At 43.6% G+C, this 72089-nt stretch overlaps 2 protein-coding genes across 2 annotated transcripts; one reads left to right on the forward strand and one right to left on the reverse strand.

Annotated features, from left to right (window-relative positions):
* The first annotated feature begins 22504 nt into the window (after positions 1-22504).
* Positions 22505-28556, forward strand: LOC147607277 (uncharacterized). The gene is made up of 2 exons (XM_086790714.1): positions 22505-23287; positions 27894-28556. The coding sequence occupies exons 1-2, from the start codon at positions 22673-22675 to the stop codon at positions 28143-28145; spliced, it is 867 nt and encodes a 288-aa protein (XP_086646840.1). The 5' UTR covers positions 22505-22672; the 3' UTR covers positions 28146-28556.
* A 3133-nt stretch (positions 28557-31689) lies between these two features.
* Positions 31690-58916, reverse strand: LOC147607278 (protein LEAD-SENSITIVE 1-like). Its single transcript, XM_086790422.1, has 2 exons — positions 58714-58916; positions 31690-32515 (listed from the first exon to the last, which is right to left on the reverse strand). Exons 1-2 carry the CDS (start codon positions 58805-58807, stop codon positions 31860-31862), a joined length of 750 nt encoding a protein of 249 aa, XP_086646548.1. The 5' UTR covers positions 58808-58916; the 3' UTR covers positions 31690-31859.
* Between the last annotated feature and the right edge of the window lie 13173 nt (positions 58917-72089).

Here is a 72089-nt window from a genome sequence, read left to right on the forward strand (position 1 = left end):
GTAGGATTGAAACGCAAGGTGAAACTGCTGTAGAATTGCAAACGCAGGGCTGAACTGGACTGGACAGTTGTTGGCTGTGATATATGCTCAAAACGCAGAGGTACTTGCTAAACTGGGGCCTCAAAGGGTGCTGAATGCAGGCGCCTATGGATTGTATGTTGCGCCTAGGTCTACAAGGGACTGAATGAGCTATTGAACTGCTATATAAGCCTGTTCATGTGCTATGTTAAACTGCAGGGGATGTTGAAGCAAAATGCAAGCAGAAGCTCGAGAAGGGCTGGATTAGTCTAGGCTGAAGGCGGGGATGCTCCTAATGCTGAGGATGAAGGCACCTAGCTTTCTGAAGAATGAAGAACTAAGCCCTATGCAAGCCTATTTATACTAGATAGGGGTTGGTCAAGTTGGCTAGTCATAATTTAATAAACTTTATGTTTATAAATGGCATTAAATGCTAATAAAATATCATAAAATATTGAAAAAATACCAGATAAATCCTAGTAAATTTCCGAAGGCTTCTGAGATGTTCTAAATGATGCACAAGCGTATGAATGCACATTATGCAAAATGCAGAGTGCTTTCTGATGCAAACCCTAAGGCTTCTACTGACTCTACATGTATGAATGATTCTCTCCAAGTGGGTTGAGGGACTTGACTGATTGACTGACCCGCTAAGGCTGAGGAATGACCTACGTAGCTTGTGCCTAACTTATCCTGGACTGAGGATGTACAATGGAGTCACAGCATACGACAAATATCATCCTACTGGGTTCTAATAATGTACAAATGTTGCACTCCTGATGATGAGCTAGTTTGTCACCATGCACTGGGGCGGGAGAAATATGGTCTTCAGGTCATGGACAAAGATGTCCCTGTCAAAGGCTATGACACATGTGGTCTGGTTTGTATGAATACTAGACCAATGTTGCCACCAAGTGACTGCCTCACCAGTGAGATGGGGAGCCGCTACATGGACTTTATCTTGTGGGTCTATGATCCTAGCTAGTGGAAAATGAGCATTAAATTGATGAATGAATTGATTAACTGCTGAATGATCACACTTACCATCATACTTACTGAAGTTTGGTTGACTGCGAATGACGGTGGTTGATGCTGTGGACTGCGAATGACGGTGGTTGATACTGTGGACTGCAGGCTGGTGACACCTATGGCTGGGAATACTGAGGAGAGATGCTGATACCTCAAGTGTATGGCCTCCTTTCCCCGTTGGTGCTCGAGTAACATACGTTCTCGATCAAGCTCACGTTGGTATTCTCGAGTGGCGAGTTCAGCTTGATGCCGGTCTGCGTCGATCCTGCGTTGGGCTTCCTCATAGTCCCGTCACTCTGCCTTTTCTTGTTGTTTTCTTGCTTCTGCTCTACTGCTTGTTCTTCTCTCCTTCGGGCCTCAGCCTCTCTCCTTTGTTGTTCCACCTGAAAGAAGAGGGAGTGTAGTCAGGTGCTGCTGGAGGCGGAGGAGGACGTGCTGCTACTACTGCCTCCAAGAGTTGGAGACGCTCCATGAGCAGCTGGTTTCTTCTGAGCTCTAAGAAGAACTATGGTGTCTGTTTTTGTAGACGGAAGAACATGGTCTCCTTGGGGGGAGACGTCTTCCGGCTGACGAGTACTCTCTTATGTAGACATGATGCTGAAGTCGATGGTCGTGCCGAAACGTAATCTAACCATCCAAGGATGCCCCCACGCTAGGATACGGTGTGTGTGGACAAGCTGAATCTAATACCAACGTAATATGCAGCAGAAGTCTTTGTATTGGAGGATCCTCTCACACAAATGCTCACACCGTCTTTTGTATCTTGAGTTTCGTGAGTTTAGCAATCCACTTTAATACTTCAAACTTTAAAGAGATATGAGAACTATACACTAGATTGGGTCCCAAATTACCCACTGAAGGGCCCCCTATCCCATTATTGAGAAAATATTTGCTTTATTACTTTAGAGAGAGTGATTGTGGACTGTAGATAAGACAAATGCAAGATCTTGGAGGATCGGAAGCCTGGCTGAATTATACACGGCTGTAGAAACACCTCAATGAATTGATCTCGAGCCTATGCACTCTTCCCAAGGGCATAAGGAAGGGTTACACGCCTGAGGCTGAAAAGGACTGCGGTGGACTGTTCTAAGCTATGTAAATATGCTGAAAATGCTTATGAATGATATGTTACCTTCACGAGATGACTGTAGCATGTATGGATGATGCACATAAGGCGGAGGCACTACTGTAGGGCTGAAACGCAACTTAGAATTGCAATAGAACTACAAACGCAGGGCTGAACTGGATAGGAGAGCTGATGGCTGTGATATATGCTCAAAACGCAGAGGTACTTGCTGAACTGGGGCCTCAAAGGGTGCTGAATGCAGGCGCCTATGGATTGTATGTTGCGCCTAGGTCTGCAAGGGACTGAATGAGCTCTTGAACTGCTGTATAAGCCTGCTGATGTGCTGCATTAAACTGCAAGGGATGCTAAAGCAAAATGCAAGCTCCAGGAGTGTTGAGAAGCTAACGCAGAAGCTCCAAAAGGGCTGGATTAGTCTAGGCTGATGCTCCTAATGCTGAGGATGAAGGCACCTAGCTTTCTGAAGACTGAATGAAGAACTAAGCCCTATGCAAGCCTATTTATACTAGATAGGGGTTGGTCAAGTTGGCTGGTCATAATTTAATAAACTTTATGTTTATAAATGGCATTAAATGCTAAAATATTAGAAAAATACTAGATAAATCCTAGTAAATTTCCTAAGGCCTCTGAGATGTTCTAAATGATGCACAAGCGTATGAATGCACATTATGCAAAATGTAGAGTGCTTTCTGATGCAAACCCTAAGGCTTCTACTGACTCTACATGTATGAATGATTCTCTCCAAGTGGGTTGAGGGACTTGACTGATTGACTGACCCACGAAGGCTGAGGAATGACCTACGTAGCTTGTGCCTAACTTATCCTGGACTGAGGATGTACAATGGGGTCATGGCATACGACAAATATCATCCTACTGGGTTCTAATAATGTACAAATGTTGCACTCCTGATGATGAGCTAGTTTGTCACCATGAGTGCAGAGTGCATGTGACATTGTGGGCGAGGCCTCTTGGTGGCTGCAATATTTAGCTACATGCCCATATTTATTTACAATTAATAAATCTTGGCTTTCCCTGTGCATCTTTAGCAGGTAGTTTGTGTCCCTGGAAATTTTGAGCATCAATATCCATTGGAACCACCCCATCTGACGGAAACTTATATTTGTTAAGCTCCTTTGGTTGCTGACTTGATTTCGCTGCCATTGTATAATTGTCACCATGAAGACCTGTTTCTACCCTCTATGCAATTTCCATGGCTTCCTTGAAAGTTTTAGGACCCTGGTCCCGCACCCGACGGGTTATGTCATGTTGCATTCTGGGCCACAAAAAGAATAGTTTCATATCTTCAGTCATGTTGAGATCATCCTGGATGAGGAGTTGATTTACTCTGACTCCAAGTTGAGAGATTGTTAACTACTGTCTCTCTTTTGTTGAGATTCAAGCTCGATGTGAGCTTGTGCCAGTTGCACTATGTGCTGGCATGTTAGGTAGTAACATGTGTGAGACATAAATGACCGCATCCAGCTGGTCATAGTGTGTGGACAGTAGCTAGGGTTAGCTGTGTGTGGACACAACACATGTAGTGTGTTGTAGCTTATGGATTATGGCTTTATGCATTGTGTGAGAAGGGACATGGCTTCCCTCTATGGTTAGGGTTTGATTAATACATTAGGGTTTGCTCTTGTGTGTGTGTCTCCTCTCCCTCTACCTGTTTTTCATCATGGTATCAGAGCCGGGTGCTCTCTATTAGGGTTTATGAGTGAGTGAGAGAAGAGAGAGAGGAAGCTATGAAGAAAAGCTGTGGAGCTTGCCATTGGAGCTGTGAAGCTTGGAGCACACCGATTTTCACCAAATCTAAGAGCTTGGCCTACTGGGTAAGGAATACTAAACATCCTTGAGTGGATTGCAGGTGCAAAAACACAAAGAACATCAGATTTGAGTTGCCCAATCCAAAGGAAAAGTTTTTGTTTTGCAAACTCTCCATTGAACCTTGGTTATGGTGAATGAATGAGGTAAATGGTTGCAAATCTGACAAAGAATCATGTATCTAGCAAATGGGAATGTATTGGCAACTCATGTGCAAGCCCTAGAATGAATTTGGAGCAAGTTTGATGCATTGGAGCGATTGGAAATTTACTGTTTTGAAGCCCTCACAAAAACAGAGAATAGAGGTCCATTTTTTGATGCAATTGGAGCCGGTCTCTTGCAAAAATCAATCAATTGGTGTCTTGGGTGCATGCCTAGGAGTGTTGGGAGCACACATATGCCTTCAATAGTCATCTTTATCTTGCCAAATCCCTCCAACAGTAGGCGGCGCAGCCTGAGGGCAGAAACAGGGCAGTTTTTTGGAAGTCTTGCAAAGTGGAGGTCAAATACAAGCTTTGTGATTGATTAATCTCAAAATCTTCTTAGCAATTTGTGATACACTTAGAGGAGAAGGTTGCTATGTGGTTTGTTGGAGAAACTATGCATTTTGGAGCTAATTATGAGCTGATTAAACAGGCTGTAAATATGATTAGTGAAACAGAGGGTCATTAATTGGCTAATTACTCTCTCAACTTTTACAATTGGTCTAATTCCTTTTACATGGAGTTAGTAGACATCATTGCTAAGCTAATGAATGCTTGATCCCCTAATTTGGGTAAGAATTGAAGAAATTAGAGCACTTTTCCTACTGGTTTTTACTAGTTTTTCTGGTTTTTCTCAAAACAGAGAAGGGAATTTGATATTTCTTGTGTGTATGCACCTTGGTTGGTGTTAATATGTAACATTGAGCTTGTTTGGGTGTCAATGCAAGTTATCCACACTTGATTGAACCATTATAATGCAAATTGAAGCTTTGGAAAGCATGCCAAAATAGGGTATTTTGGATTGAGTATGACAGTTCAATTTGACCATTAGACCGAAATTTCCATCTGAACATTCCTCCATGGGAATTTCAATTATACAGATTTTTAATTTGTCATCCCTTAACTTAATCCACTGGGTCAAGTGTTAAAAGTAGCAAGCTGTCAGCACAATCCACTAATCTCATAGTGATTTGCTGAAGTCATTATCGTCATTCCAGTTACGAACATCATCATAGGGAGTCCTCCCATTCATCCTCATTGTGGTTTTGCTCAGCTTATCGCTTTTCAACCAAAATTCAAGAATCATCATTTTTCAATCAGAATCTAAATCAACTCATCAGTTCTCAACCAAAATTTTAAAATCATATCAACCACATTCCAATTCATCATCTGAATAGCATTTTTGCTTATAGTTTCAAGGTCTTAGATTTACTCATATATACTGCCAGTAAAGAGCTACAGTTATACCCTTGGTATATACAGGGAGTCACGGTCCTTGGAATTTTAAGGTAAATACCATCATGTCTAGGCCTCAAGCAAGTCAGGGATTCCATACAATTGCGGTACTTCCATTTGAAGACCCAATTACCTATTTATGAATCTTCATTCTGAATATCAATTTGTATGAATTTCATCACACAATTACAACCTTTTACTACTACTTCATAAATTTTGACATTTCTAGTTTCTCGGTTGATCCACTTTAGCCAATTTGCTCTGATACCAGCTGAAAGATCCCTGTCCTCTCAGCGCAACAAATTTTGGGGTGCTAGCAGCGGAAGTAATACTTCTTGTGCGAGGCAGGGTCCCTCACTCGGGGCCTCGCCCACATGCATCCAGACAAGAGACTAATCCCTCGGTTCTTCCAAAACCAAACCCAGAAAAACTTCCCTTATCACTATGAGATTAGTGGATTGTGCTGATTGCTATTGTTAACACTTGACCCAATGGATCAAGTTAAGGGATGAAAAATTAAGGGATCAAGTTAAGGGATGACAAATTAAAAACCTGTATAATTGAAATTCCCATGGAGGAATGTTCAGATGGAAATTTCGGTCTAATGGACCATTATTGTGTTAAGGATATGAATGATATGATCTGAATGAATTGTTATCTGATGATGAGTTCTATATAAGGGATCTTTATTCCAGGATTTTGTTGGGTTCACTAGACTATAAGGAACCCCAAAATCAGTTTGATCTTAAGGGAAAGAGTTGTCCTCTAGTTTGCGAGATGAGGACATCTCGCGTTTTTTAAGTGGGGTAGGATGTAAGATTCCTCCCTCCAGCTTTTGAGGTGTGCAGGTGTAAGAACCTTCCCTTCTAATCTTATAATTATTCCCCTCTCTGAAATAAAAGAAAGATCATGTTTTACCTTGTTTCGGCCTAGAGAGAGAAAATATCTAGAGAGAGGTAATTCAAAATCGAGATATTTTTTGATATAAAAATCCTCTTAGTGTCTAAAATGGTTTCCCCTGAAACAGAAATTCAAAAAGAACTTTCCAATGTGCAATTGGAATTAATTAAAAATAGGTATAAAGGACCTTAGCCTAAGGGTCCAGATTTTAAAAAAAATTGAATTATGGTCCAATTAAGGTTCCTATGGACCAATAAGATTAATTCAAATGTAGGGAGGAGATAAATTGAAGAATAAAAGAAAAACCTCCCAAAAATGAGTAAATGCTCACATAAGATGAAGAGTGGACTAAGGACCAAAGAAAAAATTAAAAAACTGAATTTTGACACCTCAGTGTGGGGATCTCCCCTCATGAAGTAGGCACCTTTTTCTCATCATTACTCCCAATTTTTAATCAATAAAATGAGATATTTTCATCTCTTCTCTCTCCTATTTCAAAACTAGATCCAAAAAGTAAGCTGAACTGACCCAAAAATGGTCAAAAATTGACCAAACTGATCTGAAAAATTCTAGAATCAGTTTGCTTGGTTAGAGGCTCACTTTTTCCTATAAATAGAAGCCTCCCCCTTTGTAAAAGCTTAATGGTGTTTATGCACTGTTACTCTGCTCTCCTGTCCTAAGCCATCCACATTGAATTTTTTAATAATTCACATTGAATTTTTTAATAATTCAATTGTTTTTGGCCTAATCCTCTCCAAAGTGAATTGGTAGCTACTCTTGCTTCAAACAAGAGTATAACCCTTAAAGGGCAGCAAAATACCTACCTACCAAGAGGGATGTTCCGAATGTAGGACATGTCACCTTTTTTGCCTCCTGTCCTACCACCATAGCCACCACATGCCAAAATCAATTAGGTGTTGATTGAGGAGCCCTTGGATGAGGGAGGTAGAAGTCAATAATGACTACTATGAGGAGCCCACAAAGATCACACCAGAATATTCCATCTTACAGAGCAACATGCCAGTGCTAGTGTTTCAAACCACTATACAATGGAAAGGAAAAGACATAAACTCAACTATGAGAAGGGTACCCATACAATATTTTCATTGTAATAGACCTCATTGACTGGCAGAGTGTCCTCTTAAGAATGTGGCTAATGCTAGCCAAACTTAGCCAATCACGCAGCACAGACTAATATCATGCCTACACTTTCATGTGTGAAGTGTTGTGTTAATTATTTGATCAAAGACTGCCCATATCGCGCTAGTAGTTCCACCTCTACTTCTAACCATGCCACTATCAGAACTATAAGTGTGCGTCCTAGGAATATCACACCACTGAATGTCCTGACACAAGCGTAAGTAAAACAAGTGGACAAAGGGAAAACCCCAAGAGGTGTTACAACCTCCAAGACTAGAAGAAGAAGAAGAAGAGTGACAAAAGTGGGCAATGGAGATACCATGGTCACAACTCAGGATGGATCTAAAGATGATACCATTGATACCGAATCCATCCAATCAAAGGACAAAGGTGACCAAATGCTGAAACAGAATGGGCATACCCAAGAAACTGAAAGGGAGAGACCAGCAAACCCTACGGGGATTGGAGAATACCCAAATGCTTAAGAGGAGGTAAGGAAGCTTGAAGAAGCTTGGACCCTGGTTGAGGAGTGTCAACGCAATCACGAAGCCAAATTAAGGACTAATTGGCCAAGGGATAAAGTGTATCCAACAAATGAGCTATTAAGGAAAGGAGATTGGACATGCCTACTCCAATTCCAAAAGAGTCCAAGGAAGGGACTCAAAGTGATCTCATGGCAAGAATGTTTGAGGAAGAAGATCAAGAGATTGAACCCAACATCCACTACAGAGGAAAGCCACTCACCCCTAGCAGAAAAGATCCTAGTGCACTGAGGAAGAAGGAACACCCAAATTCGTCAAAAAATCTGTCAATCAATTGGGCCGGTATTATGAGAGTGATTATACGAACACCACAATTCCAATCCATGATAATGGGTACCAAGCACTAGCTATCCTGGGGGATGAAGGAGCGGGGGTGAGTATTATTACCAAACAGTGTTGGGAAAACTGGGGAAAACCAGAATTGAAAAGAGCAGATCTAATCATCAAGATGGTAGATGGAACATCCTCAAGACCAATGGGGCTGTTGAAAAATGTTAGGCTTAAGATCTTTTCATTCTGCTACCATCATACATTTGTTGTAATGGACTTTATCTTGGGCAGACCCTTCATGAGGGAAGCCAAATTGGTGCTGCATGATTGGGCATTAGATCAAGTGTATATTCAAAAGGATTTGCATATTCTAAAAATCGATCTACATACGTGGAAGGCACACCCCATGGAAGGCCAATTGTTTGGAAATGATTCGATCACCACAGATCAAACCACATCCTTACAAGTCTACCAACCAGTTGAGGAGAATTCATGGGAAGAGGAAGAGGCCGCAATGTACGCTTCACTTCCATCTCCGAATTTTAGTGAAAACTGGATACACATGCTTGCCACTCTAGATGTGTTGCCCTCCAGAGGAACCCAGTATGTTAAATCGGGAAACATTCCTACCACCTCAGTGTGCATGGTAGATGTGCAACCAAGAGAAGAGAAAATAGAGGATGAAGCCTCCAGCACAAAAGGGTCTAGATCGCAAGACCACAACATCACCCAACACCTCAGGAGATGGCATAAACAAAAGAGGTATATCGCTTGAAAAAATTCCCTATTACGAAGTAAGCCCACGAACACCCAGTGGCTAAGATATCTCGAGTTCACTAAGGTGAACGAGGAGTTTTCTAAGAACTGGGTGAGGAGTTAAGATAACCCCATGAGAAAAAAGAGAGGAAAAGGCTATGCCACAAGAGCCGAAAATGCCTAAACTCACAAAGGAAGGATGTAGAAAAATAAATAAGGCTTTGGTTGAAGCCCAGCACAAGGCAAAGAAGGTGATGGCTCAGACAAAAGATGAGGAGGATGACAAGCCAAACCTACTCTCAGTATCGGACCATTTTAAAACATACACCATCCACGAGCGAAAAGTGGTCCAATTGACGGCTAAAAGAGTAAAAAAAGATGGCCAATCCATGTCTTACAATGGTACAGCAGGAGGTTGATATTGTAGAGCTAGGGGAGGACACCAAACCTTTCTACATTGCTAAAGACTTAACCAGCTGAAAAAGAGCTCATTACTCTCTTAAAAGAATTCAAGGACTGTTTTGCTTAGAAATATACGGAAATGAATGGTGTATCACCCGAGGTGGTTCAACACACTATCTCGATCATGGAAGGATCAAGACCATCCATGCAAATGCCATATCAGATGAATCCAAAATATGCAACAATTGCAAAGGAGGAAATCAATAAACTCATTGCTACGGATTTCATTTATGAAATCAAGCACACAGATTGGCTTTCACTAATGGTGATTGTGCCAAAGAAAAATGAAAAATTTAGAGTCTATGTTGATCTCAAAAAGGTTAAAGCCGCCACCAGAAAAGACCATTACCCACTACCATATACAGAACATGTATTATAATGGGTAGGCGAAGAAGCCTATAGCTTCTCAAATGGTTTTTTCAGGCTATAATAATGTGTCCATAGCACCAGAAGACCAGCACAAGACAGCTTTCAGTACGATGTGGGAAACATATGCTTATAAGGTTATGCCTTTTGGCCTCACCAATGCCCCAGTAACTTTCCAATGGACTGATGTACACGGCCTTCAAGGACTACTTGCAAAAGTGGCTGGAGGTATTCATTGATGATCTGTGTGCACACTCACGCTGGACTAAACACTTAGCTTACTTGAGAAAGGTGTTTGAGAGATGTCCATTATATCATATATCCTTAAACCCTTTAAAGTGTCAATTTTGGATCAAGCACAGTGTAATCTTAGGGTGCATTATGTCTAAGAATGGTTTTTCCACACTGATGAAAGCAAAGTAAAATTGATTTTGGAATTACCCCCACCAACCAACTACAAAGGTGTACAACGGTTTATGGGCCACGTTAGGTATTATCGACGCTTTATCATATTTTATGTTAAAATTGCCAGGCCATTATATAGACTACTCATTGTCTTTGAATGGACTAAGGAATGCCAAGAGGCCTATGATCAGTTGAAGAATATACTGCCTAGTGCACCAATCCTGAGACCACCCAACTGGGATCTTGTATTCCACGTGCACATTGATGCATTGAACTTCGCTCTATAAGATACGTATTGATGTAACTTGGGGAATTCAAATTGGATTACCTAGTTTGCTTTACTAGTCTCGTCAACTGAATGATGTAGAGATAAACTACACCACTACTGAACATGAAGGATTGGCCATGGCTTATGCTGTAAAGAAATATAGACATTACCTATTGGCCAACAAATTTGCATTCTTTGTGGACCATCAGGCCGTATTATATCTTGTGAACAAGCCTTGCACCATAGGAAGAATCACACGCTAGTTGCTTCTACACCTGGAATTCGACTTTACGGTCACACCTCGGTCACACGGTGAGAAAAGGAACACAACATGTCTTGGCAGACCATATGTCTAGAATTCCAAATGGGGAACCTGCAACAACTGGCATTGACAATGACCTCCCATATGCTTTTCTATTCAAATTTAACATGGTGCCTGAGTGGAGTGAGGAAATATCTGACTATCTAGCTCATGGTTTCTCGCAAGATCGACCCTTGAGAACAAGGATAAAATGTGTCGGCTTATTAAGCTGGCTGTACCTTATCAATTGACTGCTCGAGAATTATATAAGCTAGGCAAGGATGATATCCTCAAGAAATGTGTGCGAGAAGATGAGTGTATAACGATCTTATAAGAAGCACACAGGAATAGTCAGAGGACATTTTGCCAAAGGAGTTACAGCTCGCAAGGTGCTTCAAACGACGGGACTGGGGTGGCCTGCATTATTGAGGGACACCATAGAATTTGTGAAGAGATGCAAGAAATGTCAACGTTTTGCTATCCCACAACAAAAGGACATGATGCCACTCACCCCTGTGATTGTGAGACAACCCTTTGTGAGAAATGGGGTATTGATTTTGTTGGACCCATTAGTCTAGCAACGCATTCATCCACAAGCCCGTTATGTGATCGCCATAGATCATTTCACTAAGTGGGCAGAGGCAAGAGACTCTAGAAGAGCTGATGCTCGAACTACGACCAAGTTCCTATATGAATAGATCATTTTCAGATTCGGCTACCCACTTGAATTAGTCAGTGAACCGAGGTTCACATTTCATTAATGAGGTGATTAAACAATTACAAGATTCCTTGTAGCACATCGCAAATCATCACCTTATTACCCATAGGAAAATGGCCAAGCAGAGAGCACAAACAAGATTTTATGTGCTATCTTGACTAAAACCTTAGAAGCAAGTCGCACGGATTGGGAACACAAGCTGACTTCAACACTATGGGCTTATCATACAAATGTGTTAGCCGAGAGGTTGGTTGACTTAGAAAAACTCGATGAAACCCGGCTAATTGAATCACATGGACTTATGGTCGAAAAACTATGAAGAAAACAGTAGTTCAACCGTAACTGAAACACAAGGAACTGGAAACGGGGGACCTCGTCCTCATGTATGGTGTTGGAAGCACCAAGAAAAAGAAACTAAAATACAAAGGGTTAGGACCTTTTAGAGTGTCTGAAATCACCCCTCAAGGGTTAGTATGAATTGAAACTATCGAAGGGGTAGAAATGGAAGGGTACATCAATGGTGGTAGTAAGCTCAAAAAGTATTACAAACCCCTGACCCACGAAATGCTCGTCCAAGAGCATCTTCTAAAACAAAAGAAAGAGCTAACTAAGGAAAAAATCAAACAAGCTCAAGAAGAAGCCAAGGTAAGGGAAGCCAAGGCAAAATAGAGACTACAAGGAAAAATGCTACATGTGAACATGGCTTCACTCACCTTGCCTAATGAGGATGACCTGCACATTGAGCCTGCACGCCTCAGTGTAAAAATCTCTACGAAAGATAGTCACACTAAGAGCATTGCATTGATTGATACGGGATCAATCAATGCATTGATTGATACAGGATCAAGTCATAACTTGATCTCTTATGAAACATGGGTAGCTCTAAACAAACCCCACCTCGAGGCCACTAATGCACAGGTTTGCAGTGTGCATTTATCAATTAGGAAAACCATGGTTTTTGGAATTTTATCAGAAATAATCTCGTAGTTGGAAAGGTATTTATTATGCCTATAGGATTCATGGAGGAAGAGATGATTCTTGGACGATCCTGGATTTGCACCAGTAACTGTCACATCTACGCCAATAACTATCACATCCCCAATGGAAAGAACGAGCTGTACAACTCAAAAATGGCAAGGATGTTGAGATATCGAGCTCATCCAGTGAGGCGGTGGACACTGATGACCCGACTGGGGGATAGGCCCCACACCTACACCACTGGCATCGTTGGTGAGATCTTGGGTGATATGCGGCCAGTGGGATGACAGGCTGTGTGACAGCCATTCTAGAGACTGGCATAGTTATAGCGCCAGCTCATTTAGTTGGGTTCACACTATAGAGAACCCGTGTATGTATTGGTTGAGTACCTTTCATATTATGAGTACTCTTATCTTGTATATGGTGTGTTGAGTGTTGAGTAGAGAAGAAGAAGATTTTCAGCCTCTCACCTTGTGTGTTCTCTATTAGGGTTTTGTGAGTGTGTGTGTGCTTGCAAGATCTCAAGCTCTCTTCCCCCCTGCATCTTTTCATGGTATCAGAGCCTGGTTCGTGCTAAGGGCTGAGCTGCAAGCAAGAGAACCACAGGAAGCGGTACGAGGGGTAAGAGCTTCAACTACTCTTCCCTATTTGTGTTGGTGACTACACCCTTGTCAGGAGCTCTACGGGAGGCACCGGCAAACGATCCCTGATTGAGGAGCTTTCTTCACGGGAGTAAAGCTATAGGGCAACTATACTGTCCTATCGGACGACGTTTTCTGGGCCGAAAACGCGTTTCGGGCGCGTCTGGACCACCGTTTTTCGGAAAGCAGGCGATTTCGAGCACTGCTGGTAAGTCATATTCTCTGCAGAACTCTGTTTTAAGAACTGCAGGAAGACAGATTGAGGCGGTGGACACTGTGGGTGCTGCAAAGAGGTCAACAGTTGCCATTGGGTGTATGTATGCACATTGAAGTCACTGGTTGTGACATTTGAGAGTACTACAGTATCGCTCTGCAAGAAATACAGCAGTTTGTGCAGGACAAACCAGAGTGCTGTTTCTGGTAAAATTGTGTGTTTGGCAAGATGTCAAATGATGGGATAACTCAGATTGTGGCTGAGAAGCTAGATAAGAATAACTTCCATGCTTGGAGGTTCAGGTTGACAAATTTCCTGATGGGAAAGGGCTATTGGGACTACATAGAAGGTGAGCATGAAGAGGCACCGGAGATACCGGACATAAATCCGACTGCTGTGAAAGAGTTTAAAGACTGGAACCAAGGAGCCAGGAAAGTAATGTATTGGCTCTCCAATAGTATACAGGACACCATGATTGGGCATATTCAGGATGCCAAGTCCCCCAAGGAGGCGTGGGACACCTTGGTAAAACTCTATGAAATAAATACCAAGGCACGTAAGATACAGTTGAAGAATGAACTTCATACTGTGGAGAAAAAGAGCATGTCAGTGAATGACTATGCATTGAAGATAAAGGGTATTGTGGAATCCCTTGCATCTATTGGTGTGTCAGTAGATGATGATGATAAGGTGGAAGTCTGTCTACGTGGTCTCGGGCCACAATACAAGGCGTTCAAGACGTCTATTCAGACTCGGGAAAACATCCCAACTTTACAGATTTGTTGTCTATGCTGATTATAGAAGAGAAGATCTTGGGTGAAGACCAACAGTCTTCACAAAACAAAAACAGTTCAGAGCAACAGGCCTTCTACACAAGTTCAGGAAGAGGACGAGGTAGAGGAGGCCGTGGACGCGGTCAAGGAGGTGGCCGAACAGGTAATCAGAATTATGGCCAACAGCAGCAAACAACAACAGTCCTAGAATACACAACAACAACAACAACAACAACACGCAGGTGGAAGAGGCAAATTCAGAGGCAGGGGGAGTCAAAGAGGCCGTGGAAATTGGCAAAGACAGTATAATGATGCACGTGAATTCTATTATTGTGGTAAGCCTAGACATGTGCAGGCAGAATGTTATAAGAAGCAGGCTAACATGCAAAATGGGAAAGTACAGCAAAACAACTATGCATCCTCAAGCAGAAATAATGAGGATAATGAAAGGTTGTTTGTTATGCAGCATGTCGTGAATGCCATGTCTGAAAATGTTGAAGCAGCACAAAAAGATGATGTGTGGTATGTGGATTCAGGTGCTTCGAACCACATGACAAGTCATGGGGAGTGGTTCAAGGAGATGAAAAACCTGGAAAGACCAGGTTTTGTGGAAACAGGGGATGACACTGCTCATCCAATTGCCCATGTTGGAGATGTGCCATTGTCTATGCAGGATGGCAAAGTGAAGTACCTTGTAGATGTACTTCACGTTCTGAACATAACAAAGAATCTGGTTTCAGTTGGCCAGATGATTGAGCAAGGTTTGCAGGTTCGGTTTAACCCTGATGGTTGTTATGTTGAAGACTTTAAAGACAAGTGCAGGTTGGTTGCAAAAGGCAACAGAGTTGCAGACATAGACATTTGGCATAAAAGAATTGGACATGTGAATGTGCAGAGAATGAAGTCTATGCAGACTAAAGGAATTGTGACAGGGCTGCCAAAATTTAAAGTGGAAGGTATGCAGAGAATATGTGAAGCATGACAATTTGGGAAGCAAACAAAGCATGTGTTTCCACGTAACAGATATGTGAGCAGAAATGCACTAGATGTTGTGCATTCAGATGTATGGGGTCCTACAAAGACCATGTCTATGGGAGGCTGCAGGTATTATGTGACATTCATTGATGACCACACAAGGAAAGTGTGGGTATATTTCATGAAGGAGAATAGTGAGGTGTTCACTCACTTCCAGAATTTCAGAGTTTTGGTTAAAAAGCAAACAGGGAAATATGTAAAGTGCCTAAGGTCTGATGGAGGGGGAGAGTACTTCTCCAATGAGTTCTCTGAATTTTTGAAGAAGAATGGTATTCGGAGTCAGTTCACATGCAGATACACTCCGCAACAAAATGGAGTTGTTGAGCGAAAAAACAGGCACATTGCTGAGATTGCGCGAGCATTGATGGAAGAGAAAAATATGCCGCATAGCTATTGGGCTGAGGCTGTTTCTACAGCAATATACATCATGAACAGGACTCCAACTGCAGCCATACATGATGTAACTCCAGAGGAGAGGTTTACTGGCAGAAAACCTGATTTGTCTCATCTGAAAGTCTTTGGATGCATTGCATATGTGCATGTGCCAGATGAGCTGAGAACTAAGCTGGATCCGAAAGCTGAAAAATGTGTGTTTATTGGATACTCCCTTGAGAAAAAGGGATACAAGTGTTATAACCCTGCTACACGTGATTTGAGGGTAAGCAGGGATGGTCTTTGATGAGATGAGCAATTGGTATGCTGCTGAAAAAGAAGCTGTTGGCGCTGATGTGAGTGGAAGTGTGGTTGCACAGAATGCAGGTCAGCAATCACAGTCTTTGAGTGGACCAGGAGAGTCCTCATCTAGAGGGTCTGTTGATAGACCATGGAGTGGCAGGCTGCGTCATAATACCAGTCCTGCAAAATGTGATTAGTACATCACGTAAAGGAAAAGAGAAAGTGGTTGAGCCCCTTGGTATGCCTGACATTTCTGCAGGGCATTCTCATGTTGATGGAGAGTCTAGTGGCTCAGATATGAGCCTTGATGAGGAGCTTGGGATCCCATCTATGAGAACACCTGGTATAAAGAAGGCTATGGAAGCCATGAATGAAAAGCTGCGAAGATCTGGGAGAGTGAAAAATCCTCTGCAGAGATTTACCTATGATGGTTATGTGGCACATCATTATGCATATATGGCAAAGGTTCTACAGGATGTAGAGCCCACATGCATTGATGAGGCTGTTGGAAATGTGTGTTGGGAGAAAGCTATGGATGAAGAGATGGATGCACTATATGGAAATGAGACTTGGGATTTAGTGCAATTGCCTGAAGGCAAGAAAGCCATTGGATGCAAGTGGGTGTACAAAGTAAAACATAACAGTGATGGAAGTATAAACAAGTATAAGGCTAGGTTGGTAGCCAAAGGATATGCGCAGACATATGGGATTGATTATGAGGAAACTTTCAGTCCAGTTGCCAAGATGGCAACAGTGAGAGTTGTGATAGCAGTGGCTGCGTCAAAGCAATGGTCTTTACATCAGATGGATGTAAAGAATGCATTCTTGCATGGGGATTTGCAAGAAGAGGTGTATATGTTGCAACCACCTGGTTATGAGGATGTGAGTCACCCCGTGCATGTTTGCAGGTTGAAGAAAGCCTTGTATGGCTTAAAACAAGCACCAAGAGCATGGTCTGACAAGATTTCTGAATATCTTGTCACTATTGGCTTTCATGTAACCAATGCAGATTTCTCGCTGTATGTGAGACATGGTGATAGAGGGGTTGTGCTTGTTGTCATCTATATAGATGACTTGATCATTACGGGGGACCATGATGCAGAGATGATGTAAAGATCTTGCTTAGACAGAAGTTCGAGATGAAGGATCTGGGGGAGGTTAGATATTTCTTGGGCATTGAGGTGATTAGGTCACCACATGGTATTGGATTACTGCAGAGACAGTATGGCTTGGACATGTTGTCCAAGTATGGTATGACAGGCTGTAAGCCTATTTCCGTGCCATTGGATCAGAATGGCAAGTTGAGTGCAGATTCAGGAGAGATCTTGGAGGATCCTACTATGTACAGGCGCATAGTAGGAAGTTTGATCTACATGACGATCACCAAACCAGATTTGAGCTATGCTGTTGGGTTGGTGAGTCAGTTTATGCAGGTTCCACAGAAACCGCATTTGGATGCAGTGAGACGCATACTGAGATATGTGAGGTCTACTTTGCATTGTGGACTATTCTATGAGACTTGGACAGAGATATGTGTACATGGGTACACAGATGCTGACTGGGCTGGTAGTATCTCAGATAGAAGATCTACCAGTGGCTTCATGTTTTCTTTGGGGAGTGCTGCTGTGACTTGGAGCAGCAAGAAGCAGCCTACGATTGCTCTATCCAGTACAGAGGCCGAGTACAGAGAGGAGCTGCTATGGCAGCATGTGAGGTAGCTTGGTTGAGCAAGCTACTTGCAGATTTGGGTCTATCTGGATAGACAAGTTGTCATTTTTTGTGACAACATTAGCAGTATACAGTTGGCCAGGAACCCAGTCTTTCATGCTCGTACGAAGCTTATAGAGGTCCACTACCACTTCGTCAGAGAGAAGGTCTTGGCAGGAGACCTTGACCTTGTTTATGTCAGCACAAAGGATCAGGTAGCTGACATCTTCACCAAAGCATTGGGTACAAAGAAGCTCCGCAGATTCAGAGCTTTGCTTGGTGTACATGAGATGGAGTTGAGCTCGAGGGGGAGTATTGAGATATCGAGCTCATCCAGTGAGGCGGTGGACACTGATGACCCGCCTGGGGGATAGGCCCCACACCTACACCACTGGCATGGTTGGTGACATCTTGGGTGATATGTGGCCAGTGGGATGACAGGCTGTGTGATAGCCATTCTAGAGACTGGCATATTTATAGCGCCAGCTCATTTAGTTGGGTTCACACTATAGAGAACCCGTGTATGTATTGGTTGAGTACCTTTCATATTATGAGTACTCTTATCTTGTATGTGGTGTGTTGAGTGTTGAGTAGAGAAGAAGAAGATTTTCAGCCTCTCACCTTGTGTGTTCTCTATTAGGGTTTTGTGAGTGTATGTGTGCTTGCAAGATCTCAAGCTCTCTTCCCCCCTGCATCTTTTCAAAGGACACCATCACCGTGCCATTATGGAGTCCCTTGAATGTGTGCATAGCTTATATTAATTGTCTTTCATGAATGTTTGTAGAAAGAGGCAACTTGTCATGCCTATATGCAATACAATTACGACTATGCATGGAGGCATGGAACATCTACATTGCTCGAAAAGAAGGGAATCCAATTAATTGGACCCACATTGTCAACAACTATGTAAGTATGTTCCCTTGCTAATTAAGTTTACAACTTATGGTTTGGTAGCATGTAACTTATAGTTTGCCTATATTTATGCAAGAAAGAGGCTCACAATAACGAGGAAGGGGGAGGAGGCGATGGTGGGAATGACGACAAGTAGATAGGTTATCTTTTATGAATGGTTTTTGTAAGAGCTTGGCTCATATATTTTCCAACACAATAATGTAAACGATGCTCTCACTAATATAAATGTAATCACATTTGTGTGTAGAAGTATGTCTTGCTTTTGAATACCTTTTCTTAAGTATCTCTCAAATCTTAGTACATGTTGTGGTGCCACAATGGCAGAATGGGATAGACTAGGGCTAGCAGATTTGATCTCGGCATGGTAAGGGGGAGCATGATGGACGTGGGCTATTGGGAAGAGAGCATTGACGCATGAGCAACTAGTGCTTTTATACACACACACACACACACACACACACACACACACACACACACACACACACACAAAGTCGGTATAAGTGTCAAAATAAGCATCAATTTTAATGAGAGTCGATAAAAGCATCGGTATATACGTCAATATATGCATATTTCGATGCTTATCTTGACACTTATATCAACACTTTTATCAAATTCTCTTGTTTCGACACTTACATTGATGCTCTTATTTTGAACGCTTATATTGACGATACCGATGATGGGAGAGAATAAAGGCAAAAAAAAAATCCCAAGTCTAAGACATTAGTATGGGTGTCAGTATGGGGTCATTCCCTTGTCGTGTAGAAGTCTCCATCTTAATCTCACAATTAGAGATTATTAACAAACTTTAAGGCAAGGTGCTACTTCCACAAGGCAAGTCAGTGAACACTTGAGAGGACTTTGAAGTTTCAACCAATTAACAATCGGATCTAAAAATGAAAAAAAACATTCTTAGTAACCCATTCAAGAGAGTAAAGCACATAAAAGTGCAACATGCATCATTGTTATCGAAACTATAGAGTAAGATCTAAAAACGAAAAAATAAGCATATTAAAGCAATCAAGAGAGTAAAGCACATAAAAGGGCAACATGCATCATTGTTTATTGAAACTATAGCGTAAGAAGTAAAAACATATTCTTGAGTATTGATTAAGAAGTAAAAACTATATTCTCAAGTATTGAATAAGAAGTAAAAACTATAGAGCTAAGAAGTAAAAACTATATTCTTGATTAAGAAGTAAAAACTATAGAGTAAGAAGTAAAAACATATTCTTGACGATTAAAAACTATTTAACCTGATGGGGCTTTTGTATGTGAGGAATTGGTGTGTCAAGATTCTTTCCATATGTTTTTGATGAATCTTTGGTATCCTCTTCAATGTACTTTTGTCCCACTTTTGCTTTTGCTTTTGCTTTTGCTTTTGCTGATGCCAAAGAAGCAAGTATGTCAAAGCTAGAAAGGATTTTCTGCAAAGAGAAGAAGATTAAATCATTTCAACTCTATGAAAAATTAATAGTTGATAGTAAAACCTTAATTGGTTTAAACTCTATGAAAATTTAATGGTTGGTAGTAAAACCTTAATTGATAAGAAAAAGATCAATAAAATCTATACACCGGTGTAAATTATCGACTTTGTTGATCTACATTATCATCATTCTCTTGACCTCTTAAGATATCGTCTTTATCATCTTCATCTTTTGTGCCTCTTACCACATCATTTCTTTTTTTTTTGGGATCTTTTGTGCCTCTTACCACATCATTTCTTTTTTTGGGATCTTTTGTGCTCGTGTGAGTGCGTGCTTTCATGCCACCGTCGACAGCCAAAGTAAGTCAAATGATGTCAATGATATGCACATTAATTTATCCACTTTTTATATATAACAATTTTAAAATGGCATGAAGTGTCACCATACATTTAATAGATGAAAGAGAATGATGTGAGAACTGGCAACAATTTTAAAATGGCATGAAGTGTCACCATACATTTAATAGATGAAAGAGAATGATGTGAGAATTGGCAAACATTACACCATGAGACCGTTGGTATCTTTATTGCAACAATACATGCTTTGACTTCGCCTACAAGTTGTTGCAATATGAAGTAGCAATTTCTTAACAAAATCCTCTGATTTCTTTTTTCGAGCTTCTAACCATGGTTAGCTACTCTATTCGCTTCTCTGTGTGTGCTTGTATCATGATTAGGCATCCCATAATCTTGATAAGTAACATCTTCTTAATCAAAATCCTCTACTTTCTTTTTCCTGCTTTTAACCATGCTTAGCTACTCTATTTGCTTCTCTGTAACTTGTTATTGTGATTAGAATAATTGCTTCTTTAATTTCTAATAGAAGCCTTGTAGGCATGAAATTTCTATGAGAATCGAGACGTCTCTTATCTAGGGAATGCCCTTAAATATATGAAATCATTTTGTAGAATCACGACTCCTATCTAGGAGATGGCCTTGTATACAAATTACTTAGAGAAGAGTGATCATGTTTAAAGGAATTATTTTCATCCCAAGATGGCAATTATACTGAAAAATTAGAGACCACTAAACAATACTAATGTTCTAGGAATAATGAAAGCTAAATAGGTCAAATGAAACTATATTAAATTGTTTATTTTTAAATAATAATGCAAATATTTTATACTTGTTATTTGAATAAATCAATGTTGACTTAATATATGTTGATCATTTAACACAAGATAAAGCTCAAAAAATAATAATTAGAATAAAGTTTCAATTTTGGATGTGATACCAAGTAAAACTTGTGTGTGCGCACACGTGCATGCACATGTAAGAATATTCACATATATGTGTGTGAATATACTTGCTTGTGTAGAGGGGGGAGATCCTTAGGCTAGATACAAATTCACCTCTATGTACGGAGTGAGGATCAAAGAACAAAAAAGGGAGGAAGGATGCACTTCTCCTCCGGTTGGCCACTCTATGAGGAGAAGGCTATCTCATACAAGGGGTGAGGGAGGGAATAACCATATAGGTAGTCTGTACTGCCAAGTGAGCTCACCACCACTATCTGTGAGAAAAGGAGGATGTCACTAGAGCCTCAGAAAGGCTTCCCGACACTTCCACATACAATCAGAACCAACCTGAAGCTCCCCCCACTAGCCACACAGGGCATGAATGATGTCGAGCCAGATGCTGCTGATGGACTCCGCAAGCGGGGTGTGGGTGCCTTCGATGGCTTCACTGCATCGAGCTCTCCAAATGTGCCATGCGATAATGCCACTACAAATCTCCCATCTCTGGCTCGAACCAGGAGTCCAATGTGACCAATAGATGGGGTTGGGACTGGCACTGTCGAGTTGCATAGGTGAGAGACCTGAAGGACTAACCCCCCACCTTCCTCCTCATAAGCCACGACAACCTCGGCCTCAGTGGCCCAAGCGAGAGTGCCCCATGTAATAGTACGGGAAGAGGCCATGTCCATACTGAATCCGATACCAAACCTGTTGAGCCTTCGAGCAACCCCAAAGACAATGTCGATGAGACTGTTGGGGATGGCCACATCTCGGACATGCTACTGGTCTACCTCCAAAGGCCAACCACGTGCCAACAGAAAACCACAAAAAGAGATCGAAAAATGTCCTAGAGCCTCTTCTAGAAGTCTGAGAGGAAGCACAGTGAAAGGCCTTGAGACTGCTAATGTCCTGTTGCTACCTGAGTGCCCTCGACCTCAGGCATCTAGATCCTACAACGTTCTGCGCACTACCTTCATGTGTATACCACCTTCCTTTGTGGTTGTACAAGTTGTTAATTCAGAAACACTAACCCTTGTCATATATTTAATATGGCCCAAGATGTTTTGGCTTAAGGAGAATGGGAAGGGAAAAGCTTTAGAGGCTCAAATAATGGAGTTGCAAGATGAGAACAAGGAACTAAGGCTACAACTTCAAGAAGTGGATACCGAGCTCCAGGAAGAAAAAACAAAAATCATGGAATGGTGGCTCTATCAGATGGAAAAATAAAAATAATAAAAATAAAAAAAATAAAAATAAAAAATAAAAAATAAAAAAAGGCAAGGCTGTTATTAAAGGAGCATATTGAGAGGATTCCGAGAGAACCGTTGCATGAACGACGCCTTGCCGCTGTGAGCGAACCAGGTGTCGTCCATGCCCTCTGGCTTTGCATGCTAAACCCTCATCACTTTTGCCCTGTTTCTTCCGTCAGTCGGCCTGCTGTGCATCCCGTCGATTCTCCTCCTCCCCCCGTGGGGGGGGGAACTCTGTTCCAGGATGTCACTTCATGATCTGGTTCTTGCTGGCACCTCTTCATCTGCGCAGTCCACTCGCGAAGCAGCTGCTCTACCGTCTCTGGTCCTACAGCAGGTGCCATCAAGGCCTCCTGGTGGCTCTCTCACCACACAAAAGGCTGCTTCTCCTTTCACTCGTCAGCATAAAGGTCCGGGAGGCCTGGGTGATGCGGAAGGTACGCGGGGATCCCTTCTCGACGGCCCCCCTCAGGGCCATACTGGCCATGTTCGTTCGACTCCCCCTGCGTCTTTTGCGGAAGCTGTGCGCCAGCCTTCATCAGGTCATGTCGTTCCAACTCTACCCTTTAAAACTGTTGATAATACAGTGATTAATCTGTCACAGAACCCTGCATTCGAGGAAAAAACTGGTGATTATGATGTTGACAATGATGGTGCTGTAATCTGCGATGATGAGGAATTGGCAGCGTGGCAAGACCATCTGGCTTCTCACGCCCTGATTGGTCTCTGTCATGGTGCAAGACCGCCTGTAGACACCCTGAAATTCTGGATTAGATCTAATTGGGATCAAAAGGGCATCAAAGTAGCCTCTGTCCAGCATCTGCCTAATGCGTACTATATGTTCCTATTTGAAGATAAGGTAAGCGCCTCTTCTGTTATCAACAGCGGGCAGTGGATTATCAGGAATACCCCCATTTCTTTTTTTAGATGGTATGATTCATTTGACCCTAAAGGACCCAAACCCACTAAAATCCCCGTCTGGGTGGAATTTACAGATATGCCAACCAAGTATTCTATATGGGCTAAAAGGATAGGGGGTGCTGTAGGTAAGGTTCTAGGTCAAAAACCGTTTCAAGTCGTCAACCCCCAATGGGCTCACCAAATGCTCATTGAGGTTGACACCGCCAAACCCCTCAAAGAGAAAGTTCCCCTCAAAAACAGAGAGGGTCAGATTATCTATGAGCAAACTCTGACCTACAAGAACCTCCCGAACGCCTGTTTCAATTGCAACAAACAAGGGCATCTTATTAGAGATTGCCCCGACCTCCATCAACCAGCCTCTAATGATAGAACCCCAGCTAAGGAGGAGGCTTTTGTCCAGCCTCAGCGTAAACATGTGTCCAAGGCTAAAAACAGTAAACCTAATTGGCATATCCCAGCCAATAGATATGCCCCCCTCTTAGCTGAGGTTCATGACGGTCTAGAAGTCCAGTTTCAGGCCAAAGAGGCTGGCAGCTCAGCCCTTACAGGGGCAGATCAACCATCCCCGGGAAGGGTCCCCAACAAGGACCGTGTTTTCGTTAGTCAAGACCTTGATTCACCTATGGAATCAGATGATGATTTCATAGACAAAACGCAGCGTATGGATGAAGTTTTCAAAGCCCAACTTGACGAAGAAGATGCTTCGTTGATGAAGAGGATGTCCCTCTCACCAATGAAACAACATGACGAGGAGGACTTCTCTCCCCTTCTTATGGGGTCTAAAATGAAGAGGAAAAAAGAAAAAAGCCAAGATGTCCTAAGAACCTCCGTATCTGCGGGGAAACCTTCAAAAACAAGTAAAAAATGAATTCTCTGAACCTTCTCTCGTTGAACTGTAAAGGGCTTACAAACCCGGAGAGGGCTTTAGCCATTAATATGTGGTTAAGGGACTCAACTTTTGTCTTCGACCTTATCAGTCTTCAAGAGCTCAAAATTGGGGGTCCTCAACTTCAGATGAACCTTCAAAAAATCTCTAGGAATTCTAGGAATTCTCGGTGGTTTTCTACCAATCATCCCTCTGGGAAAGGTGGGTCTGCTATTGGCATTCACATGAAATGGGAACACGCCATTTTAGATTCTTGGTCGGATGTTAATCACTCTTGGACCGCGGTTAGGATGGGCAACCCTTTCAATTTCACTCTGGTTTCGGTTTATGCCCCCTGCCTGGCTAGCTTGAGAGCTTCTACCTGGCAGTCCATCACTCAGATTGTGGGACCCATCTTTCTCATTGGTGACTTTAATATGGTAGAGGCTCAGGTTGATAGAAGTAGACTTCTGGGCAGTACCATCAGTGGCTATGAAAAGGTAAAATGGGATGGGTTAAAGGGGGAGAAAGACCTCTCTGACCTCTCTTCGAAAACTGGATTCTCTTGGTCTAACAATCAAAAAGGCTCCTTTCACAGGGCTGCCAGATTGGATAGACTGTATGCCTCGGGAAGTTTGATTGATATGTTCCTAAAAATCAAAGTTACCACGGATCCCTCCCTAACCATCTCAGATCACATCCCTCTTATCTGCAACCTGTCCCTTGGCCAGGCCAAAGGTAGGGCTGGATGGCCTCACCTTGACCCCTCTCTCTTCCGTCTCCCTTGTATCTAACAGATGATCAAAGCCTCCATTGCTGAGGCCTTCAATCAATTCATCTCCCCATCCAAGGGATGGGAAAGTCTGGTGAATAAGGTTCATTCTATCTGCAAGGAGTATAAGCTGCAAGTCTCTACGATTCGTTTGAATCGGAGAATGCAAATCAGGAACCAGATTCAAGACATTTATCTGTCTAAAGATGTTGCAGTAAATCACTCTTTGATTGAGCTTAAGAATCAGCTCAGACTTGAAGAGTTATTAGCTGCTAAGGCTACTAGATTGTGGTTCATGGAGGTTTGGGCTGGAAAAATTGATACTCCTCACCCTAAGATGTTTGCTCTCCTTAAAAGGAAAAAAGGTAGAGATCTTATCCCTATGGTCAAGAAGCCGAATGGTCACCTGGCTTTTGATGATGTGGAAAACTTGCAGGTTATTAAGGACCACTTTTATAACTTGTTCTCCACAGCCCTCCCTCCTTCCCATGAAGTTTCGGCCGCTAGGGCCAAGATTGCCAGCATTAGGAAGAAGATGGTGAACCCCTCTTTAGCCCTTAAGCTTGACTCTCCCTTCACTGAAAAGGAGGTCAAGGAGGCTATCTCTCATCTTAAAAAATGTAAATCTCCGGGTGAAGATGGGATCCCCAACGAATTCTTTCTTGTTTTCAAAGACAAATTATCCCCTCACATCCTTGACATTTGGAGGGAAGCCATGAGGAAGGGAGGTTTAGCTGAAAAGACAAACATGGGGATTATCAAGCTTATTCACAAAAAGGATGAGAAAGAAGATCTTGGTAATTGGAGACCCATAATATGTCTCTCGTCCCTTTACAAAGTTTTTGCTCATATCCTGACTAACAGAATCAACCCCTATATGGATGAGTGGATCCTCAAAGAGCAAAAGGGCTTTATAAAGGGAAGGTATATTCTTGATGCTATCATTAGTCTTTGGGAGGGTATGGAACATGCTGAAAACTCTGGCCAGAACTACATCTTCCTCAAAATAGACTTTGATAAAGCCTATGATAGAATAGACTGGTCGTTCCTCTTCCAATCCCTTCAAGATATTGGCCTCAATAGGAAATTCATAAAGTATGTCCAAACCTTGCTTGGGAATGCGTCTTCCAAGGTGGCTGTCAATGGGTCTCTCATCACTGGTGCCTTCCCTCTGAGGAAATCTATAAGACAAGGTTGTCCCCTGTCCCCTCTCCTTTTTGCTATTGTTGCGGATGCTCTGGGGTGGCTGGTTAACAAGGAAATAACTGACAATAATATCAAGGGTATTGAGATCCCCAACAGGGCTGATCCTTTATGCCTGCAGCTTTTTGCTGATGATACGAATGTGCTGCTCCGCAATGAAGTGCAGACTGCTGCTCACTTTATGACTTGCCTGGATACCTTTTGTCTTGCCAGTGGCTCGCAAATAAATCACTCCAAGACCAGCTTCAGAGTCGGGGAAGGGTTGCCCCCTCCCTCGATCCTGTCCGCTGGTTGTAAGAGTATCCCTGATGGTGTTGTTTTCAGGCTTCTTGGAATCCCCATGGGCTTCAACATCTCTTCCAAACAAAGGTGGGACTATGTGCTCGATAAACTCAAGAATCAGGTCAAGAAATGGAGTCACATCAACACAGGGGTAGCGTCAAGAGCCTTTGTCCTCAATCACTTCATTATCCCCTCTGTTGTTTACTTCCTGGCCTGTTGGAGACCCTCTGAGACCCAACTCCAATCCCTTAACTCGATCATGGGGAACTATCTTTGGGGGGGATCTCTCGGAAGTAAGAAGGTCAGCAAAGTAGCCTTTCAGTCATGTTGCTTAGAAAAAGAGCAAGGGGGTCTTGGCATCATCAACATCGGGTTGCTTGCTGAGAAGCTTGCAGCTAAATGGGTGCAAAGGGCCATCTTTTCTAAGGATGTTTGGGCCGACTTACTCAAAAGGGATATCAATAAATTTTGGCTCAAAGGTAAAAGATCTTGGAAGGGTTTCTCTCTCAATGAAGCTTTGTTCTCAAAGGCCGATCTCTCCCCTATAGGTAGTAAACTGTGCTGTAGGATGTGGGAGTCGTGGATGAAATACAAAAAGCTCTTCTTTTTTCAAACCTTTACCAAGAGAGGTAGATATGCCTATTCAGCTGACTCTGTGTGGTTTGGGCATCTTGTGTCTCCGATCTCCAATGAACAGTTCCAGACCAGTCTTTCTTGTTTCAAAGCTGGTATAAAGGTTTGGGGCGACTTATTTGACTCAACTGGGATGTTAAACAGGGATCAAATCTGCAATAAATTCATATTGTCCCGTAGTGGAGTTGAGTTGGTCATTCAGAGGTGTAATGCTCTTAAGGTGTCCATTCCCCCGGGGATGAGTTGTGACTGTATAACCTTTTCGAAAGCCATCCGGTGGGGTTACTCCAGTAACCTGGTCAAGTTACCTAACAACTTGCAAGCAAGTAAGCTGATTCTTAAGCTCAATAAGAGATGGTCCTTGGCCTGGAACCAACATCAATGGGCCTTCCGTTTTAAGCTCATTTGGGCCTTTGCTAATGAAAGAAAACACGCCATTTTGGCCTGGCTTGTCATGCACAAAGCGACCTGGACCCTTGAGAAAGCCCTGAAGTTTGGGCATGGTAACGGTCTTTGTCCCCGCTGTAATTCCAAGATTGAAACGGTCCCCCATCTCTTTTTCTCTTGCCCAGACACTAGACAATTCTTGGATGTTCTTAACAAGGCTTTTAAGAAAATTAGGAAAATCCCTTTGAGCTGGAAAGAAGTCCTCTTAGGCGAATGCCACTCACTTGACCCTTTAACGTGGCAGTCCGTCAGAATTCTGTTTCTTTGGCATGTTTGGAAGCAACGTAATGAAGCTCTTTATGGAATCAAAACTAATCACCACTTTTATCTTTTTCTTGACAGTGTACTCAAGCTAATTCATCAACTCCGGCCGAGTGGTGTTCCCATGGAGGTGGACCGGTGGCAAGAACTACCTTGGAGGAAATGGAAGAGATTCCATGTCTCCTCGCATTGCCTAACGAAGGATGCTATGATACAAGAGCTTCAGCTGGAATGTCAAAGAAGACTTCAGAATTCCGAGTACTACGTCCAGGCTTCAGAAAGCTTCTGTGGGGATCCTTAAGCCCTCATGGCCCCAAGCTTCTGCTCATGTGATTTTCTCAGCCTCTCGTCTGAATAAATGACAGTCTTGCTTCAACTGGGGCTGGCTGGCCACTGCCTAGAGCCTCAGTCTGTGCTTCAGGTTCTATATGTCAAATTGGTACAGCAAAGTTGGCATGCTGCAATGTTTTTTGCCCTTAATCATCTGCTCTCTAGGTTTAACCATCCTCTCTCCCGAAATAGAAGAGGGGCTGGCCGCCGTTTGTCTCTAGAACTGTTGCATCAGAACTTCTTTTTACATGTGTTAGTGCTGGCCGAACTGTTCATGAGATGTTTCAGTTTTGTTTCAGAGTTTTGTCCCCCTTTTTTCTGAAGGGTTCTCCTGGTCTCTGTGTCTCCCCATGGACCTTCCACATGGGATCTTGTACCATCATTTTCTTTTAATATATTCCGCTGTTTTAACTAAAGGAGCATATTGAGATCAATACAAACTTAAATGCAACCAATGATACCCTCAGTAGGACTTACTGCAAGCTATACAAGCAAGTGGCCAAGAATTTTCTTGAGAACATTTTAAGTGAGAATTACTCGGGGGGGGGGGGGGGGGGGGGGTGTGGCGGGGGGAACATCACTATCGACTTCCAGGCAACTGGAAGAGATGGCAGAAGAAATGAAGGTCGAATACATAGGGGCCTTGGAGGAAGCATGGTAGGATCCTCACTCCCATGTATCCCCAAGGTTAAAACAGAGAGCCACACTATCAAAGAAGAAAGAATTGCGAGCTTATGAAATCATCTAGGATGATGATGAAGGAGAAACCTCTAAGAAAACAAAAGAAATCATGAAAGACTTGACTTGAAAGGAATGGAAGACAATGAGGCCGAAGAATATTCATGAAGATTCAGATGAAGATGATTCAGGGTAGGTCCAAGACAATCCGATGGCAGCGGAAACTAATGAGCAAGCCCAGGGATTGGAAACTCAAGGTGATGCTAGCTCAGGCAGTTAGAATCAGGAATCAGAAAAACATCAGAGCCAGGACAAGGAGAGCAAGTAGCAGGAAGCTCACAGCCATATGAAGGCATGACAGAAGAAGAGAAGCTACACCAAAGCTTCCAAAAGATCAAACGAGGATGGCAAATGGTACAGATAGCCTACTTGGTACCATACGTACCGAGTAGCCTTCTCGGTACCCTACAAACATCCGAGATGCTCCTGGACTCAAAACCAGTATACCAGGTAGTAGAAGATGATAAAGCTCTTTCCTTGACATGAGCAACCAAGGCAGACTTCAGGTCAGTCAAGAGGAGTGTGGGCTACTACTCGGGTCCCGAGAGTTGACAGACGAAGTCGGAGAGCTGAGAGAGAAATTGGTCGGAATGCACCAAAGGGCGATCTGGGTCAAGGCAAAAAAGGGGGGAGAGATCCAGAAAATCAAATTAGGAGGGAACACTCGAATGCAGTTATTCGGATATACACATCACATGATCGAGGCCCTGCTCGAGCTGAAAGATTTGATCTTGCAAGAAAACAAGGTCTTGGCAAAGGTTATCAATCACCTCCACAGCAAATCCTGTATGCACTACTCATGATGATGCATTTCCTCACTTCTTTTTGGTACTCTGTCCCCGGAGGCATGAACCCATCGATGCCGTGAAATACTCTTCAATTGTATAAGAACTCAAGAATTGGAGAAGGGGAGACACAACTCTGAAAAAGTCAACTGTGCTATATATGGAGGAGTTCAGCTCAGGGGTAAAGGAGGTGAGGAATAGAAAAGACGAGAAATTTGTCAAGTCAGCATATTAAATGACTCATGATATTGTGCAGCATTGGGAGAAGAAAAGCCAAGAGCTCATGTAAACACACACAAATACACCGCTGCAACTGGAAGTGAAAGCCTCAACAGTTGTCCTGAGGATGGTGCAAAGATTGAAATCTCAGGAGAATGAAAAAATCACGCAGGAAGCAGAAGAGTTGTCCCAAGCCCAAGTGAGAAACAATGAACCAACCGAGCGAGTAGGGTGGATGGGGACAGCAAGAGCCTATTTGTGAGCAGCTATAGCAAAAGCTCCGCCATCTATGAGGGACTTTCTACACTCTTCTCTCTCCTCTCTCTATCTTTGTTGGTGACTTGCATCAAGGTCCCTATTGAGTTACTTAGGGTTGAAAGAAGACACACATAGCTTCCACACATGTGACATCAATATCAAAGCATCAGGCTCAACAAGGCTAAGTGATGAAAGTGTCCTAAGAAGGTACATAGGTCCAAGGAGAGTAACATAACCACATTAGAAATCCCATGGCACTGGTCAGTGTCAGCAAAACCCAAAGGAATGGCAACTTTGAGGGTCAAATGCCATTTGGGGTGAAGCAAGGATGCCATGATCAACCTCGAGAAGGAGATCATTGTAGTGTTTAAGGACAAGGTATGAAGGCAAGGGGACAGGATGGAATACATGCACAAATCTCAACACGAGATCTGGAGTGGAATCAAAGACATGGCAAGTTTTTTTAGTGAAAATGTTGCCAAGAAGGAAGGTTGACAAGTTTAGGAGTCCATGAAAAGATAAGGGGATGATGACAATCATCCAAGGTCAAAGGTTGGAATCCCGTCATCAAGTTTAGCAACAAGGAATGTCATGTGCACACATGGATATGGCTAATTTCCAAGCCAATCCCTGGTTTGGAAAGCAGATAAATAATAGGTTAGGGTACTAGCAAGGCTATTTGGTCGAGACAACAGTGGGCAAGGTAAACCCAAACAAACATATAAAGTAGAGATATCATATCTTTGGGTGGTTGTCTTTGTTGCTGGCCGACAGCAGGTCAGCCAATTCATGGGCATTTTGAAAAGCCTATATAAGGCCACGCTAGCGTTCAATCCTTGCATCTGACCCCCTTGGGGCAAGTCAAGAGTCAAGCATTAGAAGGTCTTCCGATTCCCCTTTTGGAAGGCTAAAGACCATAGATTTTGCAGTGTCATATTGACACTTTTTGTACTATATAATATACAGTTCTCTCTCTCTCTCTCTCTCTCTTTTTGTTGGTGAGTTGCATCAAGGTTCCTATTCAGTTACTTTAAGGGTTGAAAGAAGACACATAGAGCTTCCTCACATGTGACCACAGCCTACAACTTTCATTGTATCGTGCTTTCCCAAGGAACAACAATCCCCAAATCAAGGTGTGCCGAATCCAGATCCCATTTTAAGGGTTCTTCCAGCTAGAATACCCCTTTGCAAAGGCTTAAGCGCCGAATCGAGACCCCATTTTAAGGGTTCTTCCAGCTAGAATAACCCTTACAAATGCTTATGCGTTAAGCCCTGACTTAAGATTACATGCAACCATGTAAAAGAAGCTAGTTGGTGCCAAGAGGTAAACATTGCCAGTAAAGGAGCACCAACTAAGAGGTAAATATTTCTCTTGATCTTGGCTGCGTCAGTGAGATGTCCACCTCAAGCCCAACTACCTTTTCACCACATTACTGGCGTAAGTAGTAGATAAGGACTCGAAAGCCTTTACTGGCATAGCTGGCATTGGAATTGTATTAGATATAGCACATCCACTTAGCCAGAGAAACAAAATCACTCTAGCCAGAGACACAAAATCACTCATCCAATGTAAATAATCAAAAAGCCAAAATCATGACTTCTGATCACAAGTAATGCTGAAATCCCATAAATGCAACATTGCAGCAAGCATGTCTAGTTTACACAAGCATCAAAATGGAAATGGGTGTTCCAGAATAAATCACATGGCAACATTATTCTACACAGGTTTGTCTTCGTGTTGCTCAGCTGCTGATGCCATTGGAGACCAACCCAAATTTACAGCCAAATCTTCTACAGGAACTTTTATCACATCTTGTCGGATGCCAAGATCAACTGCGTATCTGCTGAGGCAATACACTCCAGCACCCACGAGCAAGCTTGCTGGATAAAGAAGAACAGCCGCCACAGGAGCACCCATCATCATGGTGGCTGCTTGCCCACTTCTTCCTGGTGCGTTTTCATCCATCAAAAGCAGTCCTGTTTTGCAATACATGGCAAAATCCTCACAATTGTTACGAAATATATGGTACCCTCCAAACCCATTCTCTAGAAGGTACAGTGCACGATGGAGGACTTCTTCCACTGGATCTGACTCTGCAAGCGTGCAGGTTCCACCTCGGGCCTTCGCAAAGAAAGTGGCTGTATCCACCCCATATAGAAACCTATAAAGAGGCCTTGCATTGAGAAAGCAATCCAAGCAGGAAGCTACCACTCCGTTGCTGTTTCGCATGTGCCGGCTGCATTGCTCACAAAACCGAGAAGATTGAGGCGGGGCCCAGCTCCCAAGAAAATTGTCTAAGAAGGTGCCAGTCCCCATCTCCTGGCCTTGCCCTCGTGTGAAATGTACAACTTTCCCATCACCAATATAGATTCCTAGCAAAACAGAGAAGATATATGAGACCATGGCCAAATCGCTAAGACTTTTCATCAGCTCTAAAGAGATCAGTAGTTTATGAACAAAACACCTAACGCTTCAAACCAGTCAAAAGCAAGTCCTTGATAGTCGACTATTGATAGAATACTCTTCTAAATTTGGTCCACCCAGGTCAAAGGTAGTCTCAACTCCTCTTCTAAATTTGGTCCACCCAAGTCAAAGGCAGGTCAGCAAGTCCCAACGACCGTGACCTTGCTCAACTCTGAGCAGATTTGTCACAACGCTGGTCAAATCTGATCTAAATTGTCCAAAAATGACCAAAGCATTCAAAAAACAGTCAAAAACAGCCACACATGCTTCATCTATCTTCTTGGTCTGTTGGCTTCAAAGTTTTAAGATCCAGCATCTCTTGTGAAATCTTATTATGTGCCTCAGGCCTCAGGTGCATGTGTCATAACTAACAAGATACTGTACGGTAGATTGTGGCCATTGAACATACAGGTGAGTAGGGATGCACGGGGGCAGAGACAGTGCAAGCCTGTAATGGGAGATTCCAATGCCTGGACTCCGGAGTCCAGAGGCAAAGGCTATGAGAGCTGATTCCAATGCGCGGACTCTGGAGGCAAAGGCTATGAGAGCTGTTGCAAATATTGTTTATCAACCTTGGTGGGGAGGCAACATTAATCTTCATAGGCTTCTGGCCTAAGGCACATTATCTCGGAGGTATATAAGAAGAGGAGGTGGCATGGCACATGGGTGATACTAGGTGGCATCCTAGGTATAGGGGCACATGTTGGTAAGGCCTTGGATATGAGCTGAAGTAGGTGTCTCCTCTAGTGAATGTATCTATATAGGAAGTCTCTCTCTTGCTTATTCATGTTGCTCTAATAAAACAACAAGCTTAGTGCTTGGCTCTTTGTGAGCTTATCACTCTTGGTCTCTTGCGTTTATTGATTCTCATTCTCTAATCATGTTTAGTCTTGATTGTTAAGCTCTAGCTATAACCAACAATTGGTATCAGAGCTCTTGTTGGTATTAGTGAATAAGCTAACTATGTACATGCTTAATGAGAGGTCTAGAGAGATTGGGTGTTGAGGGTTGTATGCTTCTTGCGTGAGAGCTTAGTAATCCTTAATAGTAAGAGTTTTAAAAGACTAATTAGAGTTCAGAAAGAGGGGAATCTCTGTTATCATTGTGCTTAAGAGTGAATTTGTGAGGCACACATTGGAATAGAGAGGTGGGATTTGAGAGTTATACATCTTGGAGGCCATAGTCAAGTTGCAGAGGTGTGAGCATCTTCATGGAAGCTCAGAATTCTGAACTTGGAAGTGGTGAGCAACTACAAAGGTTTTACATCAACACTGAAGACTCTACATCAACTCTTGCATGCGCAGAAGACTTGCTATACTGATCCACAGCCTTAAGCATGATTAAGAACATTGATGCTAATTAACATAAGTTTAAGACAAAGGAGAGAAGAAGAGAGAGATTAGGTGTCAGGTTTTCTTGTATTACTATAGTACAAAAAGGTAACTTGATGCTTGTACATGATGTAGGGCTATGGTCAGCCCCATAGGGTGTTGGGTATAAAGTCCCAGTTTCGCCTCCAGACCTTGATCATCGCGTAGCTCTTGTCGAGAGCTTCGCGGCCATATATTTACTTGTACATTTGGCCCTCATTTGGGCCTTGTAAAGGCATTCTTTGTATTTGGTCCGCCGGGCGCCCCATAAGTTGGGCGCCCGCCCATACCCTTGTATTACTATAAATACGAGGTCTCCCTTGAGCCTCAATAAGACATTCAAGATATTCTTGAGCATTGTGTGAGTTCTCTCTCTCTCTCTCACTCTCACTCTTCTCTATCTCCTCTGCACTTCCTTGGCTAAGGCTCTTGTGTTTGAGTCATTCTCCTCCAACAACTGGTATCAGAGCTATGGAGGGAAGCTGTATGCAGAAGCTATGGAGTTAGAGGTGTCTTCCACCACTTGACTACGGGATCGTCAAACACCTCCCTTTTTATCATCAAGATGGTGCGTTTTTTCTTTCTAGAGTGCTGCGTTTTTTTTTTATTCTCTCCCTCTGCTGCCCCCTTGTGCTGCGTTTTTTCTCTCCCTCTGCTGCCCCCTTGTGCTGCGTTTCTTCTATCCCTTGCTGCCCCTTGTGCTGCGTTTTTTTTTTTTGCACTCCATTGCTGCGTTTTTGGTGCTGCGCTGCTGTAAACAGCAGCGTTTTCTGTGGTCTTGTTCTCTGCCTGCTGTACGGCTGCCATCAGCAGCAGCTAGGGCTGCAGCCAGCAGCCCCACGACTACCAGCAGCAGCCAACGCTGCTGCCAGCAGCCCCACGACTACCAGCAGCAGCTAGGGCTGCAGCCAGCAGCCCCACGACCACCAGCAGCAGTCCGGGCTGCAGCCAGCAGTCCCACGGCCACTAGCAGCAGCCGTCTTTGCCTCACGGCCCTCCAGCAGACGGGATCTTCGAGCAACACCAAAGACAGCAACTTTCTGCCCCTCGGCGAGTTTACATCGACATCTGGTGATTCTCTTACGACGTCACCTTCACTTGAAGTTGTTTCATCAATCTACGAGCATCCTACAAGTCAACCCATATCTGGTACATAACATCTTGCTATTACTTACTTTCTGAAGTGTCAGTTTGATAAGTCATGGCGTCTACAAGTGATCTTAAGGGTCTACTAGAGATTAAGAAGTTTGCAGGCACTGGGTTTGATCTTTGGAAGGTGAGGATTCAGAATATCCTCTATCTGCGGGAATGTGATACTGCACTTGAGCAGTTCAAACCCGCTGCTATGACAGATGATGAATGGGGAATCCTGAACAGAAAGGCCGTTGCCTATCTCCAGATGGCTGTTGCTGATGAGGTTCTTGTAGACCTCAAAGGGCTGACAACAGCCTATGCCGTTTGGGAGAAGCTGAGAAGCACCTATGAGATCACCACGCCGGTGAACCAGGTACATCTCATCAGGAAACTCATGAATATGCAACTTGATGATTCTAAGAATGCAGTAGAGCATATTACTACTTTCACAGGGGTGCTTAATCAGATGCAGGATTCTGGATTGCCTGCTTTTGATGATAAGTTGAAAGCTATCTTTTTGCTCACTACTTTGCCTGACTCTTGGGAAACACTTGTGGTGTCACTTGGGACAAATCCCAACCTAACTTTTGATGGAGTCAGGGGTGCTATTCTCAATGAAGATATCCGGAGGAAGACCTCAGAGACTAGCGGTTCAGCAAATGTCTCACGAGGAAGGACGACCAAGCGGGGAAATACTACTACCAATTCAAAGGGTAGAAGCAAGAGCAAGGGCCAGCAGTCTGATGTTACATGCTACCAGTGTGGTCGTAAAGGCCACAAGAAGCCAGATTGCAAATTTTACAAGATGGAGCAAGACCGGAAGAAGAAATCCAGTCATTCAAATGACAAAAAGAAGGAAAAAGAGAGTAATTCCAGCAAAGCAGAAGAGTTTGAAAAGGACAAGAGCAAGGCCAATGTGGCCTCTGGTGTTGTCATAGAGGAACTGTCTGACTCAGATGATGTGCTATGTGTTTTTTCTGCTAATGCACTTGATGTTCATAACTTGCATGTCACAGAACCAGATGTTATTCATGCCTTGATGTATGAATCTGATGTGCTTTCACAGACTTGGATTATTGACACGGGTGCCTCTTTTCATGTAACTCCTATCAAGGAGTGTTTTGCAACTTTCACTGCAGGCTCCCGAGGAAAGGTGTTCTTGGGGAATGATCATGCTTGCAATATTGAAGGTATGGGCACCGTGAATTTGACTTTGCAGGATGGTAGTGAGTTTGTGCTGCCAAATGTGAGGTATGTTCCTGGTTTGAAAACCAGTCTCTTGTCTGTGGGCCAGCTTGATGCCTTGGGATACACGGCCATATTTGGAAATGGCACATGGAAATTGACCAAAGGCACAAGGCTGATTTCAAAAGGATGCAAGAAAGGAACATTATATAGCCTTCATGGTCAGGCTTTGTCTGGTAAGTTTATTGCTTTTGCAGAGGTACGCTCCCACATGGAGCTTTGGCATAAGAGACTTGGCCACATGAGCCAAAAGGGTCTCTCCATTTTGTCCTCTTTGAACAAATTTGATGCAAAAGGAAGCAAGCTTGATTTTTGTAATGATTGCTTGTATGGGAAACAGAATAGGAGTTCTTACTCCTCTCGTGCCTCTCGCAAGGCTGAAAAGTTGGACTTGGTCCACTCTGACATATGCAGCATGCCCATTAAATCTAAAGGTGGTTCAAAGTACTTTGTGTCTTTTGTGGATGATCACTCACGAAAAGTATGGATCACTTTGTTGAAATCTAAGGATGATGCTTTTGCTGCATTTCAAAAGTTTTATGCATTTGTTCATACTCAAACAGGAGTGAAGATTAAATGCTTACGCACTGACAATGGGGGTGAGTTTGTTAGTACTAAATTTCAGAAGTTTTGTGATGATAATGGCATTAAGAGGGAACTTACACCCCCCTATAGTCCCTCTTCAAATGGTGTGGCTGAAAGGTATAATCGTACACTGTGTGAAAGAATTCGATGCATGCTGTCCACAGCTAATCTCTCTCAGGATTTTTGGGGAGAAGCCTTGAAAACTGCAGTTCATGTTTGCAATCGATCTCCACACACAGCTTTGAAAGGTGGAATCCCTGAGGAGGTTTGGTCTGGCAAACCGTCCTCATATGCCCACTTACGCATCTTTGGTTGTGATGCATATGTGCATATCCGCAAGGAAGACCGGAACAAGCTTGATGCTAAGTCCGAGAAGGGCACCTTCGTTGGCTACGGTGATGAAGGTGAGATGGGCTACCGTGTGTGGTTGCCATCAACCAACAAAGTGGTTCGCAGCCGGGATGTTGTATTTTATGAGGCAAAGCTGCTCCGTAATGTTTGTGCCTCTCATGGTGATCAGAAAAAGGTCAAATTTCAGCAAGGGCAGCCACCCATTGATGCTGAAAATGAGCCCCAGGATGCTTCACAAAGGGCTGAAGATAATGAGTCCGTGATATTTGAGCCAGAAGAGGTTGGACAGCCGCTTCATGCTCCTGGAGGTGTAGGGCAGCAACCCCTATATGCTGAAAATCAGGCTGTTCGTGAAAACCCGCAGCCTTTTGATGCTGAAATTATGATTCCTCCCGATATTGACCCCCAACCAGCCAATGATCATTGGGTACGGAGGTCTACTCGCTTTCGGAGGGAACCTCAGCGTTTTGATCCCTCTTTGCAACATGTTTTGCTTACAGATGAGGGTGAGCCTCTTACTTTCAAAGAGGCTAAGTCTTGTGAACTCCGAAACAAGTGGGAGCATGCTATGCAGGAGGAGATTAAGTCTCTACATGCAAATGACACTTGGGACTTGGTTGAGTTGCCCAAAGGAAGGAAGGCTATTCCTAACAAATGGGTGTACAAAGTCAAGACAGTTGACGGCCAGCCTAAGTATAAAGCCCGCCTTGTTGCTAAGGGCTATGCTCAGAAGGAAGGTATTGATTTTCAGGAGGTCTTCTCTCCTGTGGTCAAAATGACCACCCTTCGTGTTTTGTTTGCTCTCACTGCTGTTTTGGATTTAGAACTGTATCAGATGGATGTAAAGACAGCTTTCTTACATGGTGATTTAGATGAAGAGCTGTATATGAAGCAGCCTGAAGGCTTTGTCATTCCTGGCAAAGAACATCTGGTTTGTAAGCTGAAGCGCAGTCTCTATGGGCTGAAACAAGCCCCGAGGCAGTGGTACAAAAAGTTTGATGCTTTCATGCTTAACCAAAAGTTTAATCGTAGCCATGCAGATCATTGCTTGTATACTAAAACTGATGCAGATGGCAGCCCAGTGATACTTGTGCTGTATGTTGATGACATGCTTCTTGCAGGGAAGAATAAGAGCATTTTGGAAGCTCTTAAGGACCAGCTGAAGTCAGCTTTTGCTATGAAGGACTTGGGTTCAGCTGAACATATTTTGGGTCTTCGGATTAGACGGGACAGAGCACAGAAGTTGCTTTTCCTCTCACAGGAGAAGTATATCCAGAAAGTCCTTGATAGATTTAACATGGCTGATTCTAAGCCTTTGGGTGCTCCATTGCAGCCCTATGTTAAACTATCCAAGGATGATTGCCCAAAAGATGATGATGCAGCCAATACTATGCGTGGGATCCCTTATGCTTCTGCTTGTGGATCTCTTATGTATGCTATGGTTGCTACACGGCCAGACATTGCTCATTCAGTGGGAGTAGTCAGTCGTTTTATGTCCAACCCGGGCAAAGCACATTGGGATGCTATAAAGTCTATTTTGAGGTACTTGAAGGGGACACAGAAGAAATGCCTTATGTATGGTAAAGGTCCACTTGAGGTGCAGGGTTATTGTGATTCAGACATGGCAGGTGATTCTGATACCCGCAAGTCTACTAGTGGGTACATCTATACTCTTGCAGGTGGTGCTGTTTCTTGGTGCTCTAGACTCCAGAGGATAGTAGCACTTTCTACTACTGAGGCCGAGTACATCTCCGTCACAGAGGCTTCTAAGGAGGCCATTTAGTTAGCACGCCTTGTCACAGAGTTTGGATTGCCAGAGAGGGCTCCGGTCCTTGGTTGTGATAGCCAGAGTGCCATATACCTGGCTAAGAATGCCATGTTTCATGCTCGTACCAAACACATTGATGTACGGTATCACTTCATCAGACAGGTGCTAGATGATGGCTTGATCAGTTTGGTCAAGATTGGCACTCATGAGAACCCTGCAGATGCTCTCACCAAAAGTTTGCCAAAAGCACAGCTTGATATGTGTCTACAGCGGGTGGGAGTTACATAGCTTAGAGGAGCTTCACTGGCCCTTTAAGTGGGAGGTTGTTGGGTATAAAGTCCCAGTTTCGCCTCCAGACCTTGATCATCGCGTAGCTCTTGTCGAGAGCTTCGCGGCCATATATTTACTTGTACATTTGGCCCTCATTTGGGCCTTGTAAAGGCATTCTTTGTATTTGGTCCGCCGGGCGCCCCATAAGTTGGGCGCCCGCCCATACCCTTGTATTACTATAAATACGAGGTCTCCCTTGAGCCTCAATAAGACATTCAAGATATTCTTGAGCATTGTGTGAGTTCTCTCTCTCTCTCTCACTCTCACTCTTCTCTATCTCCTCTGCACTTCCTTGGCTAAGGCTCTTGTGTTTGAGTCATTCTCCTCCAACATAGGGGTGACCTATGCCCCCTTCTACATGAGTCTATTGATGCTAGAGATGAATGAGTGATTTATGAACTGATTTCTAGACTGAATTATTGCTTGATACTTATATATATGTATGGAGAGCTGGTCGGCCAGCTACAGGAGAAGTCAGCCAGCTTTGGACAAGATACTTGCATTTAATTTGCTGTAAAAGCTGCGCTTTTATTCCTTCTGCTTGTCACTCCCTATTGAGCCCTGGCTTGTGCCTACATGCCATCCCACTTGCTGCAAGGGCTTCTGCTGGCTGCCGACAGCCTGTCTACAGTGTGATATGCAGCGGAAGTCTTTGTATTGGAAGATCCTGTCACACAAATGCTCACACCGTCTTCTGTATCCTGAGTTTCGTGAGTTTAGCAATCCATTTCATTACTTCAAACTTTAAAGAGATGAGAGAGAGAGATATGAGAACTGTACACCAGATTGGGTCCCGAATTACCCACTGAAGGGCCCCCTATCCCGATAACGAGATAGTATTTGCTTTATTACTTTAGAGAGAATGACTGTGGACTGTAGATAAGCCAAACGCAAGATCTCGGAGGATCGGAGAGCAGCTGATCTGTACACTGCTGTAGAAACACCTCAATGACTTGATCTCGAGCCTATGCACTCTTCCCAAGGGCATGAGGAAGGGCTGCACACCTGAGGCTCAAAGAAGAAGAAGGTGGACTGTTCTACACTATGTTAGAATGCTGAAAACACATATGAATGCTATGTTACCTTCACCAGATGACTGCTGCGTGTGTGGATGATGCATAGAAGGCTGGACACTGATGCAAACAACAGTTTCAGGGCTGGAAACTGCTGTAGACTGAACCTTCAGGGCTGGAATCTGCTGTGGACAGAAACGCTGAAGTGTAGAGAGGGCTGAGGACTGAAACGCATCAGAAACAGGGCTGCTGGGCTGCTGCTGTACGGCTGGAACAAAAACGCAGATGGACTGCTGTACGGCTGTGCAAAACGCAGGCTGCAAACTGCTGAATCTGGCGTTGAACTGAGGATGAACTGTGGACTGAATCTGGGCCTGAACTGAGTGCTGAATTCAGGGCTGAATGCAGGCGCCTAGGGCTGGGCTGAAGCTATGGTTCTCAAGGGCTGGAGAGGAAAGCTTATGGGCTCTAGGGCTGGATTAGTCTTGGGCTGAAAGCAAGAGAGAGGAGAGCTCTTAGCACAATGAAGACTGAATGAGAAAACAAGCTCTATGCAAGCCTATTTATACTAACTGGAGGTTGGTCATTTAATAAAGTTTATATTTATAAATGCCCAATAATGCAAATAGGGCTAAATAAATACTAATAAATATGGGAAAAATACCAGATAAATCCCAGTAAATTCCCTAAGGCTTCGGGGATGTTCTAAATGATGCACAAGCATATGAATGCATATTATGCAGGATGCAGAGTGCTTTCTAATGCAAACCCTAAGGCTTCTACTGACTCTACATGCATGAATGATTCTCTCCAAGTGGGTTAAGGGACTTGACTGACTGACTGACCTGCTAAGGCTGAGGAATGACCTACGTAGCTCGTGCCTGACTTATCCTGGACTGAGGATGTACAATGGGGTCACGGCGTACGACAATTATCATCCTATTGGGTTCTAAAACTGTACAACTGTTGCACTTCTGATGATGAGCCATCTTGTCACCATGCACTGAGTGCAGAGTGCATGTGACATTCCCTCCTGATTAGCTTGGCGGCAGGTTCATGGCTTCCAAGTAGTCCGCCAATAACTGGGGGTACTCCTGGAAGAACTCCTCATCGAGCCATACGGCTTCGTGGGTGCCTCGATCTCGGAACTTCGTATAGAACTGACGAATCCGTCAACCGGAACCATGCTTCCATCGATGAAGAAGGATCTGCTCAGGCTCAATAACTTCTGCCTCGTCTACCACGTCTGGCTGCTGTTCATCTGAAACATCAAATACTTCTGGACCAACATATGGTTTTAGCCAAGAAACATGGAAAACATCATGCATTGTCCAACTGGCAAGCAACTTTAACTTCATTGAGACATCACTTATCTTCTTAACTATTGGAAAAGGGCCAAAACTACGGAATGAAAGCTTGGGACAACGTTTGCCCACTTGTTTCAATCTCTGCTTCATGATACGCAAATAGACCCAATCTCCTTCCTTGAAGTGGACATCTCGTCTAGACTTATTTGCCTGTCTGCTATATGCTTCCTGAGCTTTGGTCAAACGGTCCTTAACTGACTCAATGATCTCGGAAAATGCTTCCGTGGTTTTATTAGCCTCTAAAGATGGAGACACCATTCTCGTCAAAAGAGAAGAAAAACGGCGACCAAAGGCTGCTTCATATGGAGTCCGTCCGACACTGGATGAATGAGTGTCGTTCAAGATAGCTTGGACCAATGGAAGATAGTGCTCCCATTTGGACTGCTGGTCATGACAGTATGACTTGAGGACATCAAAGACCAACTGATTATAAATTTCTGTCTGGCCATCTGTCTGGGGATGGAATGCGCTAGACAACTGCAACTTAGTTCCAAAGTTTTCAAATAATGCCCTCCAGAAATGCGAGGTAAACTTGGAATCTCTGTCTGATGTTATGGTGCTAGGCAAACCACAAATTGGATACCAATGCTTGAGAAACAGACGGGCTACGTCCTCGGCTGTGGCCGTATGCTTGCATGGGATGAGCATGCAGAACTTACTAAAGCGATCCACAATGGTAAAACACTGAGTGTTACGGGATCCAGTGGATGCTGGTAGAGGCCCTACAAAGTCCATAGATATGTCGATGAAAGGTCCGTCGGGAATAGGCAAAGGTTGAAGTAAACCTGCCTTCTTTGTATGGGGAACCTTGACTTTTTGACAAATCTTACAGGCTTGTACATGTGCATAGACATCACGCCTCATCTTTGGCCAATAAAAGGACCGTTCTAATTTCTCGAGGGTACTGTTGATACCCCTATGTCCTCCAACTAAGGAGTCATGGGCATCGTGGAGAAGAGCGGAACGCTTTTCCCGAGTAACACAGAGACGGTTCTTGTAGAACAACCAACCGTTCTGTACTGAATAGTGGCCAGGCTCAGAAGTGAGGGCCAAACTATACTGAGTACCAAACTCAGGGGAGTCGACATATTGGTCTTTCATACTATCCAAGTCTTTCCCCGTGATTTCGAGAATGGTAGCTTCTTGGACTGCTTGGATGCTGGACTTTCGACTGAGAGCATCTGCTACTGGGTTATGCTTACCAGGGATGTATTCAATCATATCTTCAAACTGTTGAAAGATTTGACTCCACCTGGCCTGTCGATCACTCCATTGGGCACTTGGCATAGTCTGAAGCCACTTAAGTGCTTGGTGGTCTATTTTCACTGTGAAAGCCTGTCCATAAAGAAAAGGCTTCCAATATTTGAGCGCTGTGATCACACCCAAAAGCTCTTTGTCATATACCGAATAATTCTTTTCGGCGACATCCAACTTTCTGCTGTAATATGCCACGGGTCTATTGTTCTGCTGGAGAACTCCACCTATGGCTACATTGCTGGCATCGGTGATGACCTCGAAAGGTTCGTCCCATGATGCTAGCTTTAATACAGGTGCTTCTGAGGCAGCTTTCTGGAGTGCACGGAATGCATCAAGTGCCTTACCTGTAACTGAGACTTTCTGCTTGCGAGTCTTCACCCCCTTGAGCAAGTCGGTAAGAGGTGCTGCAAGGTTGGAAAACTGATGGACATGGGTACTATAGGCCTGACAAAGACCTACGAATGAACGGATTTCTTGGGCGGTCTTAGGAATGTCCCAATCTAAGATCTCCTGAACCTTTGATGGGTCCAGTCTAATCCCATCGGAACCGATGATGTAGCCCAAATACTGAACTTCCTTAACACCAAAGATAGACTTTTTGGCGTTTATGTAGAGCTGATTATCTCGCAAAAGTTGCAAGACTTTCTCCACATCTTTCTCATGCTGCTCCGCAGTGGCTGAGAAGACTAGTATGTCATCAAGGAATATGAAAACACACTTCCCAATATGGACTGCGAAAATCCTAGACATCATCTTATTGAACATTGCGGGTGCATTTGTAAGCCCAAAAGGCATGACTACGAACTCGTAGTGACCACGCTCTGTCCTGAAAGCTGTTTTTGGAATGTCAGCTTCAAAAATGCGGACCTGATGGTAACCACTCTTGAGGTCAATCTTAGTGAAAAACTTAGCACCGTCTAAACGCTCCAAAATGTACTCTATCCTGGGCATAGGAAACTTATTCTTGATAGTGAGTTTGTTTAATGCCCTGTAGTCTACACAAAGGCGTGCAGACTTGTCCTTCTTTTGGACAAATAGGATAGGTGCAGCAAATGGGGAGGAAGAAGGCCGAATGAATCCGGCTCGGAGAAGCTCAGATAACTGCTTTTCCAACTCGCCCTCTAAAGTCTTGGAAAGACGATAGGGAAACCTGCTAGGAGGATCTGATCCAGGGACCAAATCAATGTGATGGTCCTCAAGGCGAGAGGGTGGGAGACTGGGCGGGAGATCGTCCCTAAGCATAATGTCCTGGTGTCTAGATAGGAGATCTGCTAACTAAGGGACTGAAGATGTAATGGATGCTACTAATGAGGGAGGGGCTGTTTGAGCATGAACATAAAGGAGTGCTCCTTCTGCTCCCTTGCGGATAGCTCGTCTGGCCTGGAGATGTGAAATCAATGGGATGCCAAGAATGCTTCTATCCCCCCGAATCATGACAAGCTCAAGAAAACCTTTACAAATAGTAAAAGTGTCCTGCCCCCAATTGGGAATAGGCTCATACTGACGGAACCACTGAATTCCTAAGATCATGTCACACCCTAACAGAGGGGAGACGATGAAATCTCGTTGGAATGAGGCCTTCTGAACTTCAAAGGCAAACTGCTGTGCCTTCTGGGAAATGTGGGTGCGAAGACCAGGTGTAAACCCGTCCACATCCAGATGATATGGGACTAATGTGCAGTTCAATTTACTAGCCAACTGGGGAGAGATGGCGTCTTCACAACTGCCCATATCGAAAAGGACTACAAACTGTCAGCCCTGGGCAGAGCCATAAGCTCGGATAAGGCTCTTCTGAGCAGCATCGCTCTCACCCTCCTGCTTTTTAGCATCAAATACCACGGATGGTATAGGGTGCATGGAAGGTAAAAGTTGAACTGCATTTGAGGTAGTAGGCGGGGCTGGAGGAGCTAGGGAGGCTGTGGCAATTGTGGCAGAAGGAGCTTTGGCAGCTTGTGCCGCTTGCCATTTGTGGCAATCCTTCTTACCATGCCCTATAATATGATAGAAAAAACATCTATTTTCTGACTGGTACTTCTTTTGCTCCTCTGGAGAAAGATAACCTCTAGTAATGCCTGCTTTAGCCTTGTCATCAGGGGTTTTCTTAGGTTCTTTATCCTTCTTACCCCCTGAACTAGAGCTATTACTGCTGTCCTTCTTAGCATCTTTAGAAGATGCGTTACCTTTCCTTGTCTGTGCAGCTGATTGCTGCTGCTGGGGTTTGGTATTGGACTGAGATGTCTGCTTGGGCTTGCCCCCGTTGAGCTTCATTTCTTCATTCTGAGCGAGAGTCAAAGCCCGGTCATATGTACTTGGTTCAAAGTTACGAACTGTGAACCGAATGTTGGAGTCCAATCCACGAATGAATTGCTCCATCTTGGCCTGCTCAGATAACCCTAACTGCTGTGCTAAAGTAATAACCTTACCGAAAAACTGAAGCACTGGGGAACCGTTCTGTCTGAGTCCATAGAACTCGTCTTTCAGACCGGTCATGTACTGGGGCGGGAGAAATCTGGTCTTCAGGTCATGGACAAAGATGTCCCAGTCAAAGGTTGTGACACCTGTGGCCTGGTCTGTATGAATACTAGACCAATGCTGCCACCAAGTGACTGCCTCACCAGTGAGATGGGGAGCCGCTAAGTGGACTTTGTCTTGTGGGTCTGTGATCCTAGCTAATGGAAAATGAGCATTAAACTGATGAACAAATTGATTAACTGAAGAATGATCACCCTTACCATCATACTTGCTGAAATTCGGTTGACTGTGAATGATGGTGGTTGATGCTGCTGCGGGATGCTGGCTGGTGACACCTATGACTGGGGAGACTGAGGAGAGCTGCTGATACCTCGAGTGTATGGCCTCCTTTTCCCGTTGGTGTTCGAGTAACATACGTTCTCGATCAAGCTCACGTTGGTGTTCCAGAGCGACGAGTTCAGCCTGACGCCGGTCTTCGTCGATCCTGCGTTGGGCTTCCTCATAGTCCCGTCTTTCTTCTTTTTCTCTTCTCCTTCGGGCCTCGTCCTCTCTCCTTCGTTGTTCCATCTGAAAGAAGAGGGAGATGTACTCGGGTGCTGCTGGAGGTGTAGAAGGACGTGCTGCTGCTGCCTCCAAGAGTTGGAGACGCTCCATGAGTAGCTGGTTCTGAGCTCTAAGAAGAGCTATGGTGTCTGCTGTAGGCAGAAGAACAAGGTCTCCTTCGGGGGAGACGTCTTCCGGCTGATGAGTACTCTCTCCTGTAGACATGATGCTGAAGTCGGTGGTCGTGCCGGAACGCAATCTAACCATCCAAGGATGCCCCCACGCTAGGATACGGTGTGTGTGGACTATCTGAATCTGATACCAATGTGATATGCAGCGGAAGTCTTTGTATTGGACGATCCTGTCACACAAATGCTCACACCGTCTTCTGTATCCTGAGTTTCGTGAGTTTAGCAATCCATTTCATTACTTCAAACTTTAAAGAGATGAGAGAGAGAGATATGAGAACTGTACACCAGATTGGGTCCCGAATTACCCACTGAAGGGCCCCCTATCCCGATAACGAGATAGTATTTGCTTTATTACTTTAGAGAGAATGACTGTGGACTGTAGATAAGCCAAACGCAAGATCTCGGAGGATCGGAGAGCGGCTAATCTGTACACTGCTGTAGAAACACCTCAATGACTTGATCTCGAGCCTATGCACTCTTCCCAAGGGCATGAGGAAGGGCTGCACACCTGAGGCTCAAAGAAGAAGAAGGTGGACTGTTCTACACTATGTTAGAATGCTGAAAACACATATGAATGCTATGTTACCTTCACCAGATGACTGCTGCATGTGTGGATGATGCATAGAAGGCTGGACACTGATGCAAACAACAGTTTCAGGGCTGGAAACTGCTGTAGACTGAACCTTCAGGGCTGGAATCTGCTGTGGACAGAAACGCTGAAGTGTAGAGAGGGCTGAGGACTGAAACGCATGAGAAACAGGGCTGCTGGGCTGCTGCTGTACGGCTGGAACAGAAACGCAGATGGACTGCTGTACGGCTGTGCAAAACGCAGGCTGCAAACTGCTGAATCTGGTGTTGAACTGAGGATGAACTGTGGACTGAATCTGGGCCTGAACTGAGTGCTGAATTCAGGGCTGAATGCAGGCACCTAGGGCTGGGCTGAAGCTATGGTTCTCAAGGGCTGGAGAAGAAAGCTTATGGGCTCTAGGGCTGGATTAGTCTTGGGCTGAAAGCAAGAGAGAGGAGAGCTCTTAGCACAATGAAGACTGAATGAGAAAACAAGCTCTATGCAAGCCTATTTATACTAACTGGAGGTTGGTCATTTAATAAAGTTTATATTTATAAATGCCCAATAATGCAAATAAGGCTAAGTAAATACTAATAAATATGGGAAAAATACCAGATAAATCCCAGTAAATTCCCTAAGGCTTCGGGGATGTTCTAAATGATGCACAAGCATATGAATGCATATTATGCAGGATGCAGAGTGCTTTCTGATGCAAACCCTAAGGCTTCTACTGACTCTACATGCATGAATGATTCTCTCCAAGTGGGTTAAGGGACTTGACTGACTGACTGACCTGCTAAGGCTGAGGAATGACCTACGTAGCTCGTGCCTGACTTATCCTGGACTGAGGATGTACAATGGGGTCACGGCGTACGACAATTATCATCCTATTGGGTTCTAAAACTGTACAACTGTTGCACTTCTGATGATGAGCCATCTTGTCACCATGCACTAAGTGCAGAGTGCATGTGACATACAGCCAGTCGACAGAAGCCCTATGCTTCCATAATGATGATAACGCTGATGATGATGATGCTAATGCTGATAACACTGATGATGTGTTGCTGCTGATGATGACGATGGTTCTTATGCTTATGCTACTAATGGTGACCTAAATGCTTATCTTTACTGCTGCACTAATCAAGGATTAAGAATGTTCATGCTGAAGATTAGCCATGGCACGAGTGTGCACGTGACATTCGCTTCTGCTAAACTTGATGATGGGGTGGACACTCTGTCATCCTACCTCCCTAGACTTCTAGGGACCTTGAACTTCTACTAACTTTGACTTCTACTGACTGATATTTTTGGTCTGAACACCTTCACTCCTGATCTCCACTTCCAAGACTTCGATGAAGAACTGAGCATCTGTTCACTGGTGTCCCCATGCTTGCTTTCCCTTAACCTTGACACAACGTCGGGTCACCTTCTGGAACTGATCATGCCTATTGCTAGGCCTTTGGAAATAATCTGAGAGCTTAATACCGGGTATGCGTATCTACCCTCGGGGGATGCTTCCTTTGGCTTCGCCTGTTTGCAGACCACTCCTCCTGCTACCCTACTGCATCCTTTCTGCTGAAACTGTGCACCTTCCTTGGGACGTAGCTTAGTGAGCTGAGCTTGAATGCTCTGATACCCATGCAAGGAAGCCTTGTTGTACTGATCCACAACCCTAAGCATGATTAAGAACATCGATGCTAATTAACACAAGTTTAAGACAGAGGAGAGAGAAGAAGAGAGAGATTAGGTGTTGGGTTTTCTTGTATTACTATGGTACAAAAAGGTAACTTGATGCTTGTACATGATGTAGGGCTATGGTCAGCCCCATAGGAGTGACCTAGGCCCCCTTCTACATGAGTCTATTGATGCTAAAGATAAATGAGTAATTTATGAATTGATTTCTAGACTGAATTATTGCTTGATGTTTAAATATATGTATGGAGAGCTGATCGGCCAGCTACAGGAGAAGTCGGCCAGCTTTGGACAAGGTACTTGCATTTAATTTGTTGTAAAAGCTGCGCTTCTTTTATTCCTTCTGCTTGTCACTCCCTACTGGGCCCTGGCTTGTGCATGCATGTTGTCCCACCTACTGCAAGGGCTTTTGCTGGCTGCCGACAGAAGCCCTATGCTTCCATAATGATGATAATGCTGATGATGATGATGCTGATAACACTAATGATGTGCTGCTGCTGCAGATGATGATGATGATGGTTCTTATGCTTATGCTACTGATGATGATGAAGATGATGGTTCTTATGCTTATGCTACTGATGGTGACCTAAATGCTTATCCTTACTGTTGCACTGATCAAGGATTAAGAATGTTTAGGCTGAAGATTAGCCATGGCACGGGCGTGCACATGACATCAACTGTCACGTGCACGCCCGTGCCATGGCATAAATCTCACATAATCCCTAGTTTAGACAACATTTAGGACATTAGCACGGCTAGGTTATGGTCTTTGGAGTAGTCGGCAACATAATGGGCAGCCAATCAACAACATTGACAGCATCAAGGCCACACGTGTGATTGAAACAGCATTTAATGCTGACGTCATCAAGTCGTGGACATATGAATAGGCCGACAGCCCTTTCTCTTGGCCGACCACCTTCCCCTAGTCATATATAGGCATTAAGTGTTGCATGCATGGAAGCCTTACTGTACTGATCCACAGCCCTAAGCTTGATTAAGGACAAGATGCTGAATAAACATGATTAAGCCACAGGAGAGAAGAGAAAGAGTATTTGTTGTCAAGGTTTTTCTTGTATTATATTACAAAAATGTGACATGAATGTCGGTACATCTTCAAGGCCCTTGGTCTACCCCGTAGGAGTGACTCTGGCCCTCTACATACTTCTACTGACTTCTATCTTCTTCAAAAGGTTGAATAATGCACTGCTAATGATGACTTCTACTTATATATGGCTTGAGGATGCTAGTCAGTCCACTGAGATGTTGTCGGCCTGTTTGCAGGACAAATATTATTGCATAAAATATCATTTAAATGCGGCCCTTATTTCAATGTTGTCCAAACCTACTAGCCGACCGCCTGCTGGAGTCCCAAATGGCTGCCGATTGCTGTTGAGAGTCTTGTTGGTTGCTGACTGGTCACCCACGCCCTCCATAATGTTGATGATGATGATGATGATGATTGTTGCATGCACGGAAGCTTTGTTGTGCTGATCCACAGCCCTAAGCCTTATTAAGAACAAGATGTTGAATAAACATGATTAAGATAGAGGAGAGAGAAGAAGAGAGAGACAGTGATTAAGGCCTATTTCATCTCCGTGGCGACCCATTGGTCAAGTCACTCAAGGCCCCCCACCCAATCAGTTTCTTTTACCACCCCGGAAGAGATGGCTGATTGGTCATCTCTTACACCACATCTCAACCGCTCGGCCAATGTCACTCAGGTCACATTTGAGGTTGATTACTCTTCCAAATGGACGAAGAAACAACAACCTAGAGCGTCCGCCCTTGTTCAGGTTTCTCAGTTACTTGATGATCATTATGTGCCTATCATCGAAGCCCACCCAACACTTCCCTATGGCCATCCGGTCACTTGGGTAGTTGATAGTGGAGCTACACACCATATGGCACGCAATGCTGACATTTTCATCTCTCAACGACCTACTAAGGGTGAAGTTCAATGTGGCAACAGCACACTCATGCCCATCAAATCTGTTGGCACCATTTTATTTGACACACCAACACAGGCCCCAATCAAGCAACACTCGACAATGTCTATCTTGTTTCTAACTTGGGCCTCAATTTACTTTCTGTACCTCAGCTAACCCAACTCGATCGTGGAGTTTACTTCAACAAGCGAGTTGTAGAGATAATTGATGAGACTACCGGTCTTGTTGTTGCCCATGGCCAAGCACAAAAGGGATGGTTTATACCGGATGTCTACTTTTTTATCCGAGCCATCTTCCAAGGGTTCTGAGTTTCATTGGGTTCGTGCCTATGTGACCAAAGCTCCTTCGGACATTGAGCGACTATGGCACTTTCGCTATGGTCACCTGCCCTATGACACACTCTATGAGTTGCCTCGAGACCAGTTAGTTGAAGGCATACCCAGCCTCAAACTGACAAAGGATGTCTTCCAGCCACGTCAAATGGGTAAACAACATCATTCACCATCATTCCCACATCATGCTACTCATCGTGCCCAGGGTATCCTCAAGTTGATTCATTTCAACTTGAGTGGGCAATTCCCAACCCCCTCCTTGAATGGGTCCCTCTACTACATGTTAATTGTTGATGATTATTCGAGGTACATGTGAGTGTATTTCTTGAGCATAAATCAGATGCCTTCCAATACTTTTCCACGTGGGTTCGGTTAGTCACTAATCAAATGGGCGTCTCGATTGGGATTACTCGCCAGTGACATGTAGTGGGAGAAACAGGAATTAGGGTTTAGAGATTCATGTGTGGGAGACATACACAGAGAGAACAAGGGAGAGAGAGAGAGAGAGTTGTGGGGATAAGTCAACTCATAATATGAGTGTGTGACTCCCCTATCACACATGTATATTGCACTAGTACACATAGTGCACTTAGTACATTAAAAGTACTAAGTGTACTATGTACTATAACTTATGGGCTTGTACACACTATAAGGGTGGGCATAATGCCTTTACCCCAACAACCTCCCACTTAAAGGCAAAGTGCCCTTAAGTAAAGGAAAAGAAAAAAATCAGCATGTACATGATAATATACAAGGCCATATCAAGGCTGAAACTGGCCTCATCCAATGCCCATCAAGTGTCTGCAATGAGCAAACCGCTCCGGAGGCAAACTCTTTGTCAACAGATCAGCCGGGTTGTCATCCGTGTGAATCTTAACAAGCTGAATTTGCTTGTTCTCTATCACCTCTCTGATGAAGTGATACTTCACATCCACATGCTTCGTCTTTGCATGAAAGACAGGGTTCTTTGCCAACTGGATGGCACTCTGACTGTCACAATGCAACAATGGAATATCCCCTGTATAACCCAAATCAACCACTAACCGAGATAGCCGTAATGCCTCCTTGCAAGCCTCTGTGGCTGCAATATACTCGGCCTCTGTAGTAGATAAGGCAGTGCACTTCTGCATCCTGGATATCCATGACACAGCACCTCCTATGAATGTAAACACATAACCGGTAGTAGACTTCCGGTTATCTGGATGACCGGCATAATCCGAATCCGTGTAACCATGCACTAATGCATCCTGTTTGCCAAAGCAAATGCACAAATCCTGTGTGCCCTTCAAGTATCTCATGACACCTTTCACTGCTTCCCAATGCTTCTTGCCAGGGTTGGCCATGTATCTAGAAACCACTCCCACTGCAAATGCAATGTCCGGCCTAGTAGCAACCATGGCATACATGAGACTGCCACAAGCTGAAGCATATGGAATCTTGGCCATATCAGCCCTGTCACTATCCGACTGTGGGCTGTCCATAGCACTGAGTTTCACATATGGCAAAGGAGTACTAGTCTTCTCCCCCCCGTCCATATTGAACCTCTGCAAAACTTTGCCAATGTATTCCTTCTGAGACAAATACAACACATGCTGATTTCTGTCCCGAAGTATCCGCATACCCAAGATGTGATTTGCATCACCCAAATCCTTCATATCAAAGGTTTGATGCAGCCTCTGCTTCAAGGTATCCATCTCCTTACGAGATTTCCCGGCAATCAACATATCATCAACATACAAGATGACATGAGGGCTCCCCACAGTCAGTGAGCATCAAGTAGTCAACCCCTGGAACAAACCTGTCAGGGGCTCTGGAGGGTCTAGTGGACCTCCGTACCCAATGACCATCATTTGCAGGTTGCTGTCCAGCCTGCATATCACCCATTGGTGGCTCCTGTTCCATGCCATAGGGCTGAAAAATCATGCCCGGTATTTCTTCTAACTGTGGTATATCCATAGGGATACCTTCTGCCATCTCTGGCTGTCCATTTGGACCATTTTCAGCACCATTTAAGGGCTGGTTTTCTTGCTGTAATGGCTGATTTACAGCCCTTTGTTGTTGTCCATGATGTCCATCATCATCAAAGATGACTCTGCCAGGCTCCTGTTGCCTTGCAGGCTCCTTATACATGCATGTTTCATCAAAAATGACATCATTGCTGCGTATAATCTTTCTATTTATGGGATCCCAAAGTCTATACCCCATTTCACCTCTGTCACCATATCCTAGGAATATGCATTTGTGAGACTTAGGATCAAGTTTGGTGCGCATTTCCCTGCGTATGTGCACGTACGCAACGCAACCAAACACTCTCAAGTGCTTGTATGACGGAGGCTTCCCTGTCCATACTTCTTCTGGCACTTTCCCACCAAGCCTCGTGTCAGGTGACCTGTTTATAAGGTGAACGGCTGTCATAACAGCTTCAGCCCAAAAACCATGAGGTAATGCAGCATGTGACAACATAGAACGGACCTTCTCCTGAATGGTCCTGTTCATCCTCTCTGCTGTCCCGTTTTGTGGAGGATCATAAGGAGTAGAGAGCTCCCTCTTGATGCCTTTAGCATCACAAAAGTCCTGAAACTGTTTGGACATATACTCTCCACCATTGTCGGAACGCAAAGCCTTCAGTGTTTTGCCAGTTTGATTCTCAACAAGAGCAACAAACTTCTCAAACACTGAGAATGTATCACTCTTCAAACGAAGAGGATAGACCCACACCTTGCGTGTGGCATCATCAATAAATGACACAAAATATTTTGCCCCTCCCAAAGAAAGCTGAGGCATCTCACGTACATCTGTATGCACAAGCTCTAACTGAGCATCTTTCAGTCCAAGAGCTTTCTTGTGGGGGCACTGCAGTTGCCTGCCATATATACAATGCTCACAAAACTGAAAACTTGAAAACTTTAGAGAAGGCAAGTAACCCAAACGAGACAATTGCTCCATTCCTTTGACACTCATGTGTCCCAACCGGCTATGCCACATAGAGATTTCCGGCAGCTCGGTTGCATTTACATTTGCATGGTGACAAACACCTGCATGCATGAAATAAAGAGTGTCCACCTTAGAGCCTCTGGCAACAACCAGTGAGCCCTTACTAATTTTCCACTTTCCACGACCAAATGTGGTAACATAATCAGCATCATCAAGCTGTCCAGTAGAAAGCAGATTCTTCTTGATCTCAGGCACATGCCTGACATCATGGAGCATAAGCTGTGAGCCATCTGAAAACACAAGCCTCACATCACCTCTGCCAAGAATCTTGCATGCATGGTTATCACCCAAATAAACAACTCCTTCATTGCCAGCAGTATACCTGACAAACAAGTCTCTGCAACCTGTGACATGAAAGGAGGCACCTGAATCAATGATCCATGAGTGCATACCATGACCACCTGTAAGAAGTGAATGGGCATCAAGTGAAGACGTAAATAGGACCTCATCCTCACTGCCACCTGCATGTGACACATTGATTTCTTCAATCTTGACTCCACTTTTGCCCTTTGGCTTTACATCTTTGGCTTCATCTTTCTCTTTGTCTTTGCCTTTTCCCTTTTCCTTTTGATCATTTTTCCATTTGTAGCATTGCTTTTTAATGTGTCCCTTCTTGCCACAATAATGGCATTCCAAATCCTTTTTGGAGCGAGACTTGCTCCTTCCCCTTTCTTGGCTTTTTCCCCTTTGCTGGGATCTCCCACGTGCATTCATTGCATTGGACTTTCCAACAGAGTTGTTTTTCCTGTTCATCTCTTCTTGAAGAAGAGCACCCTCAACATCTGCATATGACAGCATAGCATGCGAATTGCTAGTGGCTGTCCTGAATGTGTCCCAACTCTCTGGCAAAGTGCATAACAGAAAAGTGGCTTTGAACTCATCGTCCATTGCCAACTTTTGATTTATAACTTGGCTGACAATACCATTAAACTCATTTAAATGGGCTGTCATAGACGCCCCTTCCTTCATCTGAAGACCTATGAGTTTCTTCAACCAATACACTTTGCTTGAGGCACTTTGTTGGGCATACAAGTCCTGCAATCTCTGCCACATTCCCCAAGCTGTCTTCTCTTCACGAATGCTGAAAAGTAATGAGTCTGACACAGACAACATGATAGTAGATCTTGCCAGCTCATCCATATCTTCCCACTCTTCAGCAGTAAGAGAAGCGGGCATTACACCCCTTTCTTTGATAGGCTTGTGCTGCTTTTTCTGGAGCAACACATTGTAGCACTGGGTTTGCCAAATATCATAATTATGCGAGCCTTCAAGCTTCTTGATGTGAAGCAATGAAGAGCTCTCACCTGTGGTTGCCATAGCAATATGCAACCTGTCAATGCCTGACTCCCTGCAAAATGTGCAAACACTGCACCAAAAGCACACAGAGTGCTCACAGTTTTTCTCCCAAGCTTTATCTCCCACTGCGGAAGCAAGAATGCAACTTTTCTCCCACTTTATGTGATGAAATCACCAAAATCTGGTTGCTTCAGATTTTGGACAGCACTTTAAATGTGCTCTGTTGCCCTTCCAAAGTACTGTACAGCAGTACCAAGTGCTCACCAATGATGTACCAAACCTGTACCGGCAAGTACAGCAGCTGAAATTGAGCCTTTTGGTCACTCAAAACAGTGTACAGCCATGCCAAAACTTGCACAAAGCTGTGCCAAATCTGTACCAGCAGGTACAATAGCAATAAATGCTCTCCTGGCTGTCCAAATGAGTGAAAATCAGACTTTTACAGTCCTGTACACTGCATACAACAGTCCCGAACAGAAATTGGGCAAAAGCCCCTTGACTGCAAGCTGATTTTTGAGGATTCAAGGCATAAATGTCTTGCCTGCTGCTTTGCCAAGTTCAACAAGCATACGAACTTGAAAAGCCCCTTGATTTAAGATCAATTTCTGATCATACATGGTACATTGACGCACATGAAGGCATCCAGAGTGTTCACGATGCTTCCCCCTGACCACATATACATCCAAATAATGAAAGCCCCTTGATTTACAGGCACATTGAGTGCTTGTAAGGCATCAACACATTATCCACAGCATCAAATGCGATTGCCTGCATGCAAATCAACCAAATCGGCACAAAAGCCCCTTGATTTGCACTGCAATTTGCTGCAATGTGCTGCAATTTTGCCCAAATGTGCGATTTTTCACATCATACAGCATGTATGAGTGCTTAATTGCACAATTACATCAAAAGCCCCAAATTTCGACATCCAATTTCCTGCAAATTGATCCTGATTGTGACCAATGTCACCCAATTTTGCCAATTTTGCCAATTTTGCTCAAAAATTGAGCAATTGGGCACCTGTACCTCCTCGCAGGCGTGCTGTAGAAGTCTGACTCGACTCAGGTCAGCAACAAAGGGTTGCAGGAAGATGCGCATGCCTACAGGCGAGAGCTTATCTCTCAAGCACAGGTTGAGGCAGAGATGGAGGCGTTGTGAGCTTTTGCCGACGACGTATGGAAGCGTAAGCAGAAGCCGTGACAGAGATGGTGGTATAATAGCCTGCACTGCAGCGCCCTGTAGCCCACGTAAGGCGAGTTACGCTATTGAGTCGGCGACGATGGAAACAAAGACTCTCCCGCACGTCGCCCACGTTTACGTTGGCAAATCCGCTCGTCGTCGCCCACGTTTGCCTTCGCCGTGTAGCGCTAAATCGCCTACGCTGTCTCCGCCTACTGTTGACGCCCGCCTGTGGTGTGCTACGTTTAGCTCTGCCACGTCAACTGTCTTCAGCTGCAGCCTGCGTAAGTTGCAGAGAGAGAGAGATCGTCTGCGCATACGCTGACAACTCCCGGTTCTATTGGCTGGCACCTTCTCGCTTTCTCTTCCAGCGGCTGGTTTCCTCAGCCTGTCACCTGCTGGTGTTTGTTGTGGGCATGGCTTACAGGTCAGCAGGTTTGATCACCCTTGGCCTTCTTCTCAGCTCTGATACCAGTTGTAGTGGGAGAAACAGGAATTAGGGTTTAGAGATTCATGTGTGGGAGACATACACAGAGAGAACAAGGGAGAGAGAGAGAGAGAGTTGTGGGGATAAGTCAACTCATAATATGAGTGTGTGACTCCCCTATCACACATGTATATTGCACTAGTACACATAGTGCACTTAGTACATTAAAAGTACTAAGTGTACTATGTACTATAACTTATGGGCTTGTACACACTATAAGGGTGGGCATAATGCCTTTACCCCAACATGACAATGGTGGTGAGTTTATCTCCCATCAATTTACTGAGTTCTTGCAACAACAGGGCATTCAACGCCAACTCACGTCCACCAACTCCCCCTCACAAAATGGAGTGGTCGAGCACAAGAATCGGACTGTGATGGATATGGTACGCTCCATGCTTTTTGCAACTGAGCTGCCTGAACGCCTTTGGTAAAATTGGTCAACACTACGGTGTACCTTCTGAACCATTGCCCTACGGTCGTTGTTTCTCACAGGACCCCACCATTTGAGGCATGTTATGGCAAAAAACCGACTGTTTCCCATTTCCGTGTCTTTGGGTGTCGTGCGTACACTCACACTCCGAATGACACAAGAGGCAAGCTTGAGCCAAGGAGTGAGTTGCTCATTTTTGTGGGCTACTCTTCTGAATCAAAGGCTTACAAAGTTTTTGATCCAAGATCAAACAAAGTCTTCATTCGTCGAGACATTGTCTTCTGTGCCACATGAACCCAATCAGTCAACTATAAATTCACCTCTTGAGGAGCCTTCCTTCTCCCGACAACCACCCAGGGACCCTTTACCTTCTCTCTATGTTTCTATCTCCTGGATACGTGGTGGAATCTGTCACATCACGCCCGGTTGGGCTTACAGTGGTATATATATATATAGAGAGAGAGAGAGAGAGAGAGAAAGAAAGAGAAGGATTTAGGGAACTTTGCACAGTACACACTCACGGAGCGAGGAACAAGGAGGTAGGACCAACTCCAGCTGATGGTCCTTAGGATGTGGGTGGGAGCTTGGGCAGGAGGTCATTCCTCGACCAGATGTCTTGAAGTTGCGGAAGGAGACCTACCATCCATTGCTCTAAAGATTTTGATGTCTGAATAGCGGATTGTTTGTTGACTATGGACACAAATCAACACACCATCAACTTCACTACTTACTACTCGTCAAGCCTGGATATGAGAGCTCAGTGGAATGCCGAAAATGCTCCTATCCCCACAGATCATGACAAGCTCAAGGAAAACCGTCAACAATGGTGAAGGTGTCCTCCCTCCAATCAAGAGTGGGCACAAAAAAGAGAAACCTATAACATGATTGATGTAAAAAGGAGAATTCACTATCAAGTTAATGACTAAATTAATCCAAGAAGATTCCTTATAATCATTTTCCAAGTGTATATGAAGTTCTCAAACATGTCATATACACTAGCTCTCAAACATGCCTACAGTGCGGGGGGAGGGGGGGATCAGGATTGTGAGCAATCGGGAAGGGAACGCACAAGTTTGGCCCATCTATCATGATACTTTTTTTTGCCCATAAAAAGTATGACCATACCCACACGTGTTGCTTAATTTACAACGTGTATGTCTCTTGGCTTGAGGTATGTACGTGGCCTTCGATTACTCGACGTATTTTCTTAAACAAAAAGATGGAGGCCAAACTTCTTCAAGACATCTACAAAAACAAGATACTCGGCCAGAAAACCATTTCGAAATTCCATGATGTGAGCGTAGCTCTGATCTGCCATGCACAGGATGGTCAAGATTGCTCATCGATCTTAATATTTTTTGCCCATAAACGTACCACCGTGTACATAAGAACGTCAGAGCTAGAGGACATAAAACCTCACTATCCAGCTCTGGGAGACGAGGTATGTAGTTATTGGACATGTTTTCTTGAACAGAAACGAGGAGGAGGACGATCTACATCAACAGGTCAAAAAGACAACAAGGAAAATGAAGGCAGGAAACTCTATCAGAATACCGTGATGGGCGTAGCTGTAGTATGCTCGCCAGGAGTAGATGTGATCGCCGACTTGCAGTTCGTCGCGATCCACTTTGTTAGAGAGAAGCCCCATTGCCCTGCAACAGCACTGCCTGCGTTTCTCTGCAGAGCCAAACGTCAACTCGCACACAGAATGCACAAAAACACGAGGATCGCCACAGGCAGAATTTGCACCGCACAGTACTTTTTAATAGACTAAAATATTTATTTATTTTTTTAAGGCGGCTTTTATGTTAGGAACTGAAAGGAGAAAATATACACGACTACCATCTGGGGCTTTTTACACTGAGAAGCCTAACTAAGGACCAAAACATATTGGAGATCTTTATTTAAGATCGCTCTTAGCCATAGCAAAAATGCGGATGTACAAGACCAGTTTGGCCTCTTTATGGAACAGACGATGTTCTTTCGTTGTAATCTCTTTGATCTTCACTTGATGTCTGTATAGATAGCTTCTCTTTTGCTATTAAACTCTTCATGTGCTTCCTGGACTTTCAGAATCTCTTCGGACTTGTTCAACATCTTTAGGGCTTTGTGGTATGTGAAGGTTACCACTATGCTACACAAATAGGCCTTCTCTCAGACTTGCAGCAATATTAACATTAACCTTATTGAAAATTTTAGCATTCCTACTGATCCACACTGCCCATAGATACTCAACCTTGATCATATTCTATAGGATTTCTTTCCAATTTAATTCAAAGTCATGTGATGGTCTAATGTATTTATGCAGATGCGTGAGGCCTTTCTAGTTCCCCTCACATGTAATGAAGCAGTGAGACTGATGGTTTCCTCCTCCCTTTTACATCTCGAGAGCCACAACAGACATGACTTTTTAGGGGGGGTAATGGGAGCCCAAATCTTAGAGCATTTGAAATTCCATTTTCTATCCCATAAGATGTGCCATCAATAATTCAGCTTGATGTGAGCTTGATGTGGAGGGGAAAGGCATCAGCTTGGAGATGGGGGACGGGCAGAATGCTCTCTGCTTCCACCCACGCTACCATTTTGAGTTTAAAGGCTCCTGAGGCACTTTGTCAATGTCCCCCCAGAGTTCCCTTCTGTCTCTAATGAGGGCCAAGTCCTCCTCCTTGAGTCTATAGGTTTATTTAAACCACTTGTCTTCCCTCCAATGTTATTAATTGAAATCCCAAATATCTCCCCAAGTCTAAATTCCTTTTTTAGAAAGCTTGTGTGCTTGCCTCCTTTTCTCTTAGGGTATATAACTCTTAAGCTCCAAGGAGAACCAAATCGAGTCATGTGTAATTTGAATCTAGGTTGGTCTACTTGTTGGGTCTTGGGCTTCAGCTTATTCCATGCCTTCCACATTGATTTAACCACTGGGCTGCCCTTAGGTTTATTTAGAGGTCTCCAAAATACATTGGTTTGGGGATGTTCTTCCACTATTCACACCCTTAGACTGAGAATTAGTGGTAACAGTCATTCCTCTTTCGGTTGAAGCAAGCACCTAATGACCTATTTGCCTACCATTCTATTAGCCAGAAGGTTAAGGTTGGGGATCCCTAACCTACCTTGTTCCTTAGGCCTTGTGCAAGTTTCCTAGGACACTTTTGGGATTTTGTATACACTAGAGTCCCTAGACCATAGGAAGTTTCTACATAGGGACTCCAGGCTTTGGAGGTCCTTGTTTATGGTCTCCACAGCAGGCCAAGAAGTAAACAACCAAGGCCATGAGGATGTACTTCAACACTATGATTCTTCTGCCATCCCTTGTTGGAATCCTTTCCACAGTTCATATTTGACCTGAATTTTGCTCAGACCCACATCCACCTTTGATGAAGTGCTACACCAAATCCCATCGGGATTCCCAACAGTCTGAATATCTATCCTTCTTTTAACACTTTGCATCCATGTTATTGCAAAAGCTAGTTAGGGGGCTCCTCCACTAGTGCCATGATCCCGATTTTGTTGTGCGGTCGATCTTTGATCTCAAGGCATAAGGTTTTTACATATAGAGCCAAAAGGTCTTTAGGATTGGGGGGTCATTATGGATTAACCCATTCATGTCATCTACAAATTGTTGAAGACAAAGCTGTCTAGTCGCTCCTAGTATGTCGATCCCCCTGAGTTGTCCCTCTAGCATGGCTTTCTGGACTAGCCACTTGGAATTGGAGTGAAGTTAGGTGCCTTTTGAGTGGCATGAATAAAGGATCCACTCGTTGTACTGGCGGGGAGCATTGGTACTGATAGCTGTATTCTGGGACTGCCAGGTACTCCTTGTGACATTCCAGCTATGTGCCAAAATCCATTAGGTGAGGGTTAGTATCATCTGTTTGGATTGTTGTATAGCCTCCCCTTGTATGCACTAGGTGTTGTTTGCGCCATCTGTGGAAACAATAGTTGATCGTGAATGTGACAATTCTTATCTCCAGCAGATCAGCCAAGTGCGGATTGGCCAGCTTGGTGTGATGAGCCACATTCTCCCACAAGGTACCTTCTCCTCCCATCACTAAAATCTCTTCTAATTCTAGCATTGGGGCTTGGAGAGGGTATGGATCGTAAGGCTACCTCCGTGACTCCATCTTCTAGTATGCATCCGATAGGATCCTTCGGGTAGGCTCAAATGGTGTGATTTGCATTAGCACCTTGAACATGAGTTTCGATTTCAAGAGTGGGTTGCCTACACGGATGATGCCCTTGTGCTCTATAGTTGACAAAACTCAAGGATATTTGCATTACTAAAAGCATGGATATCATCTTGAGGGGGATGGTCATGTACCTCATTGATCGACCTTGGTGGAGATAGTGTTGGTGCCAACATCGCCTCGAGGGCGAGAGTGTTAGCAGGAAAATCAACGAGGATAGAAGAGAAGCGAAAGAAGAGACAATCGTCCTCAGTTTTATTAGTTGGAGATATATTAGGAAAGGGATTTAATAACTTACTAGCAATGGAAGAGAACATTGGAGAAGTAAAAGATGAGGAGGTTCCTGGTGTTTCTTCTTGACCCTCTCCGGAACTTGGGAGCGGGAGGCTAGGCTTGTTAGTTTTCATAAATTCTTGGAGGTCACTTATATCATTGGTGGTTATATTATGATATTCTATATGCTCTTTATTAAAATTATAAATCACGTTAGTGAGCATAGCCTCCAAATGCTTATGGATATTTTGATAAAGTTTTATAGTACCAAAAGGATGATATGATGTGGATTCAGAGAGGTTTATATGCTGATGGGTATTATATACTTCAGTCCAGCCATGGCTAATAACCCATTGGTAGCTTCATGCAACAATCTCGTAGTTGGCCAGTGTCATTGGGATATCATCTTGTAAAAATAGGTCGAGTTTATCAACATTGCCATCTAGGATGTCTGATTGTTACAGCACCCGACACCAACTACGAAGGTTTAGCACTATGGGATATAAGGGAAAAAAGAAAATATCAGCTGGGTCAGTTAGAACTATATCCCTCTGTAGGATTCCCATTATTATGGTCGGGTCTGCATCCCTTTCTGTGTTTTGATGAATTAGGGTTAGGTCTCCTAAATTGAGGTCTTCGGTTAAGTTAACTTCATATTGAAGAAGAGAGAGGGTTAGTATAGATAAAAACAATGTTAGAGTCTAAGGAGGGGCCCGAGGAGTTGCTAGCAACGAACCTATCTCTGAGGTGCGTTCGATGAGTTGGCATAATTCATTTGGTTGATAGGTTCTTTGAGTTCTTTGTTGAAGGGCAAGTTGGCATTCTAGATCCTATATTCTGGAGTCGTTGGTGGTGAGTAGTGTGGAGATGGCTACTTCCCACGCATATCTCGAGCAGCGGGCCAGCTCTGCATATCTTCTTGCAGCTTCCTTCGTTGCAATCCTCGAAGTTGTGGCTTGGACATTAGCCCCTTCAATTTGCCTTTGTCGCTCCTGTGCTAAGCTTTGGCTTGTAGTCAATTGTTGGTGTACATGCTCAAGCACCTATTGATGGCTGAATGGCATCTAATCTATCTCCATTGATTTTGCAGTGATCACCTCATTGAGGGCTTTCAGTTTCTTAGCATGTGCTTTGTTTATTTTCTCTCTTTTTGTTTGAAGGCTTACCACTCTCTCTTCTAGCAATGGCCTCAGTGAGTGTGTTGATTTGCCTTGTATATCCATCTTCCTTTGCTTGGAACGTGGCATGTGCTTCCTTTAGCTCTACGTATATTACGCTTCTCTCTCCTTGGTATATGCCACTTCTTTTTGCAGTTGTACCTTGGCTTGTTCCAATCTTGCCTTGAGCTCCTCATTCTCTTTGGTGGTACAGACTATGGACCTGCTCTGATGAGTTCGTTATTTCCTTCCAAGGTCTGCAACCTTGCTTCTTATTCCTCGGCTACCTTTAAAATTCTTTAGGATCACTTCTCTATGTGTGGCATCCACCATCGCTGCTATTTGCTCCTTAAGCACTTTCACTTTGGTCAGTGGACTCCTGGACCTGTTTCCATAGTGCAACATTCCTATCATGCAGCATGTGAGTGATAAGCAAGTGACTTCTCCATACCCTTTGCTCTTGGGTCCAAATATCTGCACTTGTGGAAGCTAAGTCTTCTATTTGGTGCACCAGCAGCGTATTGAGGCCCTCCATAGTCTCTTCGAGGAATCGATTAGCGTCGAGATTATGCAAAAAGGATCCTTCTTCTATTGTGCCCTCAGCTTCCATTCACCTTTGCTTATTGGGACTTGGGGTCTCATTAGTTCTCTTCCTCTTCTCAGCTTCTTGAGCTTTTGGTTGTTCTGAGGTGACCTCTTCATTCCTTTTGCCCTCATCCGTTTGTGGCACTTGTTATGTTGCTAGAGCAGCCTGTGTTGCACCAATCTCCATGGAGGTGGGCTAATATGAGATTACAAAGTCGCGAAGTGGTGAAAGGTTTGTGAATACCATTTGAGCAGGGCTAGAAGGTGGTGTTTACTATGTTGACTCTGGAACTACTCTTGCTGCCAAGCTAATATTCTCTTTATCTTTTGCTTCCTTTAGATCAAGAACCTGTTGTGGAAGGACACGATGTCCTGGGCTACCTCTTCTTCCATACTATGCATTTCTGATTCTAATTGTTGGAGGTTGCCCCACATCTTTTTATCTTTCTTTGACTTTTTACCATCTTTGAGCTCTTGAATCAGCTCCTTAGTCTCCTTCAGGACCACTTGTCCCTACTACTGCAACTCTTCTGAAATGAGGGTAGATGGCTCTATGGATCCTTTAGCCTGAGGTGCCCTTGCCTCTTGAGTGCCTTGGGTGTTGAAATTAGAGCAATGTGATGAGCTATGGTGGATCAAATACTAGAATCAACATCATTAACAAAGTGATTAGCTAATTAAGACGTAATTAACAAAGTGATTAGCTAATTAAGACGTAATTACTCACTAATTAAGACATAATTAGTGAGTAATTAGCAAATAGCTTAATGTAGGCATGGATAATTAAAAACCAGCAAATTCTCATTAGGCCAATGCCTCAATTTATAGAGTTTACATCCAAGCATCAAATCCCACTGATTTCTCCTTGATTCACTCCACCTCTCCCAGAATATCTCCACCTCTTTTGCTTGATTCTCTCCACCTCTTTACTTTTCCCAGAATATCTCCACACTTCCTAAATCTTCTCATGCTACCCTTTATTCTCTCCCAGAAGATTCTTCTCACCTTTTCACAGGTTCTTTCACATTTACACATCCTCTTTTACAGCCTCTAACCAAGGGGTTGTTCTCGCAAACACCCTATTCATTTGTATATTTCAACACCTCCCCTCACTCTCTAGAACACCTAGACCCTATACCAAGTTTCCCTCTTACTTGATAGTCCACGACTAGTGTCTAGCACACCTCCCCTCAAGTTAACTTAGTACACCTGGACCCTGTACCAAGTTTCTCTCTTACTTGATAGCCCGCGACCAGTGCCTCAAGTCCCTAAACTCATAGTCCTTGACACTCTCTCTATGTGTCCAAGGCTTACTACAAGTGCCCGCGACCTTGACTAAAGTGCTCATACATACATCTATCTACCACGTGGCCTACATCATCGGTGGCTCAGAGGTGGTTTTACTTTGTTGGGGCAGGTTACATTGGGTTGTGGGGTCTCTCTCTCTCTCTCTCAGAGATTTTCACATGGCTCCTCACTCTTTGGAGCCTCACATCTTCTCTTGTCTTCAGTCTTCTCGTCGTGGCAGCTTCTCTTGGCAGCTTCTCTTCACGCGTCCATGTCTTCCTCTTCTTTCAGTCTTCTTGTGGCAGCTTCTCTTCTCGTGTCCATGTCTTCCTTCAATGCTTCCTTTAGATCTTCTTCTCGGTGTGGATCTTCTTCTTGGAAGGAGATCTTCTTCTTTCATGGCTGGGGCCATGAGCTTGTCCGTCAGGTCTTCTTGCTCCATGTGAGCAACATGTTTAAATGTTTTGTTGACAGTTCTTTTGGGCTTTTCATGTTTATCTTGTATCATTATGCAATGCAAACCCAAATTTATGCGGGAGGTCTTAGCTCTTGCCTTATTCTGGACAAGGGCAGTGTCTGATCCCATTTTTACACTGATGTAATGTGCCCAATACATAATGCGTATAGCATTCATTCTTATGCACATTCCCATTTTTACACTGATGTAATGTGCCCAATACATAATGGGTATAGCATTCATTCTTATGCACATTCCCATTTTTACACTGATGTAATATGCCCAATACATAATGGGTATAGCATTCATTCTTATGCACATTCCCAAATGCAACTCTGGCTATGAATAATCTTGAATTTGAGTGAGATTTACAGGCATTAACCAAGGGTTAAATGTAAAATGATGATTATCACAATTTTATCAGCATAATTTTACCAGAAATTACATTAAATCAAGGTTAACCAATTTGTACGGAATGGTTGGAGTATCAAACCAACTCCGAATTGCAATATGAAGTTATAGGGATCTGTATCAGATACCTAATGGTTAATTTGAACCCTCAATTGCACCAAAATATAGTGATTAGCACTGATTAATCATTGATTAGCAAATTAATCCACTGTTTTGTGTGCAAAAAACAGAGTATGCAGGGAGTCTAGATCTGGTGCCTTAGACTTCAAATGAGCTCAAATGATTTCAAGGCCATTAATAGCAATGAGTCTAGTAGAGGATTAAGCCAATAAACACAAGATTTGACCAAATATTGAATGCTTAATCTCTATTTTACCAAAGTCATCTCTGCAAATTTGATGAAGAGCTTGGATCTCATTGTAGACTTGATCAAATTGAATTCTGACTTCACCAGCTTGTAGAGCATGCTTGAAAACACTTGGTGCTAAGAGGAATTAGACCCATTTGAACTGTGGAAGTGAAGATCTCAAATTTTCTCTCAGAAATAGGCGCTTGGTAAATTCACGATTTCTCCTGAACCCGTCTCGGCGGTTTGCTACGCTGATTTGATGAGCTTGAAGAGCAATGAGTTGGCTGGTTGTGGCTAGAAGGGTTTGGCCTAATGTGATGTGTGCAAGGAGCTAGAGCTCTTCCACCAGCTGGGGGTACAGAGGTGAGTTGAAAAATAACTAAAAATTTGATTAATTTTTAATTATCTACTAATCTTAATTAATTAGATAATGGGCTCATAAACCTGATGGATTCTAGGCATGGCTCTGATACCATGTTGAAATTAGAGCAATGTGATAAGCTATGGTGGATCAAATACTAGAATCAATATCATTAATAAAGTGATTAGCTAATTAAGACATAATTAGTGAGTAATTAGCAAATAGCTTAATGTAGGCATGGATAATCAAAAACCAACAAATTCTCATTAGGCCAATGCCTCAATTTATAGAGTTTACATCCAAGCATCAAATCCCACTGATTTCTCCTTGATTCACTCCACCTCTCCCAGAATATCTCCACCTCTTTTGCTTGATTCTCTCCACCTCTTCACTTTTCCCAGAATATCTCCCAGAATATCTCCACACTTCCTAAATCTTCTCATGCTACCCTTTATTCTCTCCCAGAAGATTCTTCTCACCTTTTCACAGGTTCTTTCACATTTACACATCCTCTTTTACAGCCTCTAACCAAGGGCTTGTTCCCGCACACACCTTATTCACTTGTATATTTCAACATTGGGGAATGGAAAGATTAGCTGCATGGCTGAGTACCTTAGTTTAGGAGATATGGATTACACACCTTGGATTGGTGTGACTTGAGGTAATTCTCCATTTCACGGGTGGATATACCAAGCCTAGTCCTCGTGTGTTTCCTCATGGACTTTCGCTATGTGATTAAGAGGGACCCTGTTATACCTATCCATTGGCTTTACTTGCATGAGCATTGACATTGGTATGTAAGCTTTCTCATCTATTTCATCCCTTATATTCTTGTATTCTGTTCCATTCGAGTTAAATGAAACCCTCTTCAACAAGTCCTCCATGGGCATCTGATCGGTTGTATGGACATGTGTTGGTATGGGTGGGGGTAACTGTAGAGATTCTCATATCATTTCCTTTGTGAGATGAGGATGTGCTCAGTAGACCCATCCGCCTTTGTAACTATACCCCTCTTGGTGTTTTTGTCATAAGTCTTCAGAAATTCCACACATAGTGTTGGGTTGTTGGGTTGATGGTGCACGGGAGGATTTCTGCCATTCTGTGCCAAGGCCTATCTTGGCCAGCTTGTTCTTGACATATGTATCTTCTAAGATCTTCAAACACTCCGGGCTATGATACTCGAACATAATCTTCCCACCATGAGCTGCCTAAATGTCTTTGTGGATGACCGTACCATGGACTGTCATTGCATACGGCGGTTAGCTTGGTGTGCAGTGTGGTGCTCTTTTCCTCTTTTTCGCTAGTGACCATCTGGTACTCGCGTGAGTTACGGCTGGGTTCCTCTCAACCTCTGGTTCGGAAGTAGTGGAGGAGGCTTTCTATAACATGTGAAAAGATTATCAATCATTGTGATTGGTAGGAGCTTGCGGTCCTTCTTTTTCTTTCTTTTTCTTTTTTGTATGTGTGTGTTAGTGATTTGTATGCATGATGGGAAGAGTGTTAGTGTGGTGAGTAATGAATCAAGAAGGGATGTTTGTGAATTAGTGTTTGTCAAGCATTAGTCTTAATCTAGGAATTAGCAGACCGTGAAATGGCCAAGTGTGAAGTAGTTGTGCGTGAACGGTTAATCATGAGGTGTTAACCCGTGAAGTGTAAAGATGTGAGGGCTTAGCACAGAAAGGTTAGTTCGTGAAGTGTAAAGATGTGAGGGCTTAGCACAGAAAGGTTAGTTCGTGAAGTGTAAAGATGTGAGGGCTTAAGTCGTGAAAGGCTTAACCTGTGATGAGTGAAGGGCTTAAGCCATGAAAGGCTTAACCTATGAAGGGCTTAACCTATGAAGGGCTTAACATGTGAAGGGCTTAAGCCGTGAAGGGCTTAACTCGTGAAGTAGCAGGAAGTTATTTTGTGAAGGAGCAGATTGTGGTGTCATGATTATGAGTGTGGAATGAGTGTGAGTGATTAGTTCTTGGTATCAAAACATGACTTTAAGCATTCAGTGCCTTGTTTATCCAAACCAAGATTCTAGTTTGGATTCTGTGAAAGAGCACACTTCTATTTCACAGAATAATTTATTATGCATTTTTTAGGGGATTTGGTTGGAGATGATGATAATGATAAGATGAAAACATGAAAGGCACACATTTAATCGATGTAGGTTATACAATGCAGGGATGTGGGCAATGATTCAAAGGAGTTAACAATGCTTAACGATTGAAAAAAGCGAATGTGTGTGAGGAGCTCTTACCTGAGAATCGATGGTTGCAACAAGCAATCAAGTGAGGATGCACACCGTTGGTGAACACATGCCAGCCTTGTCCGCGATTCGTGGAGTTTTTTTATCGCTTCACGGCGTGAACTAGCATGAGTAGGTTCACAATGTGAACCATTTTGAAGTGTTTCATGATGTGAAACAGTCTCCTGAGTGTTTCACAACATGAACTAGCCTGAACCGGTTCATGGCGTGAAACAACTTATACCCTTATGCATTAATTATTGATACCCTATGGTTTCCTATATGCTCAAACACTCCAAGGTAATAAGTTATGCATTTGAGAAGTAGAAATGTACACGTGAAATGAATGAACATGTTTCACGGCATGAAAAGTATACCCCACCCAGTTGTTTGGAGCTGGGTATCCCTAGTCATCCTCCTTCCTTTTATTGCCCACAGAAACTAATGTAGTACTTTGGAGCTTGTGGGTATGTGTTGTTGCAACCGTTTAAGTTTTGAGTGAGAAATTTTTATTTTTCCTTCCATCCAGTGGAGGAGTGCTCTGGTGAACTTGTTTTGCTTCTTGTGCATGTGAGTTCATGCCTCCTTTACCCTTGTCCATGACTTGGTTCAGCTTTTCCTCTTTGGTGGATGACATTGGCGGTGTCGCACTCCCTTGTTTACTTGGTTGAACTTGTTTCTTTCTCTAGACCAACTTTGGTGCCTCCTTAGCACTTGATTTAGCTGGGACTTGGTCTTGTTTGTTCTTATGGTTCTCCTTTGTTCTTTTGGAGGTACATATGGAATTGAGTTTTGGATTGGTTTTCGGTACCCATACCATTTCATTCCCTTGATAGTAGCCCTGTGCTACTAGTAAGTCTTTTTGGACGCACCACTTTTGAATGCTGAGTTGTGTGTGGGCTTGCTTGGAATATTGCTTCATGTCCCTGGTTTGATTTTCTTCTCTTTATTGGAGCATGGTCTTTTTGCCTTGATACCCATGAGGTTTTGTCCGTATTGTAACCATGGACTTGCAACTGGGCTTTGGGAACCCACTATTGTAGAGATGAGGTTTTTGTGCCCTTCTTGTGGTCTTCTTAAATGGAGATGAGATTTTGATGTGGATGCTTGCTCTGTTAAGACCTCTACTTTTCTTGGCATTGGCGGTTCCATGTCATAGGCCCGTTCTTCCCATTGGATGTGATAACTGGCGTAGATGTGATAGTTACTGGCACAAATCCAGGATCATCCAAGAATCATCTCTTCCTCCATGAATCCTAAAGGCATAACAAATACCTTTCCAACTACGGGATTATTTCTGATAAAATTCAAAAATCCTATGGTTTTCGTAGTTGATAAATGCACACTGCAAACCTGTGCATTAGTGGAGGTGGGGTTTGTTTAGAGCTACCCATGTTTCATAGGAGATCAAGTTATGACTCGATCCCGTATCAATCAATGCAATGCTCTTAGTGTGACTATCTTTCGTAGAGATTTTTACACTGAGGCATGCAGGCTCAATGTGCAGGTCATCCTCATTAGGCAAGGTGAGTGAAGCCATGTTCACATGTAGCATTTTTCCTTGTAGTCTCTATTTTGCCTTGGCTTCCCTTACCTTGGCTTCTTCTTGAGCTTGTCCGATGTTAGCTCTTTCTTTTGTTTTAGAAGATGCTCTTGGACGAGCATTTTGTGGGTCAGGGGTTTGTAATACTTTTTGAGCTTACTACCACCATTGATGTACCCTTCCATTTCTACCTGTTCGTTCGATAGTTTCAATTCATACTAACCCTTGAGGGGTGATTTCAGACACTCTAAAAGGTCCTAACCCTCTGTATTTTAGTTTCTTTTTCTTGGTGCTTCCAACACCATACATGAGGACGAGGCCCCCTATTTCCAGTTCCTTGTGTTTCAGTTATGGTCGAACTATTGTTTTCTTCATAGTTTTTCGACCATAAGTCCATGTGATTCAATTAGCCGGGTTTCATCGAGTTTTCCTAAGTCAACCAACCTCTCGGCTAACACATTTTCAGTTAGTCTTTCTTATACTGCAATCCGTAAGCTTGGAACTAAGAATTCCATATGCCATTACCGTATCAATGCCATAATCTAGACGAAAGGGAGTTATCCCGTTGCTACCTTATATGATGTCTGATAAGACCATAGTGTTGAAGTCAGCTTGTGTTCCCAATCCGTGCGACTTGCTTCTAAGGTTTTAGTCAAGATAGCACATAAAATCTTGTTTGTGCTCTCTGCTTGGCCATTTTCTTGTGGGTAATAAGGTCATGATTTACGATGTGCTACAAGGAATCTTGTAAAGTAATTGTTCAATCACCTCATTAATGAAATGTGAACCCTGGTCTCACTGACTAATTCAAGTGGGTAGCCGAATCTGGAAATGATCTATTCATATAGGAACTTGGTTGTAGTTCGAGCATCAGCTCTTCTAGAGTCTCTTGCCTCTACCCACTTAGTGAAATGATCTATGGCCACGATCACATAACGGGCTTGTGGATGAATGCGTTGCTAGACTAATGGGTCCAACAAAATCAATACCCCATTTCTCACAAAGGGTTATCTCACAATCACAGGGGTGAGTGGCATCATGTCCTTTTGTTGTGGGATAGCAAAACGTTGACATTTCTTGCATCTCTTCACAAATTCTATGGTGTCCTTGAATAACGCAGGCCACCCCAGTCCCGTTTGAAGCACCTTCCAAGCTGTAACTCCTCCGGCAAAATGTCCTCTGGCTATTTCTGTGTGTGATTCTTATAAGATCGTTATACACTCGTCTTCTCGCACACATTTCTTGAGGATATCATCCTTGCCTAGCTTATATAATTCTTGAGCAGTCAATTGATAAGGTACAGCCAGCTTAATAAGCCGACACATTTTATCCTTGTTCAAGGGTCGATCTTGCGAGAAACTATGAGCTAGATAGTCAAGTATTTCCTCACTCCACTCAGGCACTATGTGAAATTTGAATAGAAAAGCATCTGGGAGGTCATTGTCAATGCCGGTTGTTGCAGGTTCCCCATTTGGAATTCTAGACATATGGTCTGCCAAGACATGTTGTGTTCCTTTTCTCACTGTGTGACTGAGGTGTGTGACCGAGGTGTGACCGTAAAGTCAAATTCCAGGAGTAGAAGCAACTAGCGTGTGATTCTTCCTATGGTGGTGCAAGGCTTGTTCACAAGATATAATAGGGCTTGATGGTCCACAAAGAATACAATTTTGTTGGCCAACAGGTAATGTCTATATTTCTTTACAGCATAAGCCATGGCCAATCCTTCATGTTCAGTAGTAGTGTAGTTTATCTCTACATCATTCAATTGACGAGACTGGCAAAGCAAACTAGGTAATCCAATTTGAATTCCCCAGGTTGGGTCAATACGTATCTTATAGCGAAGTTCAATGCATCAATGTGCACTTGGAGTAGAAGCAACTAGCGTTTGATTCTTCCTATGGTGGTGCAAGGCTTGTTCACAAGATATAATAGGGCTTGATGGTCCACAAAGAATACAATTTTGTTGGCCAACAGGTAATGTCTATATTTCTTTACAGCATAAGCCATGGCCAATCCTTCATGTTCAGTAGTAGTGTAGTTTATCTCTACATCATTCAATTGACGAGACTGGCAAAGCAAACTAGGTAATCCAA

This window comes from Cibotium barometz, chromosome 55 (genome assembly GCF_041138505.1).
Source record: "Cibotium barometz isolate CiBa-2024 chromosome 55, ASM4113850v1, whole genome shotgun sequence".
Classification (NCBI taxonomy): Eukaryota; Viridiplantae; Streptophyta; class Polypodiopsida; order Cyatheales; family Cibotiaceae; genus Cibotium; species Cibotium barometz.

Excerpts from the sequence above, each read along its gene's own strand:
- LOC147607278 (XM_086790422.1), bottom strand. The coding sequence starts at position 58,807 with ATGGGGCTTCTCTCTAACAAAGTGGATCGCGACGAACTGCAAGTCGGC. Across the intron at positions 32,516-58,713 it reads CTACAGCTACGCCCATCACG|GAATCTATATTGGTGATGGG; the intron begins GTATTCTGATAG and ends CTGTTTTGCTAG.
- LOC147607277 (XM_086790714.1), top strand. The coding sequence starts at position 22,673 with ATGTCACTTCATGATCTGGTTCTTGCTGGCACCTCTTCATCTGCGCAG. Across the intron at positions 23,288-27,893 it reads TGTTCCTATTTGAAGATAAG|TGTACTCAAGCTAATTCATC; the intron begins GTAAGCGCCTCT and ends TTTTCTTGACAG.